This window comes from Procambarus clarkii, chromosome 20 (genome assembly GCF_040958095.1).
Source record: "Procambarus clarkii isolate CNS0578487 chromosome 20, FALCON_Pclarkii_2.0, whole genome shotgun sequence".
Taxonomy (NCBI): domain Eukaryota; kingdom Metazoa; phylum Arthropoda; class Malacostraca; order Decapoda; family Cambaridae; genus Procambarus; species Procambarus clarkii.
Window position 1 is genome coordinate 26076833 of NC_091169.1, and position 72089 is coordinate 26148921.

Below are 72089 nucleotides of genomic sequence, written 5' to 3' on the forward strand. Positions count from 1 at the left end.
TGGTTTTGCCGAGGACATTATAAAAAGTAAGGTGGCGAGGGGTGCAACAGACAACGGAACAACCAATACACAGTAAGGAAATGTATATGTTTATTTCTCAGAATGTTTGGCAATATGTTTATTGTTTGTGATGTGTGTCTATATATGTATGAACACGTGGTACTGAACGGGGTGAGAATAGCTTGAGCTACCTCATCCCTTTGTGTGTATTTTACCTCAATAAACGTATTTCAATTTCAATTTCAATACACAGTACCCGTACTTTCAATAAAATTGTTCTACTTCTCCACGGCCGACAAAGCGGAGGAAAGAGCCCTAAAAGAGATCATTGAGAGGAACGTTACCCCAACTGACGTCAACCAAAAGATAAAAATAAACAATATATTATAAGATTAATAAAACCGCCGACCTGGTAATGAAGAATTCTCCCGACATGAAGAAAAACGCCTTGAAAGAGATCAACGTTGTCTACGCCTTCACGTGCCCACTTGGGGATTGTCTCACCCACCAACGAACTGAGTTCGTTGGTGAGACAACAACGTCCCTCTCTAGGCGATTAACAATGCACAAACAACGGGGCTCCATCAAGGAACATATAATCGCCACACACAACGAGACGATCACCAACGATATTTTGACGAGCAACACCGAAATAATTTATAGATATAATGACAATAGAAGATTAGACATCAGTGAGGCACTGCATATCAAGAAATCTAGACCAGCAATTAATAGCCAGCTAGTACTCAGTTACACTCTACCCACTTCAAGACCCCGGGCCAACGCAAAAGCAGGACCAAATGACCCTTCAACAGAAACGGAAGCAACCAGAAAAACATAAGCCTCCAACATGTCACACTTTATGTTGATACATTTAATACCTTATTAATATCCCCAATGTAATGCCATTCATCAATATGTTTGCTAACCACATCACCATAAGATATAACCAGGTGCTGAGCACAGTAGAATTTGTCTTTGAAAATGTAAGAAGTAAAAAAACGCATCACTTTTGATGCGTCAGACCCAATAAAAAGTAAAAATGAACTTTCAAGAGTTAATTTTTCAACTTCCTGCTTCAGTAAAGAAAAACATAAAGAATATCGAGAAGATTCGTGCCAGAATCATAAATCTAAAACTTTGTCGTTTTCAATTAAATTTGTTTAAAAGAAAAACTGCTACCAAAATATACTAATATATAACGCTAGGCTCCACGGCCCAGCGTTACCTAATCCAACATATCCTAGCCTAACTTAACATAATCTAACGTATCCTAACATATTCTAGCCTATTAACGTACACTGGTCCTGAAGAAAAGGACAATATAATATGCGGTGAGCTAGCAGATTGGTTATCGAATACAATTCTATTATTAATTAACGCAGTCTATATGTTCAAAGCTATTCAACATAGCGAAAAGGTTTCGAAAAGTTCAGTTAGTGTAATACTAGCAGTATAATAGTCAGCATAATACCTTACCAGTTTAATAATACCAGTATACCAGTAATACCAATACAATAATACCAGTATAATAGTCAGTATAGTACCTTCAGTATAATGGTCAGCTCAGCTGGTAGCCAGTAGAGACACAGGTCAGGCATTAATTGAAAGGTCAGGCCACGCAATAATCCAACATGGTCGTTATCTAAATGTTAGTGTTGTCTCCAGGTTACGCTATGTTACGCTTCGTTACGCAATACTGCACCTTACTAATGCATCTCTTTAGGGGGGGTTTAAGCCCTTCATTTCGATCGGTTTCATTCAACTATTTTCCCCTTGTTTTCTGACCAATTTTCACGACTTGGAACGCATTTACTGTGAAATGGTTCCCGGGGGTGTTTGAACCCTGGCAACCCACCTAATAATAAGAGAGAAACCATTTTAAATTAGACGTTCATCGAATCGTAGAGCTTGAACGAGTCTACAGGTAAACCACAGAGGGTTTACCTGTACACAAACCTCCTGGAGGGCCCGGGGTGGAGCACACGTGCGGTACGAGAGGTTAGGCGCGTGTTCCGGCAGCCACGACGTGTTTGTATACGTAACATGGGCTCAGTGGGCGCCAGAGCAGCGCACGATGTGGGCGGTGTTCTCGCACGTGTGTGTGTGTGTGCTTTTCTCAGTGACCAAGTCTCCTATGTTATAAAGGCATTTATCGATAATATTACGATATTAAATAGCTATGACTATTAACACTCATCACGTCCTGACCCCCATAGGTTTGGCGTTAACATGAAACTCGCCCTTCGGGGCAAAAATTAAAACGAATGACATAGTCGTATATACGTGGCCAGGAATAAATGAGTTTTCTGCAGTCCGACACATCTAAGTCGTTACAGTGACAGGGGGTGACAACCCGAGGTGTCACCCTAGATGTAACGCCCAGTGGCGTGAGACAAGAGACAGGGCCCAACAGCACGCTAACACCAGCATAATGGTGCCTCACGGAGACTAAGTAAGCGCCAGGGTACCTCTACAGCCGTGTTTCGGGTCGCGTGACCTTTGACCTGAGCGGCGTGATGCGGGTGAAGGAGGGCAAGACTGGCGGCGAGGGTGGTCAGGGCGGCGTGGCCGCCTCCGGCAGAATGTCAACACTAGACTATCTGGTGACCAAGATGCGTCGACACGTCCGTGCTGCTTCAGCAGACTCTCTCACTTCCCCCACCACACCCACCATGTGAGTATACCCCCACACACCCACCCTGTGAGTATACCCCCACACACCCATCCTGTGAGTATACCCCCACACACCCACCCTGTGAGTATACCCCCACACACTCACCATGTGAGTATACCCACACACACCCACCATGTGAGTACACCCACACACCCACCATGTGAGTATACCCCCCATACACCCACCCTGTGAGTATACCCCCACACACCCACCATGTGATTAGACGTAACCCACTTAGAAGAGCTTTAAGAGTCCCTGAATCTTGCAGTAACCACCCTGAAACCATCAACACTGCCACTCGTCTGGTCAAAAAAGGTGTCCAGCAGCTGGACACTCATAAATACTGTCAAACAGTATCCTCCCCCGCGATAGCAGCTACACAGTAAGGACTGGCAATTTAAATCCGACCTCAGAACACCGTATATCATTTCACGACCAAAGATCACATTCGCTCCAAAAAAATCTACCATTTACGGGCTATTCGTGCCCGTGCCACCTCTTGGGTAGCTTAATCTTCATCAATCATCAATCACTGTGTCCATGGCAGTTCTTATCTCTCCCGGCATGACCGTTCACAGTTGCATGCCGTTGTTCTTGTGATAAGGAGGTTAAACATCTACGCAAGAATATCACAATAGCATGCTATAGCGCATACATACAAACACACACAGTTGAGAGGCGGGACCAATGAGCTGAAGCTCACCTCCAGCAAGCACAATTAGGCGAATACACATCCCCAGGATGCAGCCTGCAACAGCTGTCAAACTACCAGACACCTATTTACTGTTAGGTGAACAGAGGTATTAGGTGAATGAAACTGTGCGCCCGTGCGGCACTTTAAAGGGGGTAGAGAACAGGAACAAGATCTTTCTAAGTTTCCAGCTCAAGTCCCTATCATGTTCAACATAATTTCTGCAAAGCCAGGTGTTTTCTTCAAACAAAGCCGCGCTAGCCTAATTATTCCATAATACAACATTATACAATACGTTTCCAAAAAAGGTATACACCATGTACTATTGTTCATGTACTATTGTTCATTTGCTGTCAGTCCCTATGTATGCATATTTAGTATAATTACGTAATAGTTGTATCATCATCACGGTGTAAAATAGGACCAAAATATCCGTAAATACCCAAAGCTTATTATAGCCTAGTTTGTTATTGTTCTTCCCCCAGAACTGAAAACCACAATCGTTTTTATATCCTCGTTAACCACAATAATTTGGATTGTTCTTGTAACTGACGCTCTTTTGTTTAAAATGATTATACACTAATAACCTTTTTCTTATATTTACAATCCCTTGAAGGCGTACTAGAAAGGGATGACGTCTTTGAAGTACAGAGGCGCAGGAAAGGTGCTGAAAATATATAGCTTAAAACACGAAACAATTTGCACAATTAAATCACAAGTGGCGTGGTTAATTTCACGAAAATATTGAGGCCGTAAAATGGGATCGAACCCTCGTCCCTGAACTTTCCAGGAACACGTACTATCGACTAGGGAGTTTGCAGCGACGGAGGTTCGAACCCATTTAAGGCTTCTGTATTTTCCTACACGAAACGATGATGTTGGATAAATTTAGACTTGAAAAATACTAAAAAGCTGGTTAGAAAATTTAGGGTTGCAGTTCTGTGGAACAAGTCTCCTGGTGACCTCATTAAGTTCAGTAGACAATTTTCGGCATATTTAGAAAAGCCACAATAACGTGGCTGAAAATTGTTGACCGAACCACACACTAGAAATTGAAGAGATGACGTTTCGGTCCGTCCTGGACCATTATCAATGGATAATGGTCCAGAACGGACTGAAACGTCGTCGTCTCTTCAATTTCTAGTGTATGGTTTAGTCACTATTTAAAAAATTATAGGAGTAGGATACAGATATCTCCGGAGCAGCCTAGCATGGACCAATAGGCTTTTTACAGCTTTCTGTATTAAACTTGCATTGTAACCTGCCACACGAAGCTCTTCACATTTGCTTGGTTTATTGTGTTGAGTAATATGTTAGCAGCTTGGTAAAGAATGCTTTCCTATGAAATGTTTATCAAGTAATTCGTTACGGTACGTTAGTTTCTCTGACATATTGTGGAATGTACCGGATTCCCTGACGTATAACACGCCTATCCTACAACCACATTTTGTGGATTTTTGTTTTCTTTGTGTTTCATCATGCATTTATTGAAAGATGTTGAGATGGTTTTGTAGGGGAAACATATGGTTTTGTGGAAGTCGATACAACATGTACTCAAGAGGTGGTGGAGCAAAACCTTGAGTCCTGTCCTGCTGCAAATTCTCTAATTATCTGATGAAATTTTCAGTTAACAGTTCATTAACTAAAGCAGTGGTTACCATTTCACCACCAAGGACCCCTTGAGTTTAAACTAATTTCCTCAAGGACCTCGGTTTTTGAATGGCCTAACGACTAGAGTCAAATTGGTTAACTAATAACAAACTCGTTACTCTAGTTTCATCTCTCAATTGAAAGACCCCCCAGTACTATACCTTGCAGACTCCCCCAGGGGGTCACAGACCCCAGGTTAGGAACAATTGAACCTATTAATTATAAATAGTTCAGCCTATTTTTATTGTTAGTTGTAAACATTTCCGTCTGCGGACGAGTTTTAAATGTACATTTTCCTCGAACCCCTGAAATAAGTGTCCTTGGTGGCTTATGCTTCAACGACTCTCTATAAATATTTATTAGACTGAGAAAACTGGACCTTACCAGACTGGAGGAAAGGAGAAACTGAGGGAACATGATAACATACAAGATTATGAGGGAGACTGATAAAGTAGACAAAGCAGCGTTGTTCAAAGCTGGGGAGAGCAGAACCAGGGGTCACGGATGGTAACTAGAAACGCAAATAAGTTAAAGACGTCTGAAAAAAAAATAGTTTTCAGTGTCAGAGCTGTTAATGGTTAGTCGTAGAAGTCGTTGAAGTGTACACACACACAGTTCGATTCACAATTGTAAATGTAAACATGATAAAAGCGTGAGAAATGACTCATTGCATTAATCTAAGAACGTCCTGAAGGCGAGGCTAGGATCCTAGCTCGACCCTGGTACCACATCTAGGCAAGTACACCCCTCTTGCTCGACAATCACCTGGGGGTACCATTGTCTTAGTGGGTTAATATTCGAGCCCCAGATGCCAGGCTTTCACTCTCCTCCTGGACCTGACTGCCTGAGTGTTTGTGTGTGTGTGGGGAGGGGGGGGGGGCAACAGGTAGTGTCTGCCTGCTGTGATACCCAGGGGAAACACTAGAGAGGGTGAAGGGTCAAATCCAGAAGCAAAAACACACACACACATATACACATACATACACACAGTTAACGGATGGAATGCATTAGGCAGTGATGTGGTGGAGACTGACTCCATACACAGTTTCAAATGGAGATATGATAGAACCCAGTAGGCTCAGGAACCTGTACACCAGTTGATTGACAGTTGAGACGCGGGACCAAAGAGCCAAAGCTCAACCCCCGCAAGCACAAATAGGTGAGTACACAAAGTAATGAAGATAGGTGTAGGGAGCTGGAGGCCAGATACAAGGTACCATGTTGGAGATGAAATTCTTAAAGAATCGGAGAGTGAGAAAGACCTGGGGGTTGGTATCACGCCAGACCTGTCCCCTGAAGCTCACATCAAGAGGATATTATCAGCGGCATATGTAAGGTTGGCCAACATAAGAACGGGCTTTAGAAACTTGTGTAAGGAGTCATTCACAGCCATGTATACCACACATGCCAGACCAGTCCTAGAGTATGCAGTTCCAGCCTGGAGTCTGTTCCTCGTCAAACACAAAACTAAATTGGAGAAGGTTCAGAGGTATGCCATCAGACTAGTATCAGAGCTATGAGGTATGAGCTACAAGGAAAGACTACGGGAAATAAACCTCACGTCGCTGGAACAAAAGAGAGTTAGGGGAGATATGATCACCACATACAAGATTCTTAAAGCAATTGATAGGGTAGATGAAGACAGTTTATTTAACACAGGTGGAACACGCACAAGGGGACACAGGTGGAAATTAAGTACCCAAATGAGCCACAGGCATATTAGAAAGAACTTTTTGAGTGTCAGAGTAGTTAATAAATGAAATAAATTAGGAAGTGATGTGGTGGAGGCTGACTCCATACACAGTTTTAAATGTAGATATGATAGAGCCCAATAGGCTCAGGAACCTGTACACCAGTTAATTGACAGTTGAGAGGCGGGACCAAAGAGCCAGAGATCAACCCCCGCAAGCACAACCAGGCGAGAACCACTATGCGAGCACACGTGCACTATATACAATACCCCAGAAGGAGAAAGTGGTGCGCCACCAGCTGGTATCATTACATGATACACTAGTGGGACCCGCAGCCTCTTCAACACAGGAAGGAAGACGGCAAGAGATTATAATAAGCTGAGAGATACGCTGCCGGGTACAGGTAGTTAGGCAGGGCTGGCACAAGACAGGGCACTACACTCTTCCTCTACACCACTCCCCCTCCCTCTACACCTTCCCCCTCTCCTCTACACCTTCCCCCTCTCCTCTACACCGTCCCTCTTCCTCTACTCAACTCCCCCTTCCTCTACACCTCCCCCCCGGACTAAGAGTGCCGCATCCTGGTGTCTAAAGGGTGGGAGACGGGTTGGGGGAAGGGGGAGTAATTTAGGTTTCTACCCAACAAATGACTAAGTGAATGCATGTGCTTTGTTAGAGAGAGAGAGAGAGAGTACCTGGGCTGATATTATCAGGATGTGTTTGAATTAGGCAATCATGTGTCTCTGTTTCTGTTAAGCTGTTTCTGGTGTGTGTGTGCTCACCTAGTTGTGCTTGCTGGGGTTGAGCTTCGACTCATTGGTCCCGCCTCTCAACTAGTATACAGATTATTGAGCCTATTAGGCTCTATCACATCTACATTTGAAACTGTGTATGGAGTCTCCATATCACTGCCTAGTGAAATCCATTTAACTACCCTGACACTGAAAAATTTATTTATGTTTCTGTGGCTCATTTCGGTACTTGGTTTCCAACAGTGTCCCCTTGTCCGTGTGCTACCCGTACTAAATAGTTTGTCCTATACTAAATAGGTGGTGATCATGTCGCCCCCCCCCCCCAACTCTGTCTCCAGGGATGTGAGGTTTAATTCCCGTAGCCTTTCCTTGTAACTCATACCCCTCAGCTCTGGGCCTAGTCTGGTGGCATACCTCTGAATTTTCTCTAACTTTGTCTTGTGTTTAATTACGTATGAATTCCAGGCTGGAGCTGCATACTCCAGGATTGGTCTGGCATATGTGCCATACAAGGTTATGAATGATTCCTTACACAAGTTTCTAAGGGCAATTCTTATGCTGGCCAATCGGACAAACGCCGCTGATGATATCCTTTTGATGTGGGCTTCTGGGGACAGGTTTGGTGTAATATCAACCCCCAGATCTTTCCATTGATTCTTGAAGGATTTCACCTCCCAGATGGTACCTTGTGTTCGGCCTCCTGCTCCCTTCGCCTCATCTCACTAATTTACACTTACGCGAGTTAAACTTTAGTAGCCATTTTCTAGACCATTCCTCCAGTTTGTCCAGGTCGTCCTGTAGTCTCTCACTATCTTCATCTTTCTTGATTCTTTTCATATTTTTTGCATCATCAGCAAACATTGAAAGGAATGAGTCTGTACTCTGGAAGATCGTTTATATATATCAGAAACGGGATGGGTCCAATAACAGAGCCCTGTGGGACTCCGCTGGTGACATCTCGCCACTTTGATGTCTCCCCTTCACAGTAACTCGCGGTTTCCTGTTGCTTCGATACTCCCTTATCCACTAGAACACCTTGCCTGTTTCTCCAACTTTTGTAACAGCCTCTAATGTGGTACTGTGTCAAAGGCTTTTTGACAGTTTAAGAAAATGCAGTCTGCCCACTTTTATCTTAACTAATTTTTGTCGCCTGGTCATAAAATTTTATTAAGCCTGTGAGGCACGATTTACCATCCCTGAACCCATGCTGGTGGTGTGTTACGAAGCTCTTTCTCTCCGGATGTTTTGAAAGCCATAATAGTTCCTCTATTAGGGTTCAGTGTCTCTCTAATTTATTCTCTCTCTCTCTCTCTCTCTCTCTCTCTCTCTCTCTCTCTCTCTCTCTCTCTCTCTCTCTCTCTCTCTCTCTCTCTCTCTCTCTCTCTCTCGTCCTTCCTACCCTTCCCTCCCCCTCTCTATAACACTTCTCGTACGATTGTATTTTTTGACCTAATTTCTTTCAAGATGTATTCATCTTTTCTTTACGGGAGAAACACAGGGAACGAGAGAAACTGGGGCGTCCCTCTTTGTGTGTTGTGGGGTGTCAAGGGAGGGGGGGGGGGTAAGGTGTCGAAAAGTGGGGGAGGGATCGAGGTAGGGGGTGACGTTGTGGAGGGGAAGGAAGTTCTCAAGGTGGCACAATTTTAAGAGCTTTAGAAAGAGAAAAAAAATAACATTTAGTTCAGAAGCCACAATACAACTGAGCGGAGTATGGATGGCTCACCAGCTGTTATATTATGTAAAAAAAATGTCCTAAAAGGTCATCTTCTATATACATATATTTATATATATAAAAGGGGGGTACCACCCCTGGCTGGGAAAAAGGGGAACTCAGTCTAGGAGAATACCACACAACTCATTAGAGGGAGTTTTAGAGAAACTCCTCTAACGGAGTTTCCATGTTCTTTTGTCCATTATATATATATATATATATATATATATATATATATATATATATATATATATATATATATATATATATATATATATATGCACAACACTGATCCAAGTATGCGGAAAAATCACATGTGAAAAAGAGAGAATGCTAAACGCGTTTTCGGCTTAAATCGCCTTCATCAGAGCAAAATAGAATGAAGCTAATTTACTTCAGCTTCATTGTTCACCAGTATACTGGGTACACACACACACACACACACACACACACACACACACACCAAGAGGATGACGCGAGGGGGAGATCTTCAATAATTAGTAATATATGCCTTAACGTAATCTGAAAATATTAAGGTATCAAATATATGTGGATCCGAGTGCCTGAAAATATTTATTATTGTCGCGTGTAAAGTTTTCCTTTTGTAAAGCTGTCTTCTGATTCTTTACGATGATTGGCTACTCCAAGAACTACCTGGGGGCCAGATTAACGAAGCAGTTACGCAAGCACTTACGAAGCTGTCCATCTTTTCTCAATCTTTGGCGGCTTTGTTTACAATTTTTAAACAGTTAATGAGCTCCGAAGCACCCGGAGGCTGTTTATGACAATAACAACAGTTAATTGGCAAGTTTTCATGCTTGTAAACTGTTTAATAAATGTAACCAAAGCCGTCAAAGATTGAGAAAAGGTATACACGTTCGTAAGTACTTGCGTAACTGCTTCGTGAATCTGGCCCCTGGTTTCTTGAATTCTCGAAGGATTTGTTAGCTGGTCGATTATTTAGTGTCGTGTCTCTCTCTGGCCAGACAGCTACAAGCCCTTGTGAACTGGTCTTTGTGACTGGATGCCTGGGTCAGAAATCGCTGTTTTCGTGCTCTAGTGGCTGGCTAATGTCTTTGTGTTATGGCTGGATGGCTACTTGATATCCGAGTCTTTGTGGTTGTGGCCACCATCAACCACTGTGGCCACCATCAACCACTGCGGCCTCTGCTTCTCAACCAATGGCCTCCAGGTGAAGCCAAGTGAGAAGCCAACTGAGAAACTTTCAGGCTTTTCAGCCACGTATCTCGCCTGGAGGCTTTTGTGTTCTCCGGTGACCCGAGGAGGGGGGGGGGGCTATGTGTGACTTGTGAAGCCCTTCGTTTGGTCAGAAGATAACAGACAGACTAAGGTCCTCCATCCTTCAGGGATGTTTCCAGCGGTCCCCAGTCAGAGGATAGTACAGTAACCACCATCACTGCCCCAGCCACAATCACCATCCCAACCCATAATCACTACCATCACTGCCCCAGTGACAATCACAATCATCACCATCATTATACCAATCATAATCATTTAAATTTTAGCAGCTGTCTAACTTCCAGGTACCTATTTAGTGCTAGGTGAACAGGAGCACCAGGGTGAAAGAAACTGCCCATTTCTTTCTGCCTCGTCCGGGGATCGAATCCGGACCCTAAGGACTACGACCCCAAAGCGCTGTCCACTCAGGCGGTAGCCCCCCCTTCCCCCCCCCCCCGGTGTGTGCGCGCGCATGTGCGTAGTGCATGCTCGCACATTTGTGCATGCGGATTCGCGCGCGCGTGCTGGTGTGCGGTTCCTGAGGGAGCGGCCAACGACCCTGAGCAACTGGAACCATCGCTACACTTCCCTGAGAAATGTACACAGTTCCTCCGCCAGTTTAGCCCATCCCTCAAAAATGTTTCCCCTGAAAGTTGACCCAAAGCTATCCCGTTTTCTTTGCAAGTGCCGTCGAAAAGGGTGATTATTGTAACAGTTAAGCCTTAAAGGTGATCCGTAATGACTTTGGGTCACCTCTAAATGGAGGAGAAAGAGAACGAAAGAAAGGAGAATATATATATTGAGAAGAATGAGTGGCAATGAGGAGGTTATTGGCTATAACTATGTAAAGAAGGCATGACCGAGCGCTTTAGCGGGTGATATGCATGAGGTTGAGCTCACCTAGACCTTGAGCGGCAGTAATTTCAAAGAATCATGGAGATGACTTCGACACGCCTCTAAGGGCTATCATATCTTGAGGTTATCTTGAGATTATACACAGAAATCACAATTGCGTGATGCATCAAATGAACAAATCCACAAGGGCCGTGACGAGGATTCGAACCTGCATCCGAGAGCATCCCAGGCGCTGACGAGGTTCGAATCCTCGTCACGGCCCATGTGGATTTATCTCGAGATGATTTCGGGGCTTAAACCCCCCTCTCCCCCATTTCCCCACTCCTCTACTCCCCATTTAGGTTATATGTAACGACCCTTTCCCGCAGTTGTCTGGACCATCGTCCCTGTGGTTACTGGCACTCTGTTAATGATTGAGTTACTTAAGTATGGGAAAATGAACGGGAGCGGAGCGCTCCGGAGCGCGCCTCGCCCCATACTATGTGGGTTGGCTACTGACCACCACCTCCTGAGGTCACTACGGCAACACACTCACCGCTCACAGCCGATGGAAGACGATTGATTGACTGATGGAAGCCACCCCACCGGAGTGGCATTAATTTATATTTTCGCAAATATAAATAAATATTGTTATATGTGCATATTTAGACGTACGTTAGGTTAGGTGTTTAGGTTCTGTTGGCGATTATTTGTATTTGTAGTACGTGGGTGAAGCATTTATACAGCGTTGTGGTTCGAACAAAATTCGTCAGTGAAGCACTTGTTCCGGAAGTGTTCGAACGTCATCAGTTGTAACTCGTGTGTAAACCGTTTTTCATTCATAAACAGCGGGTTTGGCGGGTGCATGGAATGGACTTTTGGCCTTTTGTTTATGAGGACGGGCTGCACGGGTGACGCAATAACGTGTGAACTACACGAACAGGTCGGCTGCCAATCCGGATTCTACCGTGTGTGGAATTTTGATATCATATTTTCCAGTTTTTACCAGAGGGCATCGTACTGGTTAATATGACATCGTTCTTTTATGTGTTGCGTCGTACGGCATTATTGAACTGTCGTGAAACATCGAAACTGAATTATAGTTTACTTTTTTTGTATTGTCTTGTGAGGTGTTTCACATTGCTGTGTTGGACTGTTTTCTGGAGAATAACTTGATCAAGACAGGTGATGGGTGGAGTGTGGAGGGAGGGAGGGTGATGATATGGGTGATGGGGGGGAGGGGGAGATCTATGGGGTAGGGGGGATTATCGGCGGGATAGGAGGAGGGGTTGAAGGAACCTTGGGATAGATTCATGTCGCACGACTTGTGAAGGTGACGCCAACCATCAGTTCCGTCACACCTCTCTCTCTCTCTCTCTCTCTCTCTCTCTCTCTCTCTCTCTCTCTCTCCCCCTCTCTCTCTCTCTCTCTCTCACGCTGTCTTTTCTCCCACATACTTTCTTGTCCTTCCTGGTGCTAAATAGTATTCCAGGCTTGGCGCCTTCGTTTGATAATTGCTTCCGGCACCCGACACCACCCCCCACACCCCCACACCACCCGTCACACCCTCACACCACCCGTCACACCCCCACATGTCCCTACTCCCCCACACAGCACTCGATACACTCTCCACACGCAGTCAAACCAAATAATTGAAAGAAAAAGCAATGTAAAAGATTTGGGAGTAATTATGTCGTTAGATCTTACTTTTAAAGAACACAATAAACTAGCTGTCACAACTGCAAGAAAAATAAGTTGGATAACAAGAACTTTTCAAACGAGATGACATGTCTACCATTGTTGATACTCTTTTAAGAAACTGGTGCTCTCTAGGGTGGAATACTGTGGCACACTAACAGCTCCATTACTGTTACTCACGTGCAGAGATCCTTTACTGCTAGAATCCTCTCGATAAATCATCGAAATTATTGGAACTACTCAAAACAACTACATCTGTATTCTCTATACTGACTTATACCGGGAGAGAAAGGAGCGGGATTAGTAGTAGGAGCTAGGGGAAGGAGGAGCTGTGAGGAGTGGGAGCTAGCTAGGAGGAGGAAGAGCAGGGGGACACTTGTATAGTCATTCATCATTCAACAGGCGGCAGAGTTGAATGTGTGATTTTTCAACATTAATTCATATTCTTTTATGGTTACTCTGTGTGTGGCAAAATATGGCCCAGGTGTTGCCCAACTGCTTTGTTACGTCTGCGGTCTTCTTTGTTCTCTCGCCCGGCGTCCTTTACCAAGTATGGTTCTCTCAGTTGTGGCTAATATTAAACACACAGAGATAGAGAGAGAGAGAGAGAGAGAGAGAGAGAGATAATGTAGTATAGTGAACAAAGGTTAAATCCAGGAAGAATTAGACGTAACATTAGCAGATGATTACACATCACAATATTTGTATAAAACTGAGAATAAAAACAGAGGGATGAAGAGAAGCACAAATTCTAGGTAACTCCCCCTCCCCCCTTCAGCGGTACCGCTAGAGTACAAGTACCGTACTCTACTGTGATGAGTTGTTGGGGTGATGCGTTTGTAGCGAGGCCAGGGCCCTCATACTCATTCACTCACTCACTCTCTCACTCACTCACTCGCGAGGTTTTGTAGCTTCCCGGGGCTGTAGACCTGATTGGGCAGCGTCACTCATCCTGTGAGTGAACACACCGCCATAGTGACAGTATTGGGCAGCGTCACTCATCCTGTGAGTGAACACACCGCCATAGTGACAGTATTGGGCAGGGCCACTCATCCTGTGAGTGAACATACCACCATAGTGACAGTATTGGGCAGGGCCACTCATCCTGTGAGTGAACATACCACCATAGTGACAGTATTGAGCAGCGTCACTCATCCTGTGAGTGAACACACCGCCATAGTGACAGTATTGAGCAGGGCCACTCATCCTGTGAGTGAACACACCGCCATAGTGACAGTATTAGGCAGGGCCACTCATCCTGTGAGTGAACACACCACCATAGCAGCAGATACAACCCCTCCCCACCAATAAGAGGTTTAATCCACACTATACTGCGAGTTGAACTCGTGAGAATGCACCACGCTGGCTAGTTCCTAAGAGCATCGTACGACAAATTGACTTCGTGACCGGAGGCGTGAGAGCTGATCCAACTCTCTCACGTAAGATGGTCGGCAAAGAGGCGGCCGTCGACGAGGCTTATACCATCAGCGAGTCCTTCAGTCTCCCACGTTATCAGTTCCCAAGACTTGAGAGCCTCCGCCGCCGCGGTGTTTATGTGAATCCGGATTCCGTTCGTCACTCAAGTCGCCTGCTGGATGTGAGCCGCGTTTCTGCATCTGGTGTCGTCTGTGGATTTGTTCCGCGATGACGTCTCTCTCTCTCTCTCTCTCTTTGTCTGTCTGTCCGTGTCTCTCTGAGGGCCTGACTTTTTCGACAGCCTTAGAAAGGCAAAAACCAAACCTACCTTTCCTTTAGGTATTCCAAACATTCTAAAAATTAAGTTCCCAAATCTTTAGCATACTTATATTTAATAATATGTATCGAATTAATAAAAAACATACAAGTCAGATTATTTCTATTAATATAATACAAAAACGTCATTAATAACAAAAATAGTTTTAATAAAATGCAAAATAATATTAGAATTAATATTACAGAAATTAGATTTGTTGAGGTCATTCAGTCGCATTGTTGGTGTATTAAATGTTAAGGTACAGGTATGGACTGATGGTGTATTAAGGGGCAGGTATGGACTGATGGTGTATTAAGGGGCAGGTATGGACTGATGGTGTATTAAGGGGCAGGTATGGATTGTTGGTGTATTAAGGGGCAGGTATGGACTGTTGGTGTATTAAGGGGCAGGTATGGATTCGAAGCGCTTCTCAGCAATTTACCCTAAGTGGTTATAAGAAGGATATTGTTATTAATTTATGGTGCAGGTAGTTTATGGTGGTTAATTTTGTTAATTAAGGTGAAGGTGATGGATAATGTTGATATGTGTAAATTCACCTGCTTGCAGACGCACACACACTTCAGTGTATTTTATATTAGTGATTTAATATATGTTTCTTATTTCAGGTAAGTTAAATGACGCGTAACACGAGACCTGCAAGTTACTTGGAATTCGTCATAAGTAACTTGGAATTCGTCGTGAGTAACTTGGAATTTGTACTAATTTGGAATGTGTTGTAAGTAACCTAGTTAATGTTTATAAGTAACTAATTACCTTAGCAATAATTATGAACTGTTGTATTTGGAAATTATTTTATTTAATTTTGAGGTCCTTAGGGATAATTCTAAGGTGTAAAGTATGTAAAGTTATTTAAATACCTGTAAGCGTCTTGGACGTGAATATAGTAATTCGTAAGTAGTTATAAGTTATGTACGGCGCGTAATTTACTTGAGAAATGCCAAGTTACTTAAAATGACTAAAGTTATCAATGTAATCCTTTAAATTTACAAAAAAATAGAAAGTTGTTTTAAAAAAGTCAGAGGTGTTTTCAGCTGTTTTCATCTAGCGTCGACTCGCTAATTAACCAATTAAACTGAGCAATAAGGTCTCCAAGGGGCTTGTTACAAGGGTCAGAAGGGCTGTTTAATCATTATAAGTCCTGACGGCTAGCAATTAAACCAGCAATAAGGGTCTTCAATGGGACTTGTTACAAGGGTCAGAAGGGCTGTTTGATCATTATAGTGTTGATGGGTGAGCAAGTGGTTGGTGGTCATTGTTGTGAGGAGGTTGTAGGGAGGTTGTGAACACGTGCCTGTATCTGAGTGGCTGGTGTTGTGAGACCTGGGCCCCCTTGGTTGTGTCTGGAGTTACAACTCACCTCTAGTGAGCACATTACAAGGGTTGTGTATTCTCGTCTAGTTGTACTTGCATAGGGGTTGAGCAGCGGCTCTTTGGTCCCGCCTCTCAACTGTCAAAGGTAGGTATGTGTGTGGGGATTAACTAGTCTGTATAAATTAATATGCTCCCAACATCGGCTGTTATATTCCCCCATATACTCTGACACAGACAGATTTTCTGTCTGACAGACACAGTAATTTACTCTGGTAACATCGTCCTCACCCCCCCACTCCCTTCCCACCGACCGCTGGTACAGGACTGCTGGATTAGGTTGAAATGAAAGTACTGTTAAAGGGAAAGTGAGGAAGGAATGGGGAATTCAGCCGTCACGCGAGCCGTGGACGGGATGGTGAGGGCGTGCGGGAGGGGAGGGAGGGATGGTGAGGGCGTGCGGGAGGGAGGGAGGGATGGTGAGGGCGTGTGGGAGGGGAGGGAGGGATGGTGAGGGCGTGTGGGAGGGGAGGGAGGGATGGTGAGGGCGTGCGGGAGGGAGGGAGGGATGGTGAGGGCGTGCGGGAGGGGAGGGAGGGATGGTGAGGGCGTGCGGGAGGGAGGGATGGATGGTGAGGGCGTGTGGGAGGGAGGGATGGTGAGGGCGTGCGGGAGGGGAGGGAGGGATGGTGAGGGCGTGCGGGAGGGAGGGAGGGATGGTGAGGGCGTGCGGGAGGGAGGGATGGTGAGGGCGTGCGGGAGGGGAGGGAGGGATGGTGAGGGCGTGTGGGAGGGATGGTGAGGGCGTGCGGGAGGGGAGGGAGGGATGGTGAGGGCGTGTGGGAGGGGAGGGAGGGATGGTGAGGGCGTGTGGGAGGGAGGGAGGGATGGGAAGGGACGGGAGGACGACGGAAGTCCCCCCCCCCCCCTCAGAGGGTGGGAGAGGGAGGTGTTGCTACGCTCTCTAACCTGTTTGCCATAGTTCCGGAAACTGCTGGAAATAACTGACAAGGTCTCAGTCTATGGCGAGGCCTCTGTGTCTCGCGAGGCCAACTTCCCGTCACTAAGAGCTGCCATCCGGTGGTCTATGTAGTAGAGCAGGCAGGGCAGCGTCCAGCAACCTGTCCTCGTACAGAGAACGTCGCATTTCAATCGTATGCGTTACACAAGGCCAAAAATCGTCGTACTAGATTTTTTTTTTATTATTTTCTACCACAGACGTGGCCACACATTTACAATGCTAACCAGCATATATACATTTTCTTCTGTCCTCCATGGACAAGGTTAGAGAAGTGTTAAACATATAGTTCAGGGATTTATTGAACAATCAACCACAGAAGGTGATTCGGTGCTTTTAAAATGCTAAGCTAACCTACATACGTAAATCCATAGATACACAGATTTACGTATGCCCTACATAAAGTGTTCGAAGTGTCATTAATGTGCAATGCTGGGAGTGGAGGTACACCCCAAATCGACACGACTTTTAACTGAAGCGACATAAATGAAAAGCATTGTGAATCGAGGCGCCGTAACACGAAGCCTTTATCCCGTCGTAAACAGTGACTAGGAGAGAGCACGGGTGTCAGGGGTGGGTGGAGTACAGTCACTGGCCCCTCACATTACCGGCTGGTAATTTAAATGAAAATGGTGAAAGTTGAGTGAAAGTAACTGGGATTTTATCTACCTGTGAAAATGCACAAAGGTGAGCGAAAGTTCTGAAACTTGTCTATAAAAGCACTGAATCGTTTCTGAAACGGAGGGAACAAAAGTATATCAAAGTTCTAAACAAAAAAGTAGTGTAAAATATCCAAGAGAAAAGTTTCATTATGAATCGTTACATATGACGTGCTGTATATGTACAGTACTATATGTACTATTACATTAGTACATATACACTCACAGTCTTTTATAGTCCGTATAAATATCTATCGCATATAGTCTTTGTTACAACCCTGGGTTCCTTAGTTGGAAACCAGAGGTCAAATTGAGCTCTAAATAATTTACTTTACATATAATAACAAAAACCCAAATATAAATTGTTACATGCGTGTTTATATAGGCCCAGGTAGGGTTAGGAAAGGTGTTATGACCAAGTTGATTTAGGGAGTGAGTGCAGGCTGGGAGTCAAGCAAACACGGCTAAAACAGTGACAAAAATGTATAAAATACATACACTATAGCTGAATGGGATAATCTGCATTTTATACATATATCATCGTAGCGATATGTGCTCACAATTTTGCCTGTCATTACAACGCCTATCATCGTAATGATAGGCAAAAATATATATAATATGGGAGTTGGTTTAGTGACGCAGTTGGTAGCGAGGATTCTGAAGCCTACTAAAATGTTTTCTGCAGACAACGCTGACTAGAAACGGTAATCAGTACGCTTCACGAAGGCTGTGTTGTGGAGAAGCACAGGTAACGCACACGTATAGCCGTAATGGCTTGGGGCCAGATTCACGAAGCAGTTACGCAAGCACTTACGAACGTGTACATATTTTCTCAAAATTTGACGGCTTTGGTTACATTTATTAAACAGTTTACAAGCATGAAAACCTTCCAATCAACTGTTGTTATTGTTATAAACAGCCTCCTGGTGCTTCGGAGCCCACTAACTCTTTAATAACTGTAAACAAAGCCGAGAAAGATTGAGAAAAGATATACAGGTTCGTAAGTGCTTGCGTAACCGCTTCGTGAATCTGGCCCTTGGAACTTTCTCCTGATAGTTCCCTCCTTCCATCGCCATGGCGTATAGGCTCTGGAGCGTCTCTGGACATCCCCACACACTCTTGCGTCTACACCGGCGTCACGGTAGGGGACGCTATAGCAGTCAACCACATGGTAAAGGAACATGGATTCAGCCAACCTTAACAGCATAGTTAAGGACGATGAAGGTGGTTTGTCCCCCCTCACCAGGTGGGGGGGGCCGTGTTGGGGCGGGGGCGTCTCACCCCTGGAGCTAAAGCCATAGACGATATTCTCCTTTTTCAAGGTATTTCGTTTGGTGTCGGGAGAGTTTTTGAGTAAGTTGGCCCTGGTGTTCCGCGGAGCCTTAGCTGGTGTTCTGCGAAGCTCCTGGTGCTCCGCGGAGCCCTGGCTGGTGTTCTGCGAAGCTCCTGGTGCTCCGCGGAGCCCTGGTTCATTGCTTTATGCACGCTGTTGTTGAGAGCGCGCATAGTCAGTGATGACCAGTGTTGCCTCTCCCCGACCTTGACTGGACTTTTGGACTTGAACCATGAAAATGGAGGGATGATTTAACGCTTTATTACCCGGCGGGACCTTGTGATCGGCCAGGCTGTCACTACTCGCACCACCTGTCACGCTGCTGGACCCCCCATGTCCCCCCCCCACTCCCCTCTGTCTCTCTTTCTCTGGAATCTAATCAATCAATCCATTACTGGGAGTAAGGATGGAGTGGTGTCACATGACACGGAGGGGTGTAAGTGAGCCGAGTGTCGGGTGCTTCCGGGCTGTGTTCATAGCACAGGAGAGGCATAGATTACCCTCCCCTCAAACTCCATCCCTTCCCACTTCCGTCCCACGTGAATCTGCCAAGTCTCGGCCCCTAGCTAGCACAAACAGGTGAGCAGACCTCGAGTCACGACTCGAGGACTGGGACTCGACCTCCAGTCACACCTTCGAGAACAAGGAGGACACCTTAAAACTCCTGAAGGTATAAATGTATCGTGGCTATGAGGCGGGGCCACAGAGCTAGGTCACACTTCCCGTAGCCACACACCAACATGTACACAAGCATAGGTTTAAATGAAGCTATTGTGGTGATAATGGGCAGTTAGGTGTTCAAACCCCTACGTCACATACAGTAATTATTAATAATTAGCTCAGTTTAATTATACAATATTGTTAATTCTTTAGTTCCCGAATCCCTACATTGCTGGGACCGTGGACAATATAAGCCGTTAACTATCTCTAACTAGGTGGCAGACTGCGCCAATTATGATGTTAATATCGGGTTATTCGTCTCTAAAATTACAGCCATGACAAATGTTATTTATCAAGTAAATAAATTATATACATGTTGAAGATACAAAGGCGGATACTATCCACCCAGACACCAACCTGCATATCGTACGAACCATAACATATCTATGGCAGGGGGCCGGAAGATTATCGTACGAACTATGGCAGGGTATAACTACTATACCCTGGAAGATATAACTACTGCTTCGGGGACAGGGAGCATGTGTATCTGTATTATACTTTAGACATGTATAGAGTTCCGATACAACGCAGCCCCAAACTCCTGGGTACCTAGTTATTGCTTGGTGAACAGAGGCATCAGGTGAAAGGCAACGTGCCCAACCATTCCTGTCCCGCCCGGGAATCGAAACCAGGATCCCTGATTGTGAGTCGAGAACGAAGCCACCGTTCTACCGAGATCCATATAAGATATCGTACCCAGGAAGAGAAATAACGTATCAGATGCAGGGGTAATTTACGAATCATTTACCTGAATTTACGTGCTCCGTGCGATAAATAGCGTACGCCAAGACAAGTCTCGCTCATTTGCACGTACGGCGAGACAGGCTTGGGGGCTGCCCCTGTACGTAGGGCCGGCGAGACAGGCTTGGGGGCTGCCCCTGTACGTAGGGCCGGCGAGACAGGCTTGGGGGCAGCCCCTGTACGTAGGGCCGGCGAGACAGGCTTGGGAGGGAGGGGCTGGGCCAGCCCCCTGACGCGTCAACTGCCGCATGTGGTCGAGTTTAAAGAGAAAGGTGAAAGTGCTTTGACGATTTCTTGTTTGTGAAGAGGACCTTCAGTGAATGTTTATTTGATTATTGCTACATTAACGTTTGTTCGTGGGAACTAATGTTTGTAGAGTGCATTTGAATCACGTGGGTAAGTGTTTGTATCACGTAGTTAAGTGTTTGAATTACATGGAGGGGAACAGCTTGTATAATGGTCCTTCATGTACAGCTGATTGCTTCCCAGATCTCCTGTTAGCTGGGGGTGGGGGGGGGGGGTTATCTCAACAACCAATCTTCCTCAGTCTTAAGATGATACAACGATCCCCCCCCCCCTGGTATGTGGGAGCGTCTCGACCCACCAATCACCTCGTTCCCGACCTCTGTACATTGTTAAGGGGACACCTCCGTCAGTAAGGTGTAACGAGAGGAGTAATTCGACTTTGAAATATATGTACACACATTGTTTACTGTTTTTTTTTTACTATCCAGAGGTGTCAGAAGTAATCGCGGTGCCAGAAGTAATCGCGGTGCCAGAAGTAATCGCGGTGCCAGAAGTAATCGCGGTGCCAGAAGTAATCATGGTGTCAAAAGTTATCACAGCACCAAAAAGTAATCACAAGACCTAATTACAGATTTTTTGTAAATAAAAACCTAATTATAGATTTATTGCAAATAAAAACCTAATTATAGGTTTTGTAAATAAGACCGAGATATAGTTTTTTTCTGCAAATAAAGCACTTGTTTTCTAGTAAATTATGCATAATTATAAGTCTCCAAATGGAACCATTCAAGGGTTAACCAGACTATTAGGCTTACCAGGAGGCCTGGTCGACCATTAAGCGTAATATTAAACTTACTGTTAAGCTTACCATAAGCTTACAACCCCGGAGAGGACGAAAAGTAGAATTCTGTTACGTGGATTATGGTAAGGAAGATTGTATTACTGGAGCCGGAGCTGGAGGGGGGGGGGGCGTCTGAGGAGACACGCCTGAGCTAGCATCAACAGTTTAGTGGAACAATGCGAGAGAATATTGTGTCACAATGTAATTGTGAACGGTTGAAACATATTGCAGCAATATTTTGTGTGTTCTGAAGGTTTATGCTTGCGCCCGCCCGCACGCACGCACGCACGCACGCACACACACACACACACACACACACACACACACACACACACACATCTCAGGTATGAAAGAGAAATAGGCCACGAGTCTTGCATTAGACGACAACGACTAGAAAAGCAGGGGTCCAAGAGCTAAAGCTCGATCTTGCTAGCATTATATAATACATCAGGTACAAATAGATGAGTACACACACAATGATGCAAAAGAAAAGACTAATTTGCTGATGCAAAAATTACGAGAAGAATCAAGACAGATTAATATAGACAGGGACTACTAGAAGACCTGGACAAATTGGAGGAATGGTCTAGAAAAGGGCTGCTAAAGTTTAACTCAGCTAAGTGTAAAGTAATGAAACTAGGTGAAGAGAGCAGATGGATGAACACAAGATACCCCTCTGAGAAGTTAAATACTGCAAGTCAAGTAGAGAGAAAGATCTGGGGTTTGATATCACACCGAACCTGTCCCCAGAAGCCCACATCAAAATGATATCATCAGCGGCATATGCTAGATTGGCCAACATAAGAACTGACTTTTGAAACTTGTGTAAAAAATCATTTAGAACCTTGTATGCCATATATGTCAGACCAATCCTGGAGTATACAGCTCCAGCCTGGAGTCTATACCTTGTTAAATACAAGACAAAGTTAGAGAATACGAACAAGGGGACACAGGTGGGAACTTTGTTCTCAAATGAGCTACAGAGACATTAGGAAGAATTTTGTCAGTATCAAAATAGTTAACAAATGGAATACATTAGGAAGTGATGTTGTGGAGGCTGACTTCATACACAGTTTCAAAAGTAGATATGATAGTCCAATTGACTCGAGAACCTGTACACCAATATATTGACAGTTGAGAGGCGGGACCAAAGAGCCGAAGCTCAACCCCCGCAAGCACAACTAGGGGAGTACACACACCTCTCCGTCTTTCTCTTCAAGTGGCCGTCTCCGTTACATAGTGTAGTTGTATATTGCTTTCCGGGTTACTGAACGAGGCGTCGGGGGGACCAGACTGGCTTGGTGTGAGTGATGATGATAGCCCATAATATGGGAGTCGAGATAACGTGAAGCCTTTGACTGTGGGTTTCTTGTGGGTGAACGTGTCGTTTATTATAGACGAGTGTGTTGTAACTATTTCTGTAGTTTGTGATTAATCTTAAACGAACTTACGGTTTCTGTTGCCTTCGTGAATTATTTCGTCGATGCCTAATGTTATCTTCCCCGGTTATAATTTATTTCCACTCTACTCAAATTTGAGGGACCGGGGTTCAGTTCCCGGGCAGGACAGAAATGGTTGGGCACGATTTCAGTCACCCGTGTGTGTACGTGTACTCACCTAGTTGTACTCACCTAGTTGTGTTTGCGGGGGTTGAGCTCTGGCTCTTTGGTCCCGCCTCTCAACCGTCAATCAACAGGTGTACAGATTCCTGAGCCTATCGGGCTCTGTCATATCTACACTTGAAACTGTGTATGGAGTCAGCCTCCACCACATCACCCCCTAATGCATTCCATTTGTCAACCACTCTGACACTAAAAAAGTTCTTTCTAATATCTCTGTGGCTCATTTGGGCACTCAGTTTCCACCTGTGTCCCCTTGTGCGTGTTCCCCTTGTGTTAAATAGACTGTCTTTATCTACCCTATCAATCCCCTTCAGAATCTTGAATGTGGTGATCATGTCCCCCCTAACTCTTCTGTCTTCCAGCGAAGTGAGGTTTAATTCCCGTAGTCTCTCCTCGTAGCTCATACCTCTCAGCTCGGGTACTAGTCTGGTGGCAAACCTTTGAACCTTTTCCAGTTTAGTCTTATCCTTGACTAGATATGGACTCCATGCTGGGGCTGCATACTCCAGGATTGGCCTGACATATGTGGTATACAAAGTTCTGAATGATTCTTTACACAAGTTTCTGAATGCCGTTCGTATGTTGGCCAGCCTGGCATATGCCGCTGATGTTATCCGCTTGATATGTGCTGCAGGAGACAGGTCTGGCGTGATATCAACCCCCAAGTCTTTTTCCTTCTCTGACTCCTGAAGAATTTCCTCTCCCAGATGATACCTTGTATCTGGCCTCCTGCTCCCTACACCTATCTTCATTACATTACATTTGGTTGGGTTAAACTCTAACAACCATTTGTTCGACCATTCCTTCAGCTTGTCTAGGTCTTCTTGAAGCCTCAAACAGTCCTCTTCTGTTTTAATCCTTCTCATAATTTTAGCATCGTCCGCAAACATTGAGAGAAATGAATCGATACCCTCCGGGAGATCATTTACATATATCAGAAACAAGATAGGACCGAGTACAGAGCCCTGTGGGACTCCACTGGTGACTTCACGCCAATCGGAGGTCTCACCCCTCACCGTAACTCTCTGCTTCCTATTGCTTAGATACTCCCTTATCCACTGGAGCACCTTACCAGCTACACCTGCCTGTCTCTCCAGCTTATGTACCAGCCTCTTATGCGGTACTGTGTCAAAGGCTTTCCGACAATCCAAGAAAATGCAGTCCGCCCAGCCCTCTCTTTCTTGCTTAATCTGTGTCACCTGATCGTAGAATTCTATCAAGCCTGTAAGGCAAGATTTACCCTCCCTGAATCCATGTTGGCGATTTGTCACGAAGTCCCTTCTCTCCAGATGTGTTACCAGGTTTTTTCTCACGATCTTCTCCATCACCTTGCATGGTATACAAGTCAAGGACACTGGCCTGTAGTTCAGTGCCTCTTGTCTGTCGCCCTTTTTGTATATTGGGACCACATTCGCCGTCTTCCATATTTCTGGTAGGTCTCCCGTCTCTAGTGATTTACTATACACTATGGAGAGTGGCAAGCAAAGTGCCTCTGCACACTCTTTCAGTACCCATGGTTTCAGTACCCATGTGTTCACCTAGTTGGGTTTGCGGGGGTTGAGCTCTGCTCATTCGGCCCGTCTCTCAACTGTCGATTAATCAACTGTTACTAACTACTAGTGTGTGTGTGTGTGTGTGTGTGTGTGTGTGTGTGTGTGTGTGTGTGTGTGTGTGTGTGTGTGTGTGTGTGTGCGCGCGCGCGTTAGGAACTAATAATTTCTTTGCTTTACTAATACTGTACATGAATGCGATATAGCAACAATGTTGTTGTTTACTGACTGTCTTGAGTACACTGTGGTTTACCATTTCCTTCACGTTACTCAGTACCTACTGGCTTAAATACTGAGATCAAGAAAACACCTGTTTTGGTTTCTGTTAATACCGTTACAAGTTGTTCATGACCAGTAACGGAGTGCCTGGTCCACACATGTCCGGTATGGCTGGACGCTGAAGCCGTCTACTGGCCCAGCAATATTGTCTAGAACAAGAGAGATTGTATATCATTTTACAAATGTCAGTACTTGCTGCAAATTGCTGTTAATTACCAACTGGATTCGCTTGTATATTGGCCATACTGAAGTGATATTTGCTTATGTGCTCAAAATGCAGTAGATGCTTAATGTGCAATAGTGCAATAAGCACTCAGAATATAACGCGCTCAACTTGAAAAAAAGTTAATCAAAATGTAACAGATGCTAAGAATGCAGCAGATGTTCAAATTGCAAAAATGGGGTAAAAATGCAACCGGTAGCTGCAACTGGCAGCTTAGCGGCCCAAGGGCTTGAACCCAACATGTCCACAGCTTGTGTTTCAGAGTACTGCAGCTTTTGACAATTTTGCTGGGAAAGCTACGCACGTTTTCCAGTAACACAAGCTTTCTAAAACGCCGTCCAACTCTTAAGACATGAAGGTTGTGAATTATTGCTTCCTCAACGTGATCAAGTCTGATTAAGGCCTTTTGCACCCTCTGTATGATTATTTGCTACTACTCGAAGGATGAATATGGGGTGCACAATACACTACCACTAGCAGGAGAGTATGGGGTGCACAATAATGTAGCCACCTCCGGCTGCAACAATCAAACCATTGCCCTGCTATAACCCTTGTGTAGCGGAGAGAGCGTGCGGGACCAGCCAGAGTGACACAGACATACATACAAATAGATACATTAGCAGAAAAAGAAAGCTTAGTATAGGCTTGCAGTATCCTCCTTCATCTGCAGGCGTTTACTGTACATTGGGCATGACTAGCATGTACAGGCGGATGGAGCTAGCACGAGCGGGGCGGGTGGAGCGAACGCCAGCGGGGCGAGTGGAGCCAACGCCAGCGGGGGCGGGTGGAGCGAACGCCAGCGGGGGCGGGTGGAGCGAACGCCAGCGGGGGCGGGTGGAGCGAACACGAGCGGGGGCAGGGTGGAGCTAACGCCAGCGGGGCGGTTGGAGCGAACACGAGCGGGGCGGGTGGAGCGAACAGGAGCAGACGAGTATGCAGTGCCCTTGGAAACAGCTGCCAGTGGCGGGACAGTATGGACAAGCATTGCACCTGTCGGCCAAGTTTGCGGTTGACTGGAGGATAATTATGACCCTCCTCTCAGACATAATAGTGATCTCAACACCGCGTGCCTGGGGTCAACAGCCGTCATTTTCATTTTATAGAAAGCTTTTAACTGCCCCGGTATGAAGTTGTCTGCCTGTAACTTCTCTTTATGTACACACACAGATAAATACACAACAGTATATGTATCGGCAGTTATTTTAAAGGCCAGTAGATTTCTATATATTTCATAAATACAATTTACTTAATGTTTTGATGTAAAACTTATCACACCCGATATTATGAGCAAAGGCTCATAATATCTGTGATCAGACGATTATAATGGGAATGTTGGTATTGGGGAAGGGAGAGAGAGTTAGTGTATTAGATTATATATAAGAATTCTTAAATTCTTGTAAATAGCCATTAGCACGCATAGCGTTTCGGGCAGGTTCTTAATCCTAATTTTTCCCTGGGATACGACCCACCAAACTGTCTAACAGGTACCCCATTCACTGCTGGGTGAACAGAGGCTACAGTTAAGGATTGGTGCCTAGTCAATTCTCAGTGACCAGGATCCGAACCAAAGCCAAATCACTCGCAAAGCGCTTGGAGAGTGTTTTACCACAGGGCCACCAAATTACAGCCCCGTTCCTGTGCCAGGCGAGTCCACTACAGGCTCACCATAGCCCGTGCTACTTGGAACTTTTTGTTCCCAGTAGCTGAATCTAAAACAACAAAAAACTGCTCCACGGGGACTTAATCTTCGGAGGATTAATCGTGATTTTTGGGTATTAAAGGTGGCCAACTGTTCGTCTTTCCTTGTGCAGTGAATGAAACTAATAACATCATATAGTTTTGTAAACTAAACAGTACTTATGTAATAATAATCCTACTAAAATAATTGCAAAACGAAATATAATAGAAAACGCAAAAGAAAGAACAAGAGGAAATATAGAAAACGCTTTATAGAAATGCGTTTCTAAAACGAAATATAGAAAGTGTGGTCTTGCCCGAAACTGCACGTATTAATGGCTTCAGGCATTGTATGTACTAGCTCTATCTTTTAATCTGACATTATGTTTGTAACTAATTTCAATGTATGTACCTTTATCTGAATAAATATCTTATTTAGAAATAAGAACCAAGAGGAAATATAGAAAACGCGGAAGTAAGAACAAGATGAAATATATAGGAAGGTAAAAGAAAGAATGTGAAGAAATATATAACAAAAAATACTCTGTGGTGTAAACTGGAGAGGAAGCTTGGTAATGCAGGAAGTGATAGCGTGGAGGCGGGCGCTGGTATGACGCTGCAGGAACAAAATATGTGCTCGTAGTGTCTTCCTCTTGGGGTTTGTTTACACCTTCTGTTGCTCGGGCAACGGTGACGCCGCGGCGGGGGAAGTGGAGTCGCGGGGGTCAGAGGACGATATTCCTGTACCTCCTCCGGGTTAATTTGCCGCTAAAATATATCATTAAATCCACCCCTTCACTCCCCCCAACCTCCATCTAGTTTGTTTTAGAGAGTATGTAATAGAGCTTTTTATCAATATACATGACAGGGCATAACTAGCCGATCTCTCACGGTATTCAAGAGAGAGCTTGATATAACACAACCAAAGAATATCTGATCAACCAAGCTTTGATTTATACGTCAGAGTGCGAGTAGCGGCGTCTAACAATCTGGTTGACCACACTACCAACCAGGAGTCGTGGTCAGAGACCCGGCCCACAGGGACATTGAAACCCGATATCAGCAAAAGTTAAAAAAAAAAAAAAGTTCAATAAGTTCAAAAGGTAAGCAGCTGTTGTGGTTTGCATCATTGGGAAGGCGAGGACTTGGTCTTGGGAAGCCTCCCTGAGCCCAACATCAAGGAGATACCAGTATCTGAACCAATTCAAGCCACAGGTTAATACTGAGACAATCCCCCCCCTTTCAGAATAACTAGTGTTTGAGGTTTACTTTAGTATCCCCTGTTCCCCAGTCTCAACCCCCCCCCCCCAGCCGTTAGGTATACAGGAATACTGTACACATGATTACGGTTTACCAGAAGTAAATTCTGGACAAAATTAGATGTTTTCCACACGTGAACTCTGCGTGTATGTTGGGTGGAGGGGGGGGATTGTGGGGGAAGGGTTGATTGTTAAGTAACGGGGCGGGAAGATTGAAGGAACAGTACACAGGTACACGAGCGGTCCACTTTGTGTGGGACCTGGTCCAGTGGTGGTCCCATAGTGTGCGGACCACCCGACGGTCGGGCGGAGGAGTACATGACGACTGAATGAAGTAATTAACGCAGATTTATCATCAATTTACGTTAGTAAGGGATGGTTACTACTCAGCGTATAGTTATTTACAATGTATTATATATTTGCTATAGACTAATAGAAGCTGTCTGATTCATATAGGCTAGTAGGCCTTCGGACCTATATTGCTTCATGCTTGCTGTCTGCTTATACACTGTGGTGAAGCAGCGTACAGGGGCGATGCGTAGCCCCCGAGCAGCAGCGTACAGGGACTCCGTTACCCTTGCCCCTGAAGCCCTTGGGGCGCGGGGCTGACGTGTGAGTAAGGAGGACCATCTGCTGGGGTCAACACTCCCTCCTCCTCCTCTTGTGTCCTCTTCCTTCCCTCCCTTGTTCTCTACTTCATTCGCCTTCTTATGTGCCTCCTGTGTTTACTTTTCAAGCTCATTTTCCTCCTGAATTTCTTAATTCCTCTTCCTTCTTCTGATCCTGCTTCTACTACTGCTCTTCGTGTTCCTCCTGCTTTATTCACTTCTCCCTCCACCACTATGAAAAGCTAGTAAACAGATTACTAGTGGATGAACATGGACGAACAGTTAATGATTGGTGGCCTAAACGTTCCAATTCCCAGCCCAGGAACCGTGGACGCCAACACTTGCGACGGAACTGGTGATGGCCTTCGCTAGTGGTGGTGTTAGGCAGCTGGTGATGGTAGCAGCTGGTGGTGTTCGCTAGTGGTGGCGTTCGCCAGTTGTGGTGGTAGCTGGGGTGGTGTGGGGTACAGGAGTGCGTCCCGTCATGCCTCGCGGGTAGTGGGTACTCCCGAGCCCTGGCCTGTTTGCTCTCTCACCAGTCCGCTATAGTCGCCTCCTCTGGCCAGGAGTGCTGTCGTGGTGTCGTGGTGTGGGGCAGGTGTATGGCGAGGTGAAGAGAGGGTGTGACGTAGGAGATGACGTGGATATGTTGGGATTTAATGTTAGGGGTCTGACTTTGGAGGTGCGTAGCGTAATGGCGCTTCGGTGTATTATACACGACTTTCGTATCGGTAGGATTGGGTTACGAACGATCTCTTTTAGTAAGTGTGTGTGCGCGCCACATCGCCATGTACCGTAGTGTCTGATTCACTTCTATAGACTTTGAATACAAAATCATAAGACTTCTAGAGAGCCGTATGTGAGAACTCCCACTCTCAAGAGAGACGGTCGTGCTTCATGCTGGTCGGCGTTCAATCCCTGACCTGTCAAAGTGGTTGGGTACCTATTCCTCACCCCACCCCCCTTCCCATCCCAAATCCTTATCCTGACCCTTTCCCAGTGCTATACAGTCGTCTTGGCGCTTTCCCATGATAATTCCCCCCTCTCAAAGTATCTTAAGTGAAGTGAGAAAAAAAGAATTGAATAAAACAAAACAGTGAAAGAAAGCTTCTTAAGAAACCTAACAAGTTAGTACTTAAAATAATTCAAGTTCATGTATCACGGAACTTTATCACCAGGAAGGTCTAACACAGAAAAAGTTTTATGAGAAAATATTTGAGGCAATGTGTGTGGAGTCATCTTTCATCCAGGGTTCCCCCAGACGCCAGTTCGATCCCACTTCAGTGATAGTCTCAAAGATTGTTCGCGTTATTGAGATATTGTGCACATATATACGTTTTGGAATAACAAAGTGAACAGAAAACTATATCAACGTGTTGTTCTTGTGAGAAAATAAGATGGTAATGATGCTGGTGGAGTGATAACAGGTGTGGAGGGTCGGGCACGCCACAGGTGTGTAGGGTCGAATGAGGGCACGCCACAGGTGTGGAGGGTCGAGGACGGGCACACCACACGTGTGGAGGGTCGAGTGAGGGCACGCCACAGGTGTGGAGGGTCGGGCACGCCACACGTGTGGAGGGTCGAGGGCGGGCACGCCACAGGTGTGGAGGGTCGACTGAGGGCACACCACGCGTGTGGAGGGTCGAGTGAGGGCACGCCACAGGTGTGGAGGGTCGAGTGAGGGCACGCCACAGGTGTGGAGGGTCGAGTGAATGACGCGGATGTGAATCGGTAGCAAAATTTCCCGCAATATTTATTATTTGTATTTAGTACAGTCGGGTTCGTTCTTGACTCGCAATCTGGAATTCCGGTTCGAATCCGGGCGGAACAGAAATGGTTAGGTGCGTTTCCTATTACCTAATGCACCTGTTCACCTAGCAGTCAATAGGTACCCAGGTCTTGGTCAACAGTTGTGGGGTTGCATCCTTTCAGTAATTCAGCCTTTTTTTTTGGGGGGGGGGACCTCGATAAAAGCCTAATATATATATATATATATATATATATATATATATATATATATATATATATAATATATATATAATATATATATATATAATATATATGTACACTGGCTGTCTGTCCCCAGACACATGTTATTAATGTGTATAGATAACAGATTGAGAGAGAGAGAGAGAGAGAGAGAGAGAGAGAGAGCGCCTTTAGATCCACACGTCCAGTCAGGCAAAACATCTTCAAATCATGAAAACCAAATTTGTCCATATTTAGAGACCGTTCACTCACGGCTACTAAGCAGTTGTGGGAAAATGGGGGGTGGAAATAGGCGTGAGAGTGTACCTTAAGTCACTGGCCTGTGCTGGAGGGTGTGTGGAGTGGCAGCCTCATGGAGTCAACAGTGGTGCGAGGCTTCCCACCACTGTAAGGGACTAGTTAGTAACGGCCAGTCCTCGTCATGGCTGCCACACTCCATATGTTGTCCCCTTTCCATATTATCTCCTCTCTCCCTTCCCATAAGCTCCCCTATCTGCTCGTTCTCGATCTTTTTCTCCTCATTATCTCGTTCTTATTATCCCCTCTTTCCAGTATCTCCTCTCCTCATTATTTCTTTGGTTAGATGTATTACGATGATGAGGGCGTGTTCTGTGTCGTGTGAGAGATCTGGTTGATTGGAGAGGGAAGCTAGTTTGGAGGAAGGCTAGTTTGGAGGGAGCCTAGTTTGGAGGGAGGGTAGATTAGAGAGAGGGTTAAACAAAAACGGCGAAAAGTCTTTAAAACCGTTAAATATGTTAGGATATTTTAAATTTAAACCCAATTCTTGAATCAAGGAAATTGAATTAGGATATAGTTGTAACCAAATAAAACAGTAAATGCAAGTGAAGTAATTCACCAAGGGGGCAACAACAACAGCATCAAACACCCACAGGGCCCAACAGCCGTTGTAACAGCCGCTAGCCACATTTGCAACCTCCTGCCAACCGGTTCTGTACAGGAATTGTCCCCAGGGAAGCGAACGGTAATAACCACATCCATTAAGCCGAGCCAGGGGACTGTTAACGGGGGTAGAAGACTATACCTGATATAGATGGATACAAAATAAAATAGAATATTGCTATTTTAGAAACTTGCAAACGAACATTTAAAACCCATATACCATCGACACACGGAAGCGAAGGCGGTCGGGCAAGACAAGAAACAGTTAGCCCAACAGGAGAGGAATGGGAAGGGAGAGATAAAGACAGGTGGAGGTGAATTAGGAAGGAATGAAGGGGGAGAGAAGAGTGTGGAAGAGGATGAAGTTCAAGGAATATTGGAGGATCGTCTTGTACCTGCCACCTCAGCAGACGCAGCAGACGCAGCAGCCGCAGCAGACCAGCAGGAGCCACATCAAGGTCAAAAAGCGGTGAGTCTCCCCTAGAAAGGGGGTTAGGATGTGGTCTGTGCTATTTGCGATTTAAAAGGTTTAAGAGCTCTATTACGGGCTATTCATGCCCGTGCCACCTCTTGGGTGGCTTGATCTTCATCAATCAAGAGCTCTAGCGCTTCGGCTCCGCCAACTGGCACCCTGTATCTGCCTCTTGTCTCCTCTGGTTACTCCCGCTTGCTTGTGTTTGTGGTAATAATTTATGTGGAAATGTCTCATTACTCGTGTTTTAGTTGTATAAACTGCTGTATTTTGTGCTGAATTATGTTTAAGTATTTACTTCTGCTTATGTCTGTCGTGTATTATACTGTATAACATACAGTATGACTTAACAAGTATTACACGGTATGTAAAGTATTATACCGAATAGCATGTATTACACTGTATACCATATATTATACTGTATACCATGTATTACACTGTACCATGTATTACACTGTATAACCACCACCAGAAACCTGTGCTGGAACAGCCGGAATTAGGAATATATGGAATTTTATCCCGGAGTGGAGCCCCTCGCCTGTTCCCACGACCTGTCCTCAGGCCAGGCGGCCGCCCGACCCGAAGACGCAGTCGGCAAACCTACAGTTTTCAAAATTTGAATTTTCTCTAGTAAAAGTTAATATTAACACATATTAGAATGTGGTGTATAATTAGGCTTAACTTAGCTCAGGTGGTTAGGTTCTGTTGATAGTTATTGGTATTCAATAACCTTCCTGTTCCTGAACGCTCTCAGAACTGCTGCGCTGCGTCACACATTGCGTCACGAACACAACCTATGAGTATTTGCGTGCGGGTGCGCGCGCCGGTGTGTATTAATGTGTGTGTGAGTGCGCACGCCCTCTGGCTGGTGTGCACTCCGGCTTGTGTTGTACAGAAACGGATTACCGTGAATTGCACATAATCTGGAACATGAGTGAAGCGAATTTGATTGTTTTTCTCCTTCGTTGACTCGCAAAGACCACTAACACCTCGCCAGTCATCTTTAGCGAGTCTCCAGCTCCCTTGACACAGTTAGTCATCGTCGTGGTTAGGTCGTTTATGGAGATTCACGCGCACGTCCTAGGCTTCTGTTGACAGGCATTACAAAGACGCTCTGCTGGCGAGATGTTTTACAAGCTAAATATATTTATAATCTTCCTTTGTAATATATCGACTCTTCCTTGAAATATATTTACAATCTGAGCCATTGTCATCTTCCTCCGGGAAATTATTTCTGCGTGAAGTCCAGAAAAATAATTGGCCAATGAGCGGCTACCTCCACAAAGGCCAAGTTTTTATTCAAGTTTTTGTTCTATTTACCTCTCAGAAATGTTATTTTATGATCGTTAAAGTTAACGAAAAAAGCCTCTCGAAGATTTAAACAAAAATGGGAAGGTTATTGTAAGTTTTTTCAGTCCATATGTGTGCCCGTACTCACCTAGATGTAATTACCTAAGTGGATGAGAGCTACGCTCGCGGTGTCCCGTCTTCCCAGTACTCTTTGTTGTGTAAAGCTTTGAAACTACTGACGGTTTTGGCTTCCACCACCTTCTCATTTAAGTGAGAACGTACTTGCAGTTCACTTATGTGCTTGCAGGGTTGAGCTAGGCTCCTGGCCCCGCCTTCCGAACGTTCTTAGATAATGCAATGACTCATTTCTCACGCTTCTATCATATTTACATTTACAATTTTGAATCGAATTATCTTCAACGACTTCTGCATCTAACCTGTTCCATTTATTGACAAATCTGACACTGAAACTGTATAGTGAAAAAATAGTGTTACAGTGAAAATTTCATTTACACGAGTGCGTAAATTAGTACACGTGTATAAATGAATGCATATTAACTGACCTTGCCACACCATGTCTGCGTATTGTCTTCAAAGTGAAGGTTAATCTTGAAGTCAGCAAGAACTTAGACCTCGCCACATCCGGTCTGTAACAACCCTGTTAAGTTACTGAGGCAGGCTCGCTGGCTCCGACCCGTCCTCGACTCAGTCCATTACATCCAGCGGTCGACCCCACAGACGCATTCATAAAGTTTTGCATGGTGTTCCGTCAAAACTGGAATTTTCTCAAATATAAATTAATATTATAATATATTATCATATTGTGCATAGGTTAGGTTAGCTGTTTAGGTTCTGTTGGCGATTTTTTTTATTGATATATACAAGAATCGTTTAACAACCAGGTACCCATTTTACTATTGAGTTAAACAGAGGCTACAGTTAAGGATTTGCGCCCAGTAAATCCTCCCCCCCCCAGCCTGGATACGAACCCAAGACAAAGCGCTCGCGGGACGCCAGGCGAGTGTCTTAACCACTACACTACGGGGGGCTGCTATTTGTATGTGTAGTACGTGGGCAACCCGTCCTCGACTCAAGTCCATTACCTTCAGAGGTCAACCCACAGACGCATTCATAAATTTTAACATGCTAATCATTCAAAACGGGAATTTTCTCAGGTATAAATTAATATTATAATGTATTGGCATATTGTGTATATATAGGCATAGGATAGGTTAGGTCAGGTGTTTAGGTTCTGTTGGCGATTATTTGTATTTGTAGTACGTGGGTGAAGCATTTATAGCGTTGCGATTCGAACAAAATTCGTCAGTGAAGCACTTGTTCCGGATATGTTCGAACGTCAGCAGCTGTGAGTCGTGTGTAAACCGCTTTTCATTCATAAACAGGGGGTTTGGCGGGTGGATGGAATCACTTTTGAATCTTTGTTTGGAGGACGGGCTGATTTATAGCGTTGTGATTCGAACAAAATTCGTCAGTGAAGCACTTGATCCGGATATGTTCGAACGTCAGCAGTTGTGAGTCGTGTGTAAACCGTTTTTCATTCATAAACAGGGGGTTTGGCGGGTGCATGGAATCACTTTTGGATCATTGTTTGGAGGACGGGCGTGGGTGAAGGAATTACAGCGTTGTGGTTCGAACAAAATTGGTCTGTGAAGCACTTGTTCCGAAGTGTTCGAACGTCAGCAGTTGTGAATCATGCAGTCCATCTTCCAAACAAAGTCCCAAAAGTGATTACATGCACCCACCAAACCCGCTGTTTACGAATGAAAACGGTTTACACACGACTCACAACTGATTTCGTTCGAACACTTCGGGAACAAGTGCTTCACTGACGAATTTTGTTCGAACCACAACGCTATAAATGCTTCACCCACGTACTACAAATGATCGCTAACAGAACCTAAACACCTAACCTAACATAACCTATGCCTATATTTGCACAATATGCTAACATATTATAATATTAATTTATATTTGAGAAAATTCCAGTTTTGAATGAACAGCATGTAAAAATTTATGAATGCGTCTGTGAGGTCGACCCCCAACCCGTTCTCACTGTTTAAAGCAGCGGCCGTCCTCCGCAGACGCATTCATCAATTTTAACATACTGTGTATTAAAAATTGGTTTGTTCTCATATATAAATTAATATTCTTATACATAAAAATTTTATGTATAGTTTGGCGTAGGTTAGGTTAGGTGTTTAGGTTCTGTTGGTAATTATTTGTATTTATAAGTTCGTGGGTGAAGCATTTATAGAATTGTGGTTCGAACAGAGGACGTGAGCAAAGCACTTGTTCCGGAAGCGTTCGGACGTCATCAGTTGTGAGTCGTGTGTAAACCGCTTTTGATTCATTAACAGGGGGTTTGGCGGCTGGATTAAAGAGCTTTGATCTTTGTATGCGAGAACTGGTTGCGACCCCTGGATGTAATGGACTTGATTCGAGGACGGGTTGGAGTCGTGTGTGAACCGTTTTTTATTCATAAACAGGGGGTTTGGCAGATGCATGGAATCACTTTTGGGGTCTATGTTTGGAGGACGGGCTGCTGGCTCTGTTAACGTCTGGTCTGGCTTTACTGTGGCTTCACGAACCTTTGTGGTGGTGGTGACCCTTTATGTGGTGGTCATTGATTAAAAACTTGAGAGAGTAAAAAGCTGTACAGCAAGAATGGTGTTCACAGAGGTAACGCCACGTGGTGCAGGGAAGGTAGGCCTAGTGACTAACAGGAGACGTAAGGAAGAGTGTCCCTGGTGTTGTCAACACGTGAGGAGGATGGGGTGTTAACTCCACACAGCGTCAGGCAGAAGGGTTTTGGGGCTCAGGAGCTGAAAATTTACCCTGCAGGGACTGATAGATAATACGTTTAAGATCTTGGATTCATCTTCACTGTTCTTTCTAAGTTTCTTTCTTCCTCTCTTCCTCCTCCTCCATCCTCTCCCTCTCCTCCTCCTCTCCTGCCTCCTCTCCGCTCGTCATGGTTCGCGGCCTTCCCCGTTAAGTCACAGCCTACAATCTCACCAGACTCACGCCTTGTACTCGCCTAGTTGTGCTTGCGGGGGTTGAGTTTCGACTCTTTGGTCCCGCCTCTCAACTGTCAATCAACTGGTGTACAGGTTCCTGAGCCTACTGGGCTCTATCATATCTACATTTGAAACTGTGTATGGAGTCAGCCTCCACCACATCATTGCCTAATACATTCCATTCGTTAACTACTCTGACACTGAAAAAGTTCTTTCTAACGTCCCTGTGGCTCATTTGGGTACGTGAGGTTTAGCTCCCTTAGCCTTTCCTCGTAGCTCATACCTCTCAGTTCCGGGACCAGTCTGGTGGCATACCTCTGAATCTGAATCTTCTCTAACTTTTACTTGTATTTAAGTAGGTTTGGACTCCAGGCTGGAGCTGCATACTCCAGGATTGGTCTGACATAAGTGGTATATAAAGACAGTTCTTATATTGGCCAATCTAGCATATGCCGCTGATGATATCCTTTTGATGTGGGTTCTGGGGACAGGTTCGGTGTGATATCAACCCCAAGGTCTCTCTCTATTTGACTCTTGCAGGATTTCACCTCCCAGATGGTACCTTGTGTTCAGCCTCCTGCTCCCTTCGCCTAATTTCATTACGTTACACTTTCCTGAAGTGAACTGAGTAGCCATTTTCCAGACCATTCCTCCAGTTTGTCCAGATCGTCTTGTAGTCTCTGTCTATCATCACCTGTCTTGATTCTTCTCATAATTTTTGCATCAGCAAATACATATGTATTGTGTACATTCACCTAGTTGTGCTTGCGGGGGTTGAACTCTGGCTCTTTCGGCCCGCCTCTCAACTGTCAATCAACTTTTTTTTTACACACACACACACACACACACACACACACACACACACACACACACACACACACACACACACACACACACACACACACACACACACACACACACACACACACACACACACACACACACACACACACACACACACACACACACACACACACAGATGACGTAGCCATTCTCCAGGTTATATATTTTTTATATAATTACATATGAAAGAACGTATCATTGGGAAGAACACGGTTTAAAATTATGTAATTGCATGTCTGAGGACGTGAAGTGTTCTACCGTCACGTTTCAAAGTCCACTGACTCTCTCTCTCTAGCTGTAATAATAACAAAAAAGTTGTAATATAAGGATGAGCAGCATCACCGCTGTGTCTCCTGCACCAGCAGTGTTCTCCACTCCATCTGTACTCTCCCCCCCCCCCTCATCACTCCTTCTTGTGGAATTTTCCCGCCTTAACTGGTCACTTCCGTCTTCCTGGGAAGTATAATTAGCGCGGTTTGGTGCGGGGTTGGCGCTTTAATTGTTGACAGTTGTGGAACAACGATTTGTAATGTTCTCTTGGACGTTACCAAGAATGTTTTATTTGGCGTAATTGTTAATTTTCATTCTATATTCCCTCACTAGGTGTTGGCTAATTGTGCAGGATAGTATCCATGTGCACGCTATAAACAACTTTTCCCTAACCAGGAATCTCACACACACACACACACACACACACACACACACACACACACACACACACACACACACACACACACACACACACACACACACACACACACACATACATTATTAGGAAGTGACGTGGTGGAGGCTGACTCCATACACAGTTTCAAGTGTAGATATGATAGAGCCCAGTAGGCTCAGGAACCTGTACACCTGTTGATTGACGGTTGAGAGGCGGGATCAAAGAGCCAGAGCTCAACCCCCGCAAGCACAATTAGATGAGTACACACACATACACACGAGGTACGAGTCAACGTGTCTAACCCTCCACATTCCTCCTCCAACAGCGTGGAGGACGAGGTGGAGATGCGGGTGTCTGAGGACGAAGGGGTGGTGGAGGCTGAGGACGCCAACATCCCCGCCCCCCACCTCAGACCGCCCATGTTCAACCCGGAGGACTACGCCCACGCTCTTGCCAAGTACGCCCACATGGCTCACCTCTACATACCTGAGCTGCCCAAGGAGAAGAAGGTAAGGGATAGTTACACACGGAGATAATGACATGAATAAAGGTAAGAGATTGGTTAATATCTATCCCATTATGGATAGCTGTTTCTTAGTTCCTCTCAGATTTAACGGTTAATCTGGTATTCATTTTCTTAGTTCCTCTCAGATTTAACGGTTAATCTGGTATTCATTTTCTTAGTTCCTCTCGGATTTAACGGTTGATCTGGTATTCATTTTGGTAAGAACCAGATAGATTGTAATAGCTAAGAATAAAACAATGAGAAGGGGATTCCGTCATGTTAATTAATATTCCAAGGCTAAGTGTGGCTTGAGGAGGTGTTTACCGTCATGACAGGTGTTGGGCATCTTTGGCTGCTGCCCGCGCTCAAGACCACAACACCTGTCTGAAACACCTGCCAGGTAGTTTGCTAGCATCTTGAATTTACTGTTAGTTCTCCAGCCTCGTGGAGAAGTTCTCGCTATCTTAATTTGAACTTTCTTTGGGATTATGTTTTTGCCAGTAGTAAACTGCAATTTATTTTAAGAAATTTTCCCTACAATTTTCAACGATAACATTCTAGCTTTTGTAGAAGACAGTTAATATTTACAGGATTACCCGAGAGGCAGCCTAGCGCCCAATAATTTTTACTACGGCGCTGTAACAGCCCGTCCTCCTATATAGATCGTAAACAACGTCCCTAGACTGATGTACTCAATTATTTGTACATTATAAGTATATTATTTACATTAGTACAGTTTTACATTATAAGTACAATACTAAATGTACTTATTATTAAATTGGCTGAACCTAACCAAGGCCCCACGAATAGAAAACGGGATATGACGCCAATTTTGTGAGCCACTGTGGTTTTTAGTACAGCAATTTTTAGGATTTATACGTCTAAATGCCATGTACTGTTTGAAAGGCCGGGTTGTGCATGAACCAAATTAGGCCTTCTTCACCTTCCTGAAGTATTATATTTTTGTTATATTAAAAACTTTAAGTTTAATCTGAATAACATATTGATATGATACAACAGTACTATATTTTATGTTTACCAGTCACAAAATGTTCAATCTAATCTGACTAGTTTCGATTAACCGGATACGACATCTCAGTTTACCACTCGGTAAAAATGAACCTTTACCTAACCAGAAACATACTAACCCAATAAACCCACACAACCTATCGAGGCTGATGCATAAAGAAATTTTAGTATTATAATGCCTTATGTTTTACTATGTCGCATTTTAAACGGATTGGTTGATTGAATTACGTGATTTTAAGTTAAAGGACGAGTTGCATAGTAGCTGATATACGATAAATTCTCACCCATAAAATACATCCAAACTCTTAAAGGAATTAACAGGATAGATAAGAACGGGTTATTTAATTTTAATATCGGTGGTACTCGTATAAAGGGACACGGGTGCAAACTGATGAGAACCCAGATGAGCCACATAGACCTTAGAAAGTAGAATGGAATGCACGAGGCTGTGATGTGGTGGAGGCAGACTCCATACACAGTTTCAAATGTAGATATGATAGAGCCCAGTAGGCTCAGGAACATGTGCACCAGTAGATTAACGGTTGAGAGGCGGGACCAAAGAGCAGAAGCTCAACCCACCCACCCCCACAAGCACAGCTTAGATGAGTAAGAAACGGCCCATTCCCCATTTCCTATATTCTTGCATATACTGCTGCAGTAGGAAGCACGAGCGATGTATCGTGTATGAATGTCTCTTGACGGCTCGTGGATGGTTTCAGGGCCGAGGGCGTGACAAGGAGAAGAGTGCGGCACGCGAGGCGCCACCGGAGATGTCAATGAAGCAGTTCAGTTCCCTGCCGGAGTTGCTAAAGCGTCTGCGAGAAGACCTCAAGCTGTCCTACCTCAGGTGGGGTGCCTCTCCCTCAGTGTGGGACCTTTGACAAGCCGCCGGCTTCCTGTTCTCGTCGACGCTACTAGTATTTATTAGCTCTCGTGTAAAGAACACACTAGTAACTTCGAGGAAAGGAAGCCGGCGGCTTGTCAAAGGTTCCCCTCCCCATTTGCCCTGCTCTTTTCCCGTTGGATTTTAAAACTTAACAAAGATTTGGCATTTACGGATAAAGCGGGGTAGACGGTTCCATGGATTTATAACTTTCAGATTCAGATTCAGATTCAGATTCAGATGTTTATTCAGGTAAGGTATATACATACAAGTGATGTTACATTAATGGATTGATATATAGATAGATCTAGTACATACAATGCCTAAAGCCACTATTACGCAATGCGCTTCGGGCAAGAAAACATTAATATCTAGAACTTAATACTAATTGAGCATAAAGAATAAAAGATGTTGAGAACAAATACAAATAAAGATAAAAAAAGGGGGAAACATGACTGAAAAAGCAGCACAAATACAATAGGTTGACAAACAGTGTTGATTAAAAAAAAAAAAAAAAAGAAAATAACAGACATGGGTTGACAATAGAGGAGTGAGGTAGATTACAGGGAATTTATTAGGTAGTGTTTAGTTTTTATCTTAAACTGGTTGAGAGAGGTACAGTCTTTAACATGGTTGGGAAGGTCATTCCACATTCTGGGCCCCTTGATTTGCAGAGCATTTCTAGTTTGATTAAGACGTACTCTAGGAATATCAAAACTGTATTTATTTCTGGTGTGGTGCTCATGGGTTCTGTTACAACCTACTATGAAGCTTTTAAGATCAGGATTGGCATTATAGTTTAGCGTTTTATATATGTATAATACACATGAGAGAATGTGCAGAGACTTAATATCTAACATATTAAGAGATTTGAGTAGGGGTACCGAGTGATGTCTGGGGCCAGAGTTGGATATTGTTCTAATAGCGGCTTTGTGTTGGGTAATTAGAGGACGTAAGTGATTTTGGGTAGTAGAACCCCAAGCACAAATACCATAGTTGAGATAAGGATAGATAAGGGAGTAATAGAGAGTCACCAGGGCAGGGCGTGGTACATAATATCTGATCTTAGAAAGAATGCCCACAGTTTTTGAAACTTTTTTAGATATATTTAGAATGTGTCCCTGGAAATTCAGCTTGTGGTCAATGAGAATGCCAAGGAATTTGCCATCTAATTTGTTACAAATTTGGGTATTGTTTATTTTGAGATTTATAAGACTAGAGGATTTATTGCCAAACAGAATATAGAAGGTTTTGTCAATGTTAAGGGTGAGTTTGTTGGCAGTTAGCCAAAGATGGACTTTATTTAGCTCAGTATTTACTGTGGCATTTAGAGCAAGAGGGTCAGGACTGGAGTAAATGAAGGTTGTGTCGTCAGCAAATAGAATTGGTTTGAGGTGTTGGGAGGCATTTGGAAGGTCATTAATGTAGATGAGAAAGAGGAGAGGGCCAAGTATGCTGCCCTGAGGAACACCAATGTTGATGGGTAGGGTGGGAGAAATTGTATTATTCACAGAAACATATTGGAGCCTGTCAGTAAGGTAGGACTCGAGGTATTGTAGGGAGTGTCCTCTGACTCCATAATGATGTAATTTAAGAAGAAGGTTATGGTGGTTGACAGTATCAAAAGCTTTACGCAGGTCCACAAATAACCCAACAGGGAACTCCTTTTTATCAAGAGCTGTATGAATCGAGTTAAGCATACTAATAAGTGCATCGTTAGTGCTTTTATAAATCTTTTATAAATCTAAATCTTTTATAACTTATAAATCTTATATAAGAGATTTATAACTCTTATATATGTTTTTTATAACTTTTGGTGAAAAAAGTATATCCTGTTCTCAGTCCAACATTGTGGCTTGTTGAGCTTGAAACCGTTACTCCTTGTTTGTGTTACATCTGACCTTTTGAAGAAATTGTCCAGATTAACATCCTCCGAATTGTTCAGTATTTTAAATTAAAAAAAGTAAAAGTAGTAGTCTTAGTCCATCTACTGCTGGCTATGCACTATTCCACTGGCTATTCCGTTTACTTCTGGCTATGTCCACTATAATTTTGTTTGGTCCCTACCAATGACCATGCCACTTTTGATGATGCCCAACCATGTACGTCCAACCATCTGCAGCTTTGTGAAGGAGCTGGTGCGGGATCCACACGACTGGAGTTACGCTGCTACTTGATGTCCTCAAGATGATCCAGCTGGCCCAGACTGACCTTAATGGTGAGTTCCAAGTCTTGATGTCCAGACCCATAATACAGTAGTAATATTGACTTGGCAGAGCTGTGTGACAGCCTGGGAGCTGAGGTTCATAGCTACTCAAGGTTAAGCTGTTTATGAATCATGTTGCCACAAGAGGTGCAAAGTATATGAGAACAATAGTTGGATTATGAAAAGTTGCTAAGAACAGTAAAAATAGGTTTAGATTTTGCATTCCAAGAGTGAATATTGGAGATATTTTTTTGCAATGGGCTGCCTAGGGCTATTGGTGCCAGTTGCCAACTGGACGAATAATCAGAATCTAATGCAAAATAACTGACAACAGGGAACAAGTTCTTATAGACAGAATTAAATGTATGCAAGAGATGAGGTGCACTTCTCCAAGACAGAAGTTATTGCTTTGGCTCTTTAGTAGATATGTGGGGTTTGTTGAGATTTAATTTTAGAACTTGTAGTGTTATGGAAATATATGTGATGATACAAACAATGTGTGCTGGTAGAGGAGAAATTTGTAAGCCTGATAACTGTGTTAGGAAATTGGACAAGGGGCTTTTTGGTAAAAAATTACACTGAAAGAATGTCACTGCTGTAGGGAAATGATGGCATCTATAGTGAGGATTTATGTAACCTATATTATTAGATTCAATTTCAACATATCATTTAATATTTTAACTTGTGTAGATGCTTACATTTACTTTTTTTCATTTCAATACAAGTATATTTTTTTTATTTAACTTTAATTATTCCTGTTTTGAAGCAGTTTGTGCGAGTGGTTAAACACTTACCATAATAATAATAATAGTAATAATAATAATAATAATAATAATAATAAATAATAATAATGTTATTTAAAAAATGTACAGAAGAATATGAATAGTGGTTTAATAATTGTTACACAGTGTATATTGTATATATCTGATAAGACCACTAATATGCATAGTGTCTCGGGCATAACTTAAAATAATTCAGTTAGGTTATTTAAAAGTTTGAGGTGGGCAGTTCAAAAAAGAAGCAAGCTAATATATAATTGTTAAAGCATTTTAGCAAATGAAATACAGTTTTTAAGGATATAGTGTAAAAATGATTAAGAGAAAATGAACATGTGTAATGCAGTAATACTAAAAATTAAATTACAACCTTTTTGAATTGTTGGAAGAAATGGAAATAAATGACTGATAATTTTTTTTATAAACAGCAATTGTTTTAACAGTACATAGTTACAAATACATAATTTTACAATATTAGACGAGATTTAGAAAAATGACGTACAATATTTAGAAACAGCAGTACAGGTATTTAGTAACTACATATGTACAGTATAAAGTAATAAATAATTAATGTGCATAATAACAACAAAACAGGTTTACATGTAAGAGGAGAAAAGGTGAGGAAAATTGGGACCTAAAGTTAATAAGGTAGTTCTTAGGTTTCTCTTTTAAGCTGGATAAGAGAAGTAAAATTTTTAATCTCATTAGGGAGGTCATTGCCACAGTTTACAAACCCTTGATTTGCAGTATTTCTGCTTTGATTAAGTCTCACTCTTGGAAAATCAAAATACTGTATACATGTATTTAATTCTCTTGTAATGCCCATGAGTTCTGTTACAGCTCTCTAGGATGTGGGTAATTGTTTTGTCTCATTTGGTGCATGACTTATCCAAAACAATGAACATGCCAGGTAATGCTTTTTATATTTTAAATGATTTCAGTCAACTCTTCTGCACATTTTGCAGTACTATAGTTTCAGTCCACACTCAACTGTCTCCCTGCCAGGAACAGCCAACAGCCGGGAGCAGCAGTTGGCACTTCGACGAGCACTCATCGACGAACACGAGTGCCTCTCCTGCCTGAGGTATTGTATGCGCTCCACTGATGCCACCCTCAGGTTAGCCCACTACCACCACGGCCTCTATGCTCTTGCCGTTGCCACTATGAGCAACCTCGCCAGGAGTCGGACTCTAGCTCTCCAGGTGGGTCATGACAAGGCAGTTAATAATTCATTTTGTTGAGGACATGCAGTATGTATATATGTATACAGTATACACTAGGCTTATATTGAGGATACTACCATCCCCTCTCCCCTAAGGTTAAACTATTGACCCTTCCCAGGATGCAACCCCATAACGGTTGCCTAACTCCCTGGTACCTATTTACTGCTAAGTGAATAGAGGCACTAGGTGAAAGGAAAAGTTCCCAACCATTTCTGTCCCGCCTGGGAATTGAACCCAGGAGTCCCAATTGTGAGTTGGGAACGAACCACTCTGTATTCATGGGGGTGTTCATTTTAGTCTATCTTTTATTTTTTCACACTTTTATTGGTTTATTTTTGTCTGTGGAATGATTTAGTTTGTTAACTGTGCTCCCTCTCCCCCTTCTCCCCATCTGTACACTGGAGAACATGTGATCTATGTACACTGGATCCACCACAAATTGTGTTCAGAGTAAAACTGGGTAGACAATGCAGATTTTTTTTTAAAGTCAAGCTCATTAAGGATAGTTACTTATCCATGATTAAATTTAGCACTGTACAGGCACATGAAGCAACATAGAGAGTAGTCACTGTCATCATTAGTCATGTTATGATTAAGCAATATAAAATTATCATTTGCTCTCTGTTCGCAAGCCATAATTAAAACATATCAAGATGTACACAATTTATGGCAGTGTTTTGTTTAGACTTTATTTACAAATAGTAAAGCACTTGTAGGAAAACGTTAAATGTTGATGAAAAATGCTATGGCTGAAATGTCCTGTAATGTTACACATTATTATTCTTTATTGAGATGGTCAGTAATTAAATCCTATACAGATGTTATAAGAATTACTTTAGATATGGATTCATATACCGTGACTTCTACAATTTGATAATTACAAGAGGTTCCACATAAATTATTCCTATACAGTAATATCTTGCCAAATAATTTCCATAATTACAAGAGAACAGTATAATCCAATGTGATAATACATGCCTGTAACTCTTGCCACAACATATAACAATGAATGTTTTCCAGCTTCTAACCAGAGCATGTGTGACTTCGCCAGTAGGCCACCGTCAAGTAGTGGATGCCATGGCCACTCTCCGCCTACGCTTTGCTGAACCCGTCAAGTGCAAGTTCCTCATCTCAATGATGCTCTCTCATCCTCATCCAAGGTACTGTTGCTTCCTTATCTCATATTCTTCACATCAAAGATTCTTTTACACCCAAACCTAACTTTTCCCTGTACTCAGCTTCACAGGTAACACATGTAAACAGTTTCTTCTTTTTCCAAGGAGGCATGAAGTAGGACAAGGGAGTGTGCTTCTGGGGCTGGTATAGGTGACAAAATGGACAGGATTGACATTTTTTCTGGAAGTGGGGACAACTGTTATCTGCCTCTCGGTTGGAGGTAATGATGTTAATAATAATATTATATTATTAATATTGTATTCATAGGAATGTGTACACAGAACATATAAAGAAACACTTGTAGGTACTGAGGTCATCACAAATATGAAGCCACTACTACTCTAAGCATTTTTGAGAAAATTTAGAATAATGTAGGTAAAAATTATTTATTTATTTATTTATTTATTTATGCATATACAAGAATGTACATAAGGAATGTGAGGATACAAATATGGTAATTACAGTCTTGTAAAGCCACTAGCACGCGCAGCGTTTCGGGCAGAAACGGTCCATGATTATTTATAGGTATAATGGGGTAAACACTTAATACTAAAAGAAGCAAGCTAACATATGTGGGAATGTTCAAGAAATAACAAATGATATACACTGTATGAAGCTTCTAAGCTATCCATTTTTCTGACAGCTTCCAAGTGTGGGGTTTGCGGTTCATAAATGCACTGGTGGCATCAACAGGAAGCCTGAGAGAGAGAATTTACCTGCAGGAAGAACTGACGGAGGCTGGCTTTGATCCTGCTGCCCTCAGGAAGGTAAACTTCCAGTGGTGCTGTTGTATCTACGATTGATGTATGGAGAGCTTTCTAAATACTATCTACTGTAATTGTTTAGTATAGTATTTAGTTTGGTGAATACTTGAAGTGTGCATTTTTTAATAGTCAAAGTTTTCCCTTAAGTGATTCCACATATTTCTTAATAAACTCTGTAACTGTTGCCTCCAGTGCTTTTATCAGAAGGCACTGGAGGCAACAATTCATTAGAGACAACACAAATGAAGTTACAGTATTCACTTGGTTACCTTGTTTACAAGTGTAAACTGTAGCATTATCCTTGTTTAAAAGTCAAGTCTTATTATTTTCTGGGGCAGCCTTGTGTGGCTCCCTGAAGCTATGTTGGTGAGATAGCTTCCATCTCCTAGGTCACATCAGCCATGTAGTTTTATTTGGCCTACCAGGGACCAGAAGCCTGGGGCCCGCTTACAGAGGCAGAGAGAGCAGGTGACGCTCTGCTGTAATGACTGGTATATAAAGTTTAGCTTTTGTGGCTGTTAATGTAAATGTTTCTCATATTTAAAATACCAGTTTGTTTTATTTGTGTTAATTTTTATGCTTTATTTGTGGGATCCAGTTGTAGGACCAGGGAACTTTATGCTCTTCTCCAGAGACATGGTTTTTGTTCTTCCTGGGTCTGTTGGGCATTATGTTCAATAATGAACATAATGTTGATAGGAGTGCCATCTCACTCGTTGGGAGTCATCTCAGCGAGATGGCTTCAGGGAGCTACCAAGGCTCAACCTGAAAGAGGCATTTCATTTCAATCAAAATTGTTTTTTTCATGTATAACAACCACTCATAATTTGTATATTCATCAGATCATTGAGCGAAGTGGCTCGGACCACATCCAGCAGCAGTCCATGATGGAGTTGAACCGGTGGAGTGCTGCTTACATTGATGTGGGTAGCTTCGAGAGCGAGATTCATGGTCTGCGAACCTCAAACGCCACCCTGCAGGAGGAGCTGAAGAAGCTAAGGGAAGCCAACATGGTGAGTGGCGAGAGGTCCTGGTGGAAGGGCTACTTAAGTGAACGCATGCAGGGTAATTCTCGAAAGAAGAAAGCCTGCTTGGTGAGTCACCAGACAGATTTTTAATTGTATAAGAAGAGCCAGAGAATGTCACATTAAAGTGGCTGAAATAAATAACCCAACATGAAATTAAAGCAATAATGTTCCAGTCCATCCTGGACCATTTATTAAGTTGTCATGACTGGATAAGGGTCAAGGATGGTCCAAAACAACATCACTTTCATTTCATGTGTGAGAGTTGGGCTGTTTGTATAAGAAGAGAATTTAGATTCAGTGGTTGTACAGGGCATTTAAGTATAAGAACAGTTATGTTCTTCACTGTAATACTGTACTAAGCTTAAAACTGGAAACCAAACTAACATCTGTTGAAATAAGAATAAAAATGCTTTTGCATGCATGCTGACCAATATACTGTACTGACTAGACCAAGAAACAGTTCACTTCAAGATATAATCAATGGAGCACTAACTTGGGACAGAGGAGCCCCCAGTAATAACAGGTGGACCCACAGCCAATACAGTACTTGACATGAATACTTTACATAAGTGTTCACTAGAGTTCAAGACAACATTCCAATACTCAAACACATTTTTGAAATGGGTGAAAAGAATGAATTAAGGGATATCCCCATAACATGCAATAATAATCAGGAAAAGCATTGACAAATGAAAGATTCAAAAGCCCCAGATGTGGACAGAATTTAATCCAGTTCCTTAAGGAACTGACAGATGAACTAACACTCGTTATTGGAAAATCATCCTGACCTAAGGATAGTTTCCCTAGACTGGAATTATGCAAATGTTGCCACTATTTAAAAAAATGTAGAAAGAGGTAAGCAGAAAACTACCATCCAACAAGTTTGACCTTGCATATCTGCAAGTTAATGGAAATAATTCTTAGGGAGGGAATCATTCACCATCTTACAATGAATAATCAAATAAAATCAATCAACATGGATTTGTTAAAAATAAAACCCTTGCCTTACAAACCTGCTCCCATTTTTGGAAACTAACCAGCTATTCGGACAAAGGCCTTCCATTAGATGTAGTACACATGGACTTTGCTAAAGCTTTTGATAAGGTACCACATGAAACACTGGCAAGGAAATTACAAGCACATGAAATAAGTGATAGAATACTAGAATGGATAAGACAGTTTTTAAATATTACTGATGATACTACCTTTATCTATTCAGTTCCCAACCCACACATTAATCATCAAACCAAATTCACATACAACACATGGCCAAAAAAAGTATTAATACTGTTGGTATAATCTCTCAAATCAGATATATGTTCACCACTCTGCTCTCCTTCACTATATTTCCCTAACTCTTCTGTCTTCCAGCGATGTTAGGTTTAGTTCCCCAAGTCTCTCCTTGTAGCTCATACCCCTCAGCTCGGTACTAGTCTGGTGGCATACCTCTGAACTTTCTCCAGTTTCGTCTTGTGCTTGACAAGATACGGACTCCAAACTGGAGCTGCATACGCCAGGATTGGTCTAACATACATGGTATACAAAAGTTCTGAATGATTCATTACACAAGTTTCTAAAGGCCGTTCTTATGTTCTCCAACTTGGCATATGCCGCTGATGATATCCTCTTGATCTGGGCTTCAGGGGACAGGTCTGGTGTGATTATCAACCCTCGGGTCTTTCTCACTCATTCTTGAATTCCATCTTCCTAATTGTACCTTGTATCTGGCCTCGTGCTCCCTACACATATTTTAATTATTTTACATTTGCTCAGGTTGAACTCAACAACCATTTGTTGGACCATTCCTTCAGTTTGTAGAGGTCATCTTTAAGCCTCATGCTGTAGTCCATCTTAATCCTTCTCATAATTTTGGTATTATCAGCAAACAAACATTATTCTTTTACTCCAATGTTGTCAGATGTATTGGCTCTGATTACCACCCTCATCTGTTTGTCAGTTAGAAAATTGTTCATCCATGCCACCCCTCCAGCATGTTTGTTTCCAGAACAGCCTCTTGTGTAGGACTGTCAGAAACCTATTTTAGGTCCAATAGACCCAGTCAACCCAACCCACTTTTTCCTGTAGATTCTCTGTGGCTCTTATCACAAAAATCTTAGATTTGTTACTCGGGATCTTCCTGTTCGAAAACCATATTGTCTGTCTCTTATGTCAGATCACTCCAGGTGTTCTTCCCATTTGGCTTTAACTATTTTTTTCTAGTGTTTTGACTATCACGCTTGTTAGTGATACGTGTGTATAATTTAAAGGTTCTTCTCGGCTAACATTTTTATAGATTGGAACTAGGTTTGCCCTTTTCCATATACTGTATCTGCTAAGATTCCTCTGCACAATGATATCTAGAATTTTAAATGGAGAGGTGGAATGCTCAGCTCAGTTGCACATTCTCTCATTTGCACAAGGTGAAACTCCTTTGAGTTTCACCTTGAGTGGAACTCCAGTACCACACTACTGTTTGGTAGTGTGGCACTGGAGCTCACCCCGATTGGCCTATGACACTCCCTTACCCTACTTGCTTCACGTATAAAAGTTGGGTGAGGGCTAGCCCCAACTGTCTAGCCTCCAACCTCAGACACACATTCTCTCTTATATAGATTGTGAAATATGAGTGGACTAATTATATTTTTGTTTTATTATTTAATGTCAATAACTTTGTTTTACTGCATTATATTGCTCTTCTCTAAGGTTTATTCCCCTACCCCATGAAGGTGGAAATGTGATGATGCTTATGAATGGTATATGAGTAATGTAGATATGTGAAAAAATAGCTGGGTAGGCTACTCTTAGAATACAAAACTGGTGATAAATTTGAATCTTAACACTCAACACTATACAGTAGTTTAAAAAAAAAATCTTGTCAATTCCAGCAAAGTTTAATGATACAATCTAAAGTGTTAATTTTTACCCAGAAACTCCTTGAAGAAAACGTCCTCCTGAAGACTGTTGGTGGGGATGTAGAAGAACGTTATGCAGCCCTCAGGCGACGTCTGGAACAGAGTGGTCTTCCAGTAGCACCCTCTCCTATTCCATCCATTAGTGACTCTGATCTTTCTTCCCTCAACACCTTCAGGAATAGCACTATGTGCCGTAGCTCCATCTCCCCCTCCAGGAATGGAGATGCAAGGAGCTCCATCACTGAGACTGACTCTGTTATATTTACTCAAGGTGGTCAGAGGTCTTTCACACCTGTCTGGAACACCAATTGTCAGAACTCTGCTGAATCTACTAGTAGCAAGACATCAATCTCTTCTATAGAAACTGTTACTCCATGTCATGTATCTGCTTCCACTACCAGTGTTATTCCACCCAGCAGTAGGAGCAGACATCAGTCTTCCTCATCAACACCCGAGCCAAAGATGACCTCTCCACTGAGGAGTGCCACAGCATCTCCAAACAGGAACTGTGAGAGAGATGATGATCAAACGGGGGACAACACACCAACCAGGTCCTCACCGACACAAGAACCCGAGAGAAAGAGAGTTATTTCAGGAGAAAGATTCAATGAACATATGCCAACCACACACATTAATATGACTTACTGCAGTGGGAACAAGTTGCCCTCGCCTGATGTGGAGCTGCATTGTGAGAGCAGTTGTTCATCTCCTGATGGAAAACAGATGCCTCAGGAGCTCAAAAATCTATGCAGATCAAACAGTCGACACCGGCAACAAATTTCTGAAGAGCCTCCAGTGATAAACTGCTCCTTAAATAATGTTCCTGACAGGGAGAGGCAGCAATTGACTAGTCCAACACAGAGTGACAGTAGACCACATAGTAAATCTTCCTCACACATATCCTCACCAAGGTCAGTGTCGCCATCTAATGCCAAAAGGAAGGCTCCAAAGCCTCCTTCTGGCACTACCAGCCCATTATCTTCCTCAACTTCTTCCCTGTCATCCTCATCCTCCACCTCCTCCAATGTAGGAGGGGAGCGGAAGGATCCGGAGTACATGAATGTGCCACGGCGGGAGTCGCCGCAGAATAAGAGTCGAAGTGAATCGCCTGCCAGCAAGACTAGAAGTGGGAGCGAGGAAGGGGATCTCGACTATGAGCGTGACATGGTAGTGTATGAGGCCATCACTCTTGCTAATGATAGGATCTTCATTGATAGAAACAATACCCAAGGCTCCCGTGGCTCCGAAGAGAGTCCTGAGTTTGACGGAGACACAGGGCAGTCTGGAGTCTAGGGACAGTCAAGGAGGCTACCCAGATGGCCATAGTGTGCGACAGTCTGTGCATCACTACGAGAATCTGGTAATGATGTCTGACCACTTTGAAGTGGTACCTGAAGCAGCAAAGAAAGAAAATGAGAGAAATGGATCAAAAAGAGATGAAAATGAGATGCAAGAGGAAGAAGAAATAAATAAAAATAATCAAGAAAACAAGGCAGAAAAACTAGATGATGTTAGTGAGAGAGAAGTAGAAGCAGTCATGTCAGGTCTTGAGAATGTATTAAGGAGTGCAGAGTCTTCACTGAGCTTAGTGTCACAAGAAACTGTAAAAGAAAATCCACTTCTGAAAGAAAACTTTGAAGACCGTGCAAGCCCAGAAAATGTGACCAATCAAGAATTAAAAATCATACCTACTAGAATTCCACAACTGCCTGCTAGATCTCGATCCCGTAATTCCCAGACAGGAAGCAATCAGCGGGATCCAGTCTTATTCCTAGAGTTCGAATCCCCTGCAGAGACCAGTGACACTGAAACGCTTCTTCACAGCAGCCAACCACTGCCTAGTCCACGCACCATAGAGACAGAATCCACGAAATCATTTGGTTTTGTGCGTCCAGAGAGGTCATTAAGGCGTCACGAGACCTTCATTGACCGCAGCAACACTGAACGGGAGTCTCGAGATGAACGTCGCCGGGGTATTAAACGCAGTGAGAGTTTCCAAGCCAGCAATAAGACTGATTACAACAGTCATCGATCCTATTCCCCAAGACGGCGAGGTTCCACCGACCTTTTGGTGCCTCTTGAGGAGAAAGAGGTTCACATCAGTGGTCGGATGTTCACCAAGTATACCCCTCATGAAGTCGAGCGGCGCAACCGTGTCAACGAGCTTATTACTGCTGAAATGAATCTTCGCAAAAACCGTAGCGTGGAAGACCGCCTAGATCAGTGGTTGGAGACTCAGGGACCTGATGGCGAGTGGACACTGAAGTGGAAGTACCCAGATATTCGCCATGAAGACGAGAAACCTAACCGCCAAAAAAGTAGCCGTAGGCACGAAAGTCAATCACCAACTCGTTATGATGACAACAGAAGATCTTCAAAATCAAAGAATGTAGAAAACAGATCATCTTCCAAGCACCAAGAAAAAACACAGTCTTCAAAGTACCCCATTAATATTTCTGGTACTCCAATCAAACCATCTCGTGCTGGCAAGCAAACTAAGTTTTCCAACTCTGAGATTAGTGCCTTCAGCGGCTTTAAAAACCCCAATGGATTTCGGGAGAGTGACTATGGGCCAAATTTTATGCTCAACAAACCAAACACACGCTTGCCAGACTTTGCAGATTTAGTCGATTATGGTGGCCGTGACTACCCTCTTCCCCGCGGGCGGAGCTCAAGAGAGAAGGGCATAGGAGGAAGGCGGAAGGGAGAAATAGATCCAGATATTCCAACGCCAGACTACACGGCCACACCTGCTGGCACCATGTCCACTGTAATCAACGGGTCACCTGCAAAACACATATTAGACATGCCATCAGGACTTTATTGAGAATTTAAAATTGTTCCACTTCTCCAGGTGATAGATATTGTGTACTGTGTATATATTAAACATTTGTAGACAGCTTGTGTACAAAATTTTAATTAATTCAAAAATTGACAAATTACCAGATGGAAAGTAAGGGAAAATATTAGGGGTATTTTAAAATATCCTTTGTTAATAAAACTAAGTAAATATACTGTATATGTATACTGTAGTCAATACATTGTTCCACATAAAATTATACACGAGGTTTCCTCAGTCACAAACAACTGAAACGTGTGCAATATTCATGAAACTTATGTAAATATGTGTACTGTATATAGTGTTCAATATTACCCTCTATGTAAACTAAAGTGTCATCACATTGTAGAATGGAAGATGTTTATATAATGTTGCTGTGATCTGATACAAGTTTGCTTTTGTTTATAGATTTTCCTGCTACTGTATTCTTGGGTTACCAGTTTTCTTATACCCTTGGTCCACTGTTATCCAGTCATGAATACTAAAGACTTGGACATTTGTGGTCAATTTTAATTTCTACTTCCCAAGTCATAAATATTAAAAGATTGAAGTGAATTTTTTTTTTTTTTTAAGTAGTAATTGCTTATTCTGAAACTCCAGTATAGCTCCAAAACTCCATTGGTTTTAAATTTGTTAAAACATTTCTTGCAGAAATGTAAGCATTTCAAGTTATCAAAAGGAAGGCACCAAGCCAGAAAGGATATGTAGCACCATCAAATGTGCAGGATAATCATTGAGCTAAATATCACCAAGGATGCCAATATGAGAACAAAAATGCACAAGACATCACTCTCCAACCATTTTATTTCACAGCTTCAGAAGAAAAACAATATTTAGCTTCACGCGCAGACGTATTCCAAATAAGATTAGTCCCTGTACGGATAACAATTTGGCCACTTGCTGCATTTGTTTATTCAGGTAAAGGTACATATATTGAAAATTAAAAAAATGTTGGATTTATAGATACCCAGTACATACAATGCCTGAAGCCACTAACACCCACAGCGTTTGGGGCAAGAAATAAACTTAACGCTAATCGAGATAAGGAGCATAAATTGAATTTAAAGAAATTAGATGGATGGAACAGCAGAAGCAACAAAGATTTTAATCTATTAAGTTTATACATGGCAGATATCAAAAGTTTATTTACATACAGGGTACATTGGGTTCATGAGAATACAGACTAAGTTTTACACTTATAAATCAATATTGTTTGAAACTAGCACGACATAGGTTGACATTTTTGAAGCAAGGTAGGTTACATGGAGCTTGTTAGGTACATTTTTTCAGGGGTACAGCCTGACATGATTGGGAAGGTCATTCCACGTTTGTCTATTTACAGATCACAAGATTTGTCTGCATACATTGACCACAGACTGGACAGCCAGCCCAAGGTGATCACAAAAAAAAAAAAAAAGTCCCAGAAGAGGTATGATTTACGAGGAAAGGCTCCGGGAAGTATATTACGTCCCGGGAAGATAGAATTTAAGATCATGTCCAAGAAATTTACAAAACAATTAGCATCAAGGTGGAAACAGGTGGAAACAGTGCCAAATGAGGGAATTATCACGGAAAAATGTAGTCATTACAAATATATGGCACTTTGAAGGGGTCTGGATAAGGTTTGGGAAGGAATGGTACCAAACTACTGACAGTCAGGGGATTGAACCGACTTGCATCAAGCAAGTCGCGCTACCGTCCAGCCTAAGTGGTTGGGTGAGCCATATTAAAGTGTTAACAGATTAAACGCATTCTGTAGCAATTTGAAGGCGGCATGCTATACACAGTTTGAAATAGATGTGATAAGAGCCCAATAGACTAGAATCTCTACACCAGTCAATTTACAGGCAGGACCACTGTGCCAAAGCTCAACCTCCCCAAGCACAATTAGGCAAGTACAAAATCCTGAGGGTGATCTGGGTACCCACAGAATAGGTCCTGTGGAAAATATGCGCACCTTCCCATTTCTCCAGACTCACAAGCAAGTATTTAACCAGGCCAGCTCAATATAATTAGGTAAAACTGGAAAAGCCTCGGCAGGTCAGCCTCCGGTTTCTCCGAAAGACCTGTGCAACCTCTTACAGTTTGCCTACTTGTAGAGCTAATGGGTGGTTTTTATAGCCCCTTTTGAAAGTTTATAAAACTAAGTTAACACTGTAGTAGGGTTGTCCTACCTAGAGTAGGGACTTCGTACTGTCAATTCTTGCAAAGAGTTAACCAAGAGGGCTTAGTGTCAAGCTTCAGTGGCATTACTAAAGGCAAGATACGAGGAAGGCATTGTATAGAGGGGAGGGGTAAATCAGTCTAGTTTGCAACCAAGTTCTGGGGGTCTATGAACCCCTCTAAACAATAACCGGCCATCCGGGTTGTGGGTTCAGGATAGCATCATCTAACGGTCTAGTCAGAGACCGGGCCGCGAGAACACTGCCCAGCAGTACAAAACTTTTTAAATAAGGTATGATAAAATGCCAGTGTTTGAGGTAACAATTTGTTATTGAAATCAACTTTACACCTCGTGCCGAGTCTTTACTTCATCAAAAAGCGAGCTGTTAGGAGACCAAGTGGTGACGGGCAGTGTTTTATTCTGTTGTAGATGTCCAGCACAGAGTGCCTTCTCTTGCCTGGACCTGAGGACGAGAGGAAGTCAATATTAGGAATGTCAGGTTTAAAAAATATTTATTGCATAAATGTTTTCCGTTATGTAAACAGTCCAATAAGCCTTCGTTAGACAGTAACCTTCACTACCGCCCACAGGATGGGCGTGGTGGAGTATACCACACCACACTAAATACGAACAGATTAGTACGGAGTAGACGCAAATGTACTTTAAGCTTGAGAGTTCATCAACTCTGAATAATGACTTATGGTATGTAATGGGCAAATATTTCAGCGAGTTAATTGATAATCAACATTTTATGAAGCGGATCTACAGCTTTTTAAGTGCAAAGTTTATAAAATTGAAATTATAAGAATCTAGTAACAAATTGGTAAATCTTAAATAATACAAGTTAAGAATCTGGTATGTAAAACCCTTAGTAAGTAATTATCTAAAGAAGGCACCAAACCGGGAAAACCCTTAGTAAGCTACAGGCAGCTGACCTTTGATGTTCTGTGGTCAAGGAGGAGGGGGGGGGGGGAAATCAAACCAATTAACTATATTTGGAGCACACTTCAGTCCCACAAGGTCGAATTACTGATGTTAATACACTTGCGTCCTTACAAGTTCATGCCTTTGGTAATTTATTTTTTGCACCTAATATTTTACAAATCGGCTGAAGTGTTTAAGGCAATATTGCTGACAGGACGTCATACAAGTTACGTTAATAGCAAAAATACAAGGACATCCTAAGGATTAACATATCCTGGTTAGTCATTTGTAGGAAATTTTACCCATTACTAGAATGATATCACTAGCCCGCTGAATTTAAGTAGTCATGTTAAAGCATAAAAAAAAGTAGTTTAACACTAAGAACTAGTGACCCCATTGTACGCTTAAAAGTAATATATATTTAAACGAATTTTTAAGGTCACGTTAAGGGTTAGCCTCATGATACAAGTGGGGTAGAGGAGCGTCAGTTTGGGTCCACTATAGTGCCATATGCGGCACTATGCGCATTTAACCCAACCTTTGATTCAAGGCAAGTCTGAAATAATGGTAGTTTCCCCATACACTTCACTATGTTCCAGTACGGGGAACCAGGGGCAAGGGAGGGGGGACGCAGCAAAGGGCAGGGGCAAGGGAGGGGGGACGCAGCAAAGGGCAGGGGCAAGGGAGGGGGGACGCAGCAAAGGGCAGGGGCAAGGGGGGGGGACGCAGCAAAGGGCAGGGGCAAGGGAGGGGGGACGCAGCAAAGGGCAGGGGCAAGGGAGGGGGGACGCAGCAAAGGGCAGGGGCAAGGGAGGGGGGACGCAGCAAAGGGCAGGGGCAAGGGAGGGGGGACGCAGCAAAGGGCAGGGGCAAGGGAGGGGGGACGCAGCAAAGGGCAGGGGCAAGGGAGGGGGGACGCAGCAAAGGGCAGGGGCAAGGGAGGCGCAGCAAAGGGCAGGGGCAAGGGAGGGGGGACGCAGCAAAGGGCAGGGGCAAGGGAGGGGGGACGCAGCAAAGGGCAGGGGCAAGGGAGGGGGGACGCAGCAAAGGGCAGGGGCAAGGGAGGGATCCCCCCCACATACAGGTCAACTTCAGGAGACGAAGCTGGAACTGTATACCAAAAGTGAGGTAAAACACACTGAAGTGCTTTTTGGCTCAGCGTCACTTTTATATCCAGCAGCCAACCAAACCCGGCCGCTGATTGGTTGACATTCACCCTAAAACTCACCCCATTGGTTAACATTTTGCGAGTCTGAAGTGTCAATTATCAACGGCCAACAGCCACTCCTTCACTTCCCCAAATACGAACAAGTCTCTAATGAACCAATAATGATCCCCAGCTTGAATGTTTGAAGTTGTTAATTTCAAAATCTAACTCACAAGCCAAATACAACATTCTATTGTAAATGTTGCAACAGAACAACAGGTGCAACAGAGAAACATTTGCAATAGAATTGTCAGTGTCGTAATAGTTTTTTTTGCTACATGTTGAATGTGGCCCTGGAAATCCAATGTGTTATCCATGAGAACACCAAGGAATTTACCATTTACTTTATTACTTATTTGGATACTGTTTATTATAAGATTAATTTGATCTGAGGATTTATTACCTTAACAAAATATAGAAGGTATTGTTAATGTTAAGGATGAGTTTGTTAGCAGTTAGCCAAAGATGGACTCTATTTGGTTCAGTATGCATTGTGTCATTCAGAGTAAGAGGGTTAGGACTGGAGAAAATGAAGGTTGTGTCGTCAGAGTCCACAACAAGTCACACGATGTTTATGAGCTCCACTACCACCCAAAAGGATATGTATTGGGCCCACTACCACGTGCTGGATGAGTATGGGGTCCACGATCGCACACACGAGGGCGGTAGTGGAACCCATACCCATCCTGTGGGCGGTAATGGACCCCATATCCATCCTGTGGAGGGTAGTGGACCCCATTAACATTTTACAGGTGGTAGTAGACCTCATACCCATCCTACGGGTGGTAGTGGACCCCACATCCATCCTACGGGTGGATGCGTCCGCACTCTCATTTAAAGACACCAACAAGGCTGGGAACCCAGCAAAACTCTACTAACTTAAATTTACTATAGATAAGAAACAGCCAATGTTGAATCTCAATGACCACCGGGTGGACCGGATTAAAGGACCCCAAAGCCATGAGGGCACTACGAGAGTCAACTACCACCACAAAAGAGGATTGACAACGAGAAAGCAGGAGACGAAGAGCATAGAGAATAGCATAAAGTTCTGCTGTGAAGACGCTAGCCTCCGGAGGAAGGCGACACATATAAGTGTGGTCAGGAAAAACAATAGAGCAGTCCACACCGTCAGCAGACTTAGACCCATCGGTGAAGATGGAAAATTGAAAGGAAATATTTATCATCCAGTGTTGTCAGGAACTTTGGGTTGTTGGGTTTGTTAGTGTGTTATTGTATATACTGTATATTGTAGTTGTCTAGCGGCCATTAACAGTTCTTGACTGACCGACGATTACGACACTGCCGATTCTGTTGCAAATGTTTCTCTGTTGTTCTGTTGCAACGTTAAAATAGAATGTGGTATTTGGTTTGTGAATTACATATTGAAATTAACAACTTCAAACATTCAAGCTGGAGATCATTTTTGGCTCATTAGAGACTTGTTCGTATTTGGGGAAGTGAAGGAGTGGCTGTTGGCCATTGATAATTGACACTTCAGACTCGCAAAATGTTAACCAATGGGGGTGAGTTTTAGGGTGAATGTCAACCAATCAGCGGCCGGGTTTGGTTGGCTGCTGGTTATAAAAGGAACGCTGAGACAAAATGCACTTTAGTGTGTTTTACCTCACTTTTGGTATACAGTTCCAGCTTCGTCTCTTGAAGTTTAGTTGTATGTGGGGGATCCCGTTCCCCTCCCTTTTCCCTGGTGCCCCGTACTGGAACTAGTGGAAGTGTATTGGGGGGTGGCACTTCCATTATTTCATTTGACTTGACGAATCAAAGGATGGGTTTAGTACCGCATGTGGCACTATAGCAGAGAAATTGTAACGCTCCTCTACCCACTTGTATCATGCGAAAGACTGCCATTTAACGTCTGACCTTAAATTTTAAAAGTTCGTTTAAATATTATAATTAATTGTACAATGGGGATACTAGTTTATAAAACTTTAAAACTATTTCTTTTTCTTATAAATAACATACCTACTTATATTCAGCAGGCTAGTGATGTAATTCTAGGTACATATTTCCTACAAATGATTGACCAGGATGTTAATCCTTAGGATGTCTGTTATCTTTTTAACTACCCACGCTAATTACATAACGTCCTGTCAGCAACATCAATCGTAAAATTACCTTAGAGTAACATTTCAGCCAATTTGTAAAATATATTTAAATAGGTGCAAAAAATATATATAAATTACCAAAGCCGTGAACTTGATACAGTTCTTGCATCCTGGATATGGTCAGTAACTCTACCTTGTAGGACTGAGCAGTGTGCTCGAAATCTAGTTAGTTGGTTTGGTTTAACCCCACCCACCACCCCCCTCCCCTCTTTTACCACATAACATCTAAGGTTAACTGCCTCTCTAGCTTACTAAGGGTTTTACATACAAACCAGCTTCTTAATTTAAAACTAAGATTTACCGATGTGTTACTAGCTTCACTTAAATTCTATAAACCTTGCACTTAGTCTGTCAATACGCTTAAGTGTTAATTATCAATCATAAACGGATATTTGCACATTAGATACTATTGTAGTTACAAGATTCCATCATTGTTAATGAACTCTTAACGCTTAAAGTAAGTCTGCGTCTACTCCATACTGGACTGTTCATATTTATTGTCGGGTATTGTTGCCGCCGAAGGCGGCTAGTTTATTGTGCACCCCATACTCGTCCTGTGAGAGGTAGCGCAAAAGCATTAGAGGGCACAAAAGGTCTTTATCATACCTCATCTTAGATTGTCGGGTAAACTCCACCCATCCTGTGGGCGGTGAAGACTGCTAGTCTAACAAAGGCTTTAATGAACTGCTTACGTAACAGAAAACAAATTGTGCAATAAATATTTTAAATGTCATTCCTAACATCCTCAGGTCCAGACAAGAGAAGGCAGTCTCTGTACTGGACATCTACAACGACAGATTAAATCTATGTACTGTCCGTCACCACTTGGTCTTCTAACGCTCGCTTTCTGATAAGTCAAGAATCGGCTAGAGGTGTAAACTTAATTTCAATACTAAATTGGTACCTCAAACTGGCATTTTATCCTACCTTATTTAAACGTATTTTGTACTGCTGGGCACAACGTTCTCGCGGCCCGGTCTCTGACTAGACTGTTAGATGATGCTATCCTGAACCACACAAGCCGGATGGCCGGTTATTGTTTGGAGGTGTTCATAGACCCCCAGAACTTGGTTCCAAACTAGACTGACTTACCCCTCCCCTCTATTCAACGCCTTCCTCGTATCTTGCCTTTAGTAATGCCACTGAAGCTTGACACTATAAGCCCTCTTGGTTAACTCTTGGCAAGACTTGACAGTAAGTCTCTACTCTAGGTAGGACAACCCTACTAGTGTTAACCTAGTCTTATAAACTTTCAAAGGGGCTATAAAAACCCCCCATTAGCTCCACAAGTAGGCAAACTGTAATAAAGGTACTGCACAGGTCTTCAGAGAATCGGCCGACTTGCCAAGGCTTTGTTTCCAGTTTCACCTATTACATTGAACTGGCAAAGTTAAATACTTGTGGGTCTGGAAAAATGGGAAGGTGCGAATATTTTCCACAGGACCTAGTCTGTGGGTACCCAGATCACCTTCAGGATTTTGTACTCTCCTATTCTGCTTGCGGAGGTTGAGCTTTGGTTCCACTTGTCAATACTGGTGTATAGATTCTAAAGCTTACTGGGCTCTTCTTCGTATCTATATTTCAAACTGTATAGTCTGCCTCCTCACCACCTAATGCATTTCATCTGTTAAAACGCTGAAAAATCTGTGGCTCGCCCAATCAACTGGGCTGGACAAATTCAATTTATGCTCTTTATCTCGATTACTAAGACAGGAACGGGAGCGATCAACATGATTGCTGGGAGGATGGACAACAGCCTGCTGGACACAGGCGGTGTGGAGGACCAAGAGATTAGGGGGAGGGCTGGGAAGAAGTATCGGGGAGAGCCGGGAAAGACACAAGGGACACGGGACTGGGAAGGAGGGGGAAACGCCAGATGAAAAACCAGGACGACCCCCTACATCAGAACGTAAAGGAGCTCGGGAGGAGTCGGTGGGAGTGTCAGGGTTCAAAGCTTGGAAATGGTTGCGTGACTAAAAAGGGAAGGGTGAGGAGAGGTAGAATGCAACACACGAGTATAAGATGTACTAGTGAAACAGGAGACGGTGGACTTGGCGTCTCGCCTCGGGAAAAGACAAACGATCGTGGTGCTTCAAATTGAGGATGGCTTCCTCAAATTTGTAATGCATACACATGCAGGAGAAGGTAGGGTGGGCATCACCGAATTGAGGCAGGGAGCCTGAGAAGAAGAGCTGCCAGTCTTAGGAACCAGAGTCCTCACACATGGGCCATAGACACTGCATTTGAGGGCACCATGCCCAAATTTCCAGCACTTATTGCAAAGTCTAGGAGAGGCAATATACTCCTAAATGGAGCATCTGGCACCAGCAAGAATTATAGAAGGCGGAAGGGTTCTAATATCAAAAGAAAATTTCACAGTTCGGAGACTCTGGTTACATGGCTATACCAAAGGAAACAGAGTTAGTATAAATGGAATCAAGTCAGAGTGGGAAAATGTTGTAAGTGGAGTGCCTCAAGGCTCTGTCCTGGGACCTCTGTTGTTTATAATATATATAAATGATTTAGATTCAGGTTTGAGTAGCAACATTTGCAAATTTGCCGATGATACGAAAATCGGTAGGGAAATTAATTCGGAGGAGGACTCACTATCACTTCAAGTTGATCTAGATAGGGTTTTGAAATGGTCAAAGGATTGGCAGATGCAGTTTAATGCTGATAAATGTAAAGTTCTGAGGTTAGGTAATGATGATAGAGTTACAAGATACGAGCTAGATGGTGTTGTGATTGCGAAGTCGGATTGCGAAAGGGATCTGGGAGTTATGATTAGTAAAAATTTAAAACAAAAGGATCAATGCATAAATGTTCGTAATAAGGCAAATCGGACACTTGGATTTATTAATCGCAGCGTTAGTAACAAGACACCTGGTGTGGTTCTCAAGCTATATCTTGCTCTAGTTAGGCCCCATTTAGATTATGCAGTTCAGTTTTGGTCGCCATATTATAGAATGGATATAAATTCACTTGAACGTGTCCAGCGTAGGATGACTAAGTTAATTCCCCAAATTAGAAATCTTTCATATGAAGAAAGATTAACAAAGCTTAAGTTGCATTCACTGGAAAGGCGAAGAGTTAGGGGTGACATGATAGAGGTTTACAAGTGGATGAATGGACATAACCGGGGGGATATTAATAGGGTATTAAAAGTATCAACACAGGACAGAACACGAAACAATGGATATAAATTGGATAAGTTTAGATTTAGGAAAGACTTGGGTAAATACTGGTTCAGTAACAGGGTTGTTGATTTGTGGAACCAATTGCCGCGTAACATTGTGGAGGTGGGGTCCCTCGATTGTTTCAAGCACGGGTTGGACAAGTATATGAGTGGGATTGGGTGGTTATAGAATAGGAGCTGCCTCGTATGGGCCAATAGGCCTTCTGCAGTTACCTTTGTTCTTATGTTCTTATGTTCTTATGTTCTTATGAGAGGCTGATGCCGACCCCGAGGGGGTCGAGTGAACGTATCAACCCAGGGGTGAATCATGAGTATACACCCCCCAATCGCTATCTTAAGAACCGTCAGTCCGTCGAGATCGGGTTCAGCAACGAAGGCAAGGAATGACAAAGCGTCCCTTCGCTCTCAACGTCGGGTACCACAGTTCTACGGGTCAAAATGTGCCTCCCCAAACACCCGGGCGTCAAAACAGAAGATGCCCAAAAGAATAATCAAGACAGGCAAAAGGTCTGCGGGAAAGACGATGAGAAAGGAGAAGAGGGGGTAGGAAAAATGAAACGGCAACAAGCACAATTAGTGAAGACGGCAGCAGGAGCATAAGGCTTCAAAAGGAGAGAGAGGACTGTCCCATGGAGCATCACACCCCGGCAGCCGCCCATCATGACGACAACAGGCTGCAAACGGAGGGGGTTGAACAATGTAAATGCATGTTAAATTTCAGTCATATATCCTGCCACAGGCTTCACATTTAAGAATATTAAAATTTTATATGAAAACCTCTACCATAATGTTTGTATGCGAGATATGTACACTTTAGCATAATGTTGTATGACAATAATAAAATAAAATATACTTATATAAATGGACTGATAATGGACCTAAATGTAGATATGTTGCATAAGTAAACGATGACTAATACAGCAAGATTTTAAAATGAGAGCAGCAGCATTTAGCATTTATTATTTAAAATAGGAAATACAATACTCAACTGGGGTAACACCTGTGGTGAAAGTATTGTGACAATGGTGGATAACTGTGGAGACACATTATGGTGGCCATGATGAGTAATGATAGTGGAGAGTGATGGATACAATGGTCATGGAGGACACATGACTGGGGCACATTCTTTCACCTCTGCAACTAAAGACAAAAACAATTTATATCAAGTTGGATCATATACAGGCCCCCCCCCCCCAAAAAAAAAAAAAAAAAAAAAAAAAAAACTGGGGACAGTAAAACTCGCCTAATCTCAAGAGCTTAACTAGATTTCTCTAGATTCTGTTAGAGGATACAATAATCTATACATATAATGCATCTTGATTGTCTATAGTGTTAATATATTATCTACTTGGTGCTCACGTTTAATAATGTAAATGTAATCTACTAATGTACATCCCCCTACGCTTCTTTGGGGACATGTATATCGCACATGTGTTTAAGCTTGTCGGGGTATATCTCGCAGCTGGGGTCCACAAACAAAACACTGTATATACACTAGCTAATAAACAGCTAAACAAGTAATTTATTACAGGAGCAGTAAATACAAACTCATCTATACATGCCATCCTTCGTAACACACATTTATTAACAGCTGCAAGTAGACAGAACACAAATAATTGTAATGCAACATCAAGTATGCCAAAAGGCCCTGTCACAGACGTACACATACAGTTATCCGAGGAAACCTGCAAGAATATTACTGTGAAAGCTGGAAGAGTTGGCCGAGGTGCTGCAACTGGGGACCTACCATTCGTGCAGACGTTTAATACCATGGAAACTACACAGCAGTGACATCAGTAGTTGCATGTGTTGACTGTACAACTGCATGTACCTACCACTATCAATAACGTAGGATTCCTTGTAGGAATATGTTCTTGCCAATATGCCAAGACTGCCTGTCAGTATTAGTCAAGTATTGTGATACACATTCATGGGTACTTATGAGATCTTAATGAACCACTGCATGTCCACATGATGGACATGCAGTGGCCAAGGCCAGACATCCTTCCTTTAGTGTTAAATATCACATATTCAGGTTTGTCAACCAGTTAGACAATTGACCAATAGTCCAGGCAGGTTATTATTACCTTGTGTCCACTCTGGGTTTGGCTACATAATGGGAAAACAAACATCTCGGTTCATATGCAATACTGTACTAGTGCTCTGGGAAATTTCCATATCATATAAACCAATGACAGATGTAAATGGATTGTCAGTAACCGAACAGTATCTGACTTGCGGTTGAACAATAGTCAAAACAGCCAATTTCACATTTGCAAAATAAAAAATCAACACTAGCAACTGAAGGTTCATACACAGAGGATGCAAGAGAAGAACACAAGAAATTGGTGAAATCTTAAATGGCAAGTATGAGGCTATGTTTAGCCAGCCCGTTCTCCTAAGGTTTTCCAACATCAAGAAAACGGTCAAATCAAAGTGTCCTCTTCTAACCTACCAGAGGACCCAAAACAGAAAAACGGGACAACAGAAAAACGGCTCGCGTTATTTTCGCGAGCCGCTTCCATTTTCAGGTAAAGTATGGCCATTTTTGGTCTTGTGTAACACATACGATCGAAATGCGACGTTCTTTGTAAGAAGACAGGAGGTTTTAGCATCCCAGATAAACAACATGAAAGTTGAAGATCCAGATGTCTTTTTTACAAATGACATCCAAACCCCAGACACACAGACATCCATCCAAACACAGTGGACTTTGAAAGAGAAATCGACAAGATGTTTGGCTAGTGTTTGGCCAGCCGACATGCAGACTGACTGGAGGCCCACTTCAGCTAGTTGTCGAGGTGGGCCAAACACAGGAACCCGTAACAGATAGCAGGACCACAATGGCACGTGCTAGCCTACTGAACACACACACACACACACACACACACACACACACACAGAAGCGGGATGGATTGTTGTTTGGGGGCTGAGGCAGTAAGCCTGAGCCCCTGCAACAAACCCTAACCAATCGCTGAATCCTGGACATATGGGGATGTGGCAGTATGCATCCCAAAGGTCTAGGGATATTAAGCTCCAACCTGTAATAGCAGGTGGACCCGAGCCAAGGTTGTAATGCAGAAAGCTGTTCATACATGCAGAATGAAGCTGTTCAGACCGAGTCCCAATTCAGGACAAGGAATAACTGCAACATCCCACCGAACTGACAAGGTCACCTCGACCTCACCAGAGGCCATCCAACCCACAATGACCCAATGCAGTGCCATGGAGGACTTCACCTAACAGACCTAACCCCACACAGGAGGAACTGACCTGCTTCACCAATGGCCATGGAAAACAACCCACAAATTGTGGAACCAGAAGCTGGCAAAAAGAGCCAGATCCACCCCCCCCCCCACCCATGGCAGTGCCAAAGGGGTGAAGTGGAAAAGGGTCACGGTGAAACCCAGGCAAAACGAGCTTACTGTGAAAAGAGTGATTGCACTGTCGAGCAAAGCAGTTAGCCTCTTCAAGAAATGCAACAGTCCAGGAATCTTACTCGCCTGAGGACTGATCCCAACCAACAATAGGCAAGGTCGCCACCCAAACAGACCACCTCAGAGAGGACAGATCCCCAAGAGAACAATAACTGATCCATAGGCATGCAAGAAAAAGCTGTCACAGAACCAACCTGAGCAATAACCTCCTGTGGAAAAAGGAGGGAAGAAAATGGAGAGGCAGCCAAAAGATTAAGGGGACCAAGCTGGCAAAGAACAGGCAAACACAGCCTATCGACAAGTGAGGCAACCCAAATGAAATGCTCACCTCCCACCAATCAAGTGTGCAAGTCCAACTGAACTTCTGTCAAACTCCCAAGAAAATGAGAGGGTTGAGAGCTAGCCAGGATGAACCAGAAACCTTATACTGCAACCAATAAGCAGCAACGGATCTGGACTCAAAGAAGCTCAGGTCCATTATGGAAAAAGAGGTCCGCGTTCTGCAGAAAGTACTGAAACAAATCCTCATGGACCCCATGAGGTACTTAACAGGAAGCGGAACTGAACCCAAGGGAACGCAGCCAAACAGCCCAACTTGTACAGAATTGGATGACCCGACTTCTTTTGTTGCAGAGGGTAAAAATGATCCCCTGCAACAAAAGACTCTCCATGGAAAGGACCAAGAGTTACAAAGGGCTGAAAGATTCCTTAAGGGCACTCCTTGGGCTTCCACTCAACACTAAAAGGCTCCAGGGCAGAGCTGAAGTTCTCACCCAACACCTGAGACAGGAAGGTGTCCTCACAAGGAGAAAGGCCATGTAAACAAGCATGCTAACCCCTAGTGTGCTTTAGCACAATTAAAGAATACCCCAAGCCAAAGGCCAAAACAGAAGGATCAAGGATCCTCGAATATACCAAGGCAAGGTTCTCTACCTTGGTGGCCAGGCCTTATGGTCGAATACCAGAACACATCAGAGAAGGGAAACTCTGTGCAGGAACAGTATTACCAGGTACTGTATACACTGAAGAAAACCCTGAGTGCATGCAGCCTAAAATGCCATAGGAGCCAAGACCACACCACAAGCCAGAACCAAAACACACGCATGAAGAAACAGTACACAGAGCAAATGACCCCCCTCCTACCCGGAGGGCAACACAGTCCAAGTATGACCGGGACTTATCTTGAAGCAGCAGGGCTTGCCCACGATCTGACTGACCAGTAGCACTACTAGCAGTACCAGACAGCATGACAATGGCAACAGAACTGAGATGGGAAGTCTACTGTGGGCTGGGGTCAGACTGCCTAGTAGTGGTAATCAGTACTAATGAGTTTCAATCTATTTTGAAAGATTCCCTTGTTCTGTATGAATCGTTTGTAGAGTTTGACGGTTTCAAAGTTTCATTTTTGTACACCCTCTGGTTGTCTGTAAAGCTTCACTGACTTTCGGAAGAATTTTTCCAGAGAGGTGGTGGATACCCGCAGAGACCCGCTCCCTGCACCTCTGTGAGGGAACCAGGTTCTGGCTCTGGTCCCAATACAACAAACAGAATTCCCATGACTGACTGACCCTTTAGTATAGCACAATCTCGGCAAGATAGCTTCTGGAAGCACCAACGGATTCCCTCCAGAAATCCTCAGAAATAATGCAAGAACCTTTAACATACCAACAGCTTCCTGTTGCTGTCACGGCCATTTGAGACGGTGCCCCCCCCCCCTCCCCTTCAGGTATATTCATGTTAACAGACTGGTATGAGAACTTAACAGGTGAACATGTACAGGTACTAAGCCAGTGGACCAACTGTATCACCTGGAGAATACTCATAAATACCTGTGGTGCTTACAGTTACCAACATACAGGCAAGCAACTCCTGTACATTCACTGGTAAGCAGCATTGGATCCCATGGCTCAGAGGACCTCCATAAGCACAATTCGTCTCCATCCCTCATCAGTGGTACTGTACTAGTAAACACATGCAGCCAACATCTGCTTCAGCCACAAGTACATGATTCGGCTAAAATAGAAATCAAATCCAGAAAGCCTCTAATTATCATCTATAATAAGGATGAGGAATTTAAAGACATGTTACCCTGTTGACGAATTCCTCTACAAACATTTAAATCTTAATTCTGTTTATTCAGTGTACAGTATATATTAACTTTGAAAATAGAGGAGCTCTGGAACAATCCTTATCAGTATTGTGGATTATTCAGGAAAAATAATGCACAAGTGTTAATATTACTCCTTCAAGCGAATTCACCTATAATTCACTTTAGTTAGCTAAAGTGAATTTGAATAAAGTGAATGAACAGTGTGGAGAGATGGTTATAGGGGCAGCTAGATATTACATAATTATTATTATATAATCTCTAGCTGCCTCTATAACAATCCCTCCACACTGCTGCCTCTATAACAATTCCTCCACACTGTTCATTCTCTTTAGCTTAGCTTCAAGGAATGATAATATATTTTCAGACATATTTCTATTACTACACAGTAACTCCTTAGGAAGTTTGCCATTCCTCAAAACACTCAAGGATACAGATGCCGATGCCACGCCTGCAGTCCACCCTCCTTCCCTCTCTTTATCGTAAAGCTTCTGATTGTCACTAATGATGCCCGTTTGAATGCTCTCATTATCCGAAAGTAAACTCATGTAGGTAGTGCAGCTAATTCTAGCCAAAGTCTGCTGTGAGGAGGAGTGTGAGGGCGGGGAGTAGTAGTAGAAGCTTAAAAGTGGGGAGACGAGGCAACCCAGCCCTTCCCCCGTCCTCCAAAATGTCCACCACAAGTAATGTATTATTGTGGCCACCCTGATGCTTTAACGTGTTCTTACTGGAGTAGGTGTCCCCAGGTCGCCCTACAATGCTCCAGCTGCCGGAAGGTGCAGGGATTTTGTTGGTCAGAAGCTTTGTGGTGCGCAGGCTGTCCCCAAGATGGGTATTGGCACCGCCACTGTTCCTGCTGCTGGAGATTGGGGTGGATGAGGTTGGCCCTCTGGTGACCTCACCTGTGGGACAGTCTTCATCACTTGCATTATAATTCTTCACATTTTTTATTTAAATAAAAAATGATTATAGTGAACGTTTCAGTTGTAAACAGAGGGTAAGCTATAAATGAACTTTGAAAAATCACAACCAAAATACCATAAATATTTTGACGAATGTCATTACAGTAGAATAACTAACATTATTCAAGTAAATAGACCAACCTACACATATCTAATGAAACCTAGTCTTTTCTTGTAATCAAAGATGTTTCAGTACTTCTTGGGGACTCGTCAAGTTTCTACTTGATATAAATCTCATCTAGAAGCGTTACCTAAAACTCTTAATGTTATCCATTAATTTGTTCTTACCCTTGCGAGACCCCACTTACCTGGGTGAGGTATGCGCCACGTTTGTCTAGTAGGCACAGGAACTACACGATCCTTGATCTCTGTAGTAGAATAAAGATCGTAATTTGTATATTTTTAAACTACTGTACTGGTATATGCCTGTATATATTAATGTGTATATACAGTATCCTAGAATTAATGTGTTATAACTAATACTTCAAGCAAATACCCTGTAAATCCAAGGAATATTCACTTGAATTAATAATTTATAGTGCTATACAGTACTTTCATGAATCTTGCCTGAAATGCTGTGCATACTAGTGGCTGTAGGCATAGCATGTACTAGCTCTATCTAGAAGTCCAACATTCTGTTTAACTCATTTTGAATGTATGTACTTTCACCTAAATTAACATTATTATTATTATTACTGTATTATTATTCTGAAATGATCCATTCTAATGAAAAAAATGTTTATATGCCTGAATTCACGAGTTATAATAATTAGAACAAGTAAATATACTAAAATGAATCTGTTGTAAAAAGTATGATTAAGATTCATCTCAGAACACCTGTGCTGCGATTAGTATGTAAATTTTATATTATACTGATTATTAAATTAGCCTAATATATGTTTTAGTGTTTATCGAAAGGTAGAAGGAAGAAATGGGAAGGTGGGGGGACTCTCCCTCCCTCTACTGGCTACAGTATTACTGTCTACTTTGTTACTATTGAAACTATCACAAACTATGTTGGATGATGATGGGCTCGAGGTAATTTGCAGTGGTTGAACCACTGAAACTGTCAAGAAACCGTCAAGAAACATGCACAGATCAGTCCGTTATCCTAACCTTTCCCAACGTCAAGAAACTGTCATACTGAAGTCCCGAATCGTAACCTACCACAAACTCAAAACTCAATAAGACCGTATGTCAATTTTGCGAGCTACTACCATTTTCTAGTACGACAATTTTTTTCCTTGGGTCAAAAATGCAAATACTAAGGCAAATTTTGTTTAGCCTTAGTATGTCAAAATGCGACACATACTAAGGACGGGTTGCACAGATACCGTATATTGGATAGGATAGATTAGCGTATAATGTAAGAAGTGTACCGATTACCACTACAGGCAGCCCGGCCCCAGTCAGCTTCCATAGTCAGTTCTGGAGCTGATGAACTAAGTTCTGGCTTTGGTCTCTAGAAGCCATCTCAGCGAGGTGGCTTCCTAGAGCCACAAAGTGTCCCCCAGAAATATACTTTTGCCAACGGAACCAAATCATCTGAACTAGGTCGTGCACAAATCATTATATGTTGCTCTGAATTTAAAATAATAATTTTTCAATTATGTATGAGAAATATTGAGAGATGCACATTGTGATGAAGTCACTGGATTAATGCGCCTGATCTAAGAATGGGTTGGATAGAAGCTTTTTATAATTGTTTTAAGCACAGCCTGCAGATTGACTAGCCAGCAACTCGCTAAATTTGTGAGCAAGTGAAGCACTGACCCACCGTAGAGCCTGATGGTGCCCTGAGCATGACCAGTGGGGTTGACGGCGTGGCACCTGTAGTGAGTAAAGTCTCGAGGACCTACATTCTTCACGGTCAGCAGCACCTGCGTCTTGGTTGACACCTTCACCTCCTCCAGCTGGTACTTCTCGCCTGTGGGTGGATCATTATTCAAGATGAAACTAATTATACAGTACTGTACCTTGTTATTATTATTCCTTGTTATAATTATTGTTATTATTATTATATTTTATTATCCAGCAATTTATATAGCTATAATAATTGTGTTCCTATAACCTATGGATCAGTTAGTTTAGTTCATTTATTATGCACCCCATACTCATCCTGTGAGCAGTAGTGGAAAGGATTACAGAGGCACATAATGGGTGCAGGAACTGAACCCCAAAATTAATTTACCAAAACAAGTTACAGTCTTGATGAGCTAGTTAAAAAATATAATTTATATTGTTATGTCAACAATGGGTTAGAAACGAGTATAGTCTCCAAGCTAAGCAACTTATATATATGGAGAGCTTGCGTCATACAGTAACTTATATGTTTATCCTGCACAATCCTCCTTTCCAACCAATGGGCAGCAGTGGAAAGGTTACAGTCACCTACATTTACTACCTGCAGTTACCAAACTGGACATATTTGGCTAAAACCTCTGGTAGCAGATAGTTTTTAATTAAATATTTACACATTTCTCTTAACATTTGCTATGCAGATGCCTCTGAATTCATGTATCTTTTCACACTCCATCACATAGTGACGGAGGGTGTGCAAATAATTTTGTTAACACAGTTTACATTTGGTCAGGTCTAAATCAGCAGGTAGTGAAAATTTCCAGCATAGCCGAGTCTAAGTCGAGC

The 72089-nt window shown here is 43.1% G+C and overlaps 2 protein-coding genes across 2 annotated transcripts in view; one reads left to right on the plus strand and one right to left on the minus strand.

The window, feature by feature from the left end:
- Positions 1 to 2051: 2051 nt before the first annotated feature.
- mwh (multiple wing hairs) lies at positions 2052 to 53875 on the plus strand. The gene is given in 11 exon segments (XM_045738008.2): positions 2052 to 2677; positions 38305 to 38488; positions 40233 to 40360; positions 42519 to 42552; positions 42554 to 42614; positions 44384 to 44580; positions 45622 to 45761; positions 46421 to 46544; positions 47384 to 47554; positions 50497 to 51738; positions 51740 to 53875. Coding segments are annotated over 11 exon segments (4008 nt in total). The 5' UTR covers positions 2052 to 2519; the 3' UTR covers positions 53309 to 53875.
- A 14619-nt stretch (positions 53876 to 68494) lies between these two features.
- LOC123755397 (neurotrimin) overlaps positions 68495 to 72089 on the minus strand; it is a 22948-nt gene continuing 19353 nt past the window's right edge. Inside the window, 3 exon segments of the mRNA XM_045738007.2 lie at positions 68495 to 69383; positions 69752 to 69811; positions 71221 to 71370. Of these exon segments, the coding sequence (XP_045593963.1) occupies positions 69049 to 69383; positions 69752 to 69811; positions 71221 to 71370 (545 nt within the window). The 3' untranslated portion in view covers positions 68495 to 69048.